The sequence below is a fragment of the Malus domestica genome, chromosome 03 (assembly GCF_042453785.1).
Source record: "Malus domestica chromosome 03, GDT2T_hap1".
Classification (NCBI taxonomy): Eukaryota; Viridiplantae; Streptophyta; class Magnoliopsida; order Rosales; family Rosaceae; genus Malus; species Malus domestica.
The window spans coordinates 20,720,996-20,791,329 of NC_091663.1; the positions used below are offsets into that span (position 1 = coordinate 20,720,996).

Genomic DNA, 70,334 nt, shown 5'->3' on the forward strand with positions numbered 1-70,334 from the left:
GAAGAGACTTAGAGACATCAAGCTTTTGGTGTTTTGGAGAACAAATCCTTATTTCCTCAAATCTTCAAAGGAGCACTAAAGGGAGGAAAACACAAGGAGGATTCAAGGAGCTTGGAGGTGACTTGAAGGCCCTCCACTTGGGTGAATCCCTTGTGTAATCAAGGATGAGCTTCAAGGGTAAAGAATCACTAAATCTTTACTTACCTTTAATGTTGTTAAAGAGTTTATTTTGGTTCACCATATACTAGGCTTTGAAAGTCATGGGTTTTATGAATTGTTTTTGGATGCATGCCTACTTTAAAGTGTTAATAGCTTGCATGTGTATTCAAATGTTCATACTTGTTATTAGCTAGGACAAAAATTTTCCTTCACCATGTTTATAACTCTCTTTAACAATCATGTAATTAAAAACCAAATCCTCATCATTGTGTTGGAATGTACCCTAAGACACAAATAAACATACAAAAACAACTCTTTTTGGGTTTTTCAAAATTTTATGAGATTTTCGGATTTTTATGTCAAAATACACTGAAACACTCCAAAACAGCTTAAAACACTTAAAACAGCAAGGAACAACACTAGAAGTAATGGGTGATAAACTCCTACGAATTTCATGCAAAACAACTTAAAAACACTTAAAACAGCAAGGAACAACATTAGAAGTAATGGGTGATAAACTCCTACGAATTTCATGCAAAACAATGGTTACCCCCCCCCCCCCCCACACTTAAATCAAACATTGTCCTCAATGTTTCAAGCATAAACTCACACAAAAACAAGCAAATAAACAAACAACGAATAAACATGACAAGTATAGCAAATTTAAAAAAAAAGACAGAGTAGAGTTTAAGAACGCAAATCTGGTTTTGAAGATAGATGATCTTGTTGACTTTCCACAGCTTTGATCTCGAATTGGTTTGGAATTCTGAGCGAGGAATATCAGAGTTCCTTAGTTTCAAATCAGACTCCTTCTGCTGGGTTGATTTGATTGTGCAGTCTGCATTCTTCTCTGCTTGTTTCTTCTGCATGGTAGGCAGGCACGAAGTAGAGGTGTTGGTTTGTTTCTTTCTTCAATCTTTCCAAGTGCCCACCTCTTGCTTTCTTTCTCCTTGTCCCTAGCTAAGGATGAATTGGCAAATTGTCTCCACATGCTTCGAGGTATCATTTTCACTTCCCTTATCTGTTCCCTAGGCAGATGTGGTAGACGAAGAGGAAGCATAAAATGATGAAGATGAGTACTCGAGAGCAAGGCTAGGTAAGCAATCAGGAAGGGGTTAACGACAAAGAGAAGGACAGGGAGAAAGCATGATATGAGATACTCTTGCTTTCAACCTTCATGATATGAAATACTTTTTCTTTGGATGAGTTGTTTGCAGAGGTACCCCAAGGAATAAGGAACATTGAGTGACTCGAGAGGGTTTGTTGAAAAGGCATTCTCGAAGAAGAAGAAGGGTTATGTATGTCTGCCTTGCAATGGAAGGTGAGGGGTGACATTTATAGGAATTAATAACCGGTACTATTTTTTCACTCTTGTCAACAACCGTTGGATGATTTAATAGTAAACTTCACGTGCTTTCTACTTCACAAGAGATCTTCGACAAATTGCCTGTAATTTCCGTAAGACTGAGTGTGCATGTGACAGGCGCTGACACGTCTAGAAAAACAAGTGCCTCTTCGATATCTGGAATCGGCACTTCCACAAACTGCCCGTGATTTCTGCAAAGCTGACTCTGCATGTGACAGATGCTGACACGTCTGGAAAAGTGCTTCGACAAACTGCCCGTGATTTTCGCAAAGCTGACTCTGCATGTGACAGATGCTGACACATCTGGAAAAGCAGATGCCTCTCCGATTTCTGAGCTTGCCTCTTCGATCTCTGAAATCCCGTCGAGTGCAGAGGTTGCATTTGACAAGTGCGGACAAATCTGGAAAAGAAGATTGGTAGTGGTTTCTGAGCAAGTCCAGCTTTTGAGAAAGCTAGCGCCTCTTTGATTTTTGAGTTGGCCTCTTCGATTTCTGAGCTCGCCTCTTCAATCTTTGAAATCCCATCGAGTGCTGATTTTTATAGAGGTACGCAGGACGTTCAAAGCACACTTGAATTTCTGCCTGTAAAAACTCCCTTATTGCACTTCTACAATCTTGACTTGTCCGACCTCTTCATTCTTTAACACCTCTGAAAATGTCTGGCCCCTTCGACCGTCGTTTTGACTTGAACCTTGGTGAAGAGGCAGTCCTGCCTTCTCCAGACAACATATGGCGCCCATCTTTCATATCCCCTACTGGTTCTCTTACCGTTGGGAATTCGGTGATGAAGAATGATATGACAGCTGCGGTGGTGGTCAGGAACCTTGTCACTCCTAAAGATAACAGACTACTTGCCAAACGATCTGATGAGTTGGCTGTTAAGGATTCTATGGCTCTAAGTGTGCAATGCGCAGGTTCCGTGTCTAATATGGCCCAACGCCTATTTGCCCGAACCCGTCAAGTTGAATCATTAGCGGCTGAAGTGATGAGTCTCAAGCAGGAGATTAGAAGGCTTAAGCATAAGAATAAACAGTTGCACAGGCTCGCACATAATTATGCTACAAACATGAAGAGGAAGATTGACCAGATGTAGGAATCTGATGGTCAGATTTTACTTGATCATCAGAGGTTTGTGGGTTTGTTCCAACAGCATTTGCCTTCATCTTCTGGGGCTGTACCGCGTAATGAAGCTCCAAATGATAAACCTCCGATGCCTCCTCCTTCTAGGGCTCCGCCGACTGCTGAGGCTCCGCTGACTACTGAGACTTCTCCTAAGCAGCCTTTGTGAAGGCTCCCTCTTGTATTTATTTGCTTAATGTTCCTTTCCTTTTTTATGAATGTAAAAATACCTTGCATAACTGTCAGTGTTTCAAAAATAAACCCACACCAAAAACAATTAAACAAGCAACAGATAAAAATGACAATCATGGCAAAATAAAACTACAGAAAAGGAAAAGTTTTTAGAAACGCAAAACTGATTGTGGAGCAATTCAAAAATCTTCCTTATTTGAATACATGGGTTGCCTCCCAAGAAGCGCTTGCTTTAACGTCTTCCAGCCGGACGATACCTCCATTTAAGCTTGTACAGGGCCCATGGCATGGAGGGGTACATTCTCCACGACATGCTCCTCAAAGTGCTCACACATTGAATCCTTGAACGGAACGGGATAGTAGTCCTTCCTGATTTTGGTGTGTTGCTTCCAACAATCAATGTACCATTCCCTACTACCTTGCATTCGATTAGGTACCTGCACCATAGAAGGTAACAACCTATTAGTTGAAATGGGAATTGAAATTGGGTTAGGTGACGTACCAATGTGCTACAATGAAGTGGCAGCACTATCAACAAATGCACAAGGATTGCTCTCGGTCAGAATTGGAGTTTTGAGAGGTGTGGTCGTGCACTCCTTGTTGTTCACTCCAATTTCCTCCTCGATAATGGTTTGAGGTACTTTCTTTTTTATTAGTGTTGAACGTTTCTGCCCTATATTTTCAATCACATCAATGGCACAACAAAAACGAACATCATTAGTATTCTCAACAGATTCAGGAATATTAAAGCTAATCATATCACCACCAAATGCCATAGTTACTGATCCTTTGGCTACATCAATCTTGGTTTGAGCCGTTTTCATGAATGGTCGTCCAAGGAGGATGGGCAATGTAAGGGAGTGGTCTGACTCGTCCATTTCAAGCATGTAGAAATCCGCCGGAAAGATTAAGTGATTGACCTGCACTAAAACATCTTCCAAAACTTCCTTTGGATAGGCATTAGAACGATCGGCCAATTGTATAATCACACCATCATTTTTCAATTCGCCTAAGTGCATAGATGCATAGATTGAATAAGGCATGATATTTATAGATGCACCTAAGTCTAGCATGGCTGATTCAAAACGAGTATTACCAATTACACAAGGAATGGTAAAACTTCCTGGATCCTTGCATTTAGTGGGCAATTTACGTTGTAAAACAGCTGAGACATTTTCACTTACCTTGACAACCTCCTTGCCCAAAATTCTCTTCCTAGTTGTACAAAGTTCTTTTAAAAACTTGGCATACCTTGGAACTTACTTAATTGCATCCAAAAGTGGTATATTAACTTGAACTTTATGGATACAGCTGGAATTTATGATATTTGTTTTGCCAATGATGAATTTGACATTTTTTATGTTTGGTATCGCCAGTGATTGTGGCTAGAAATTTTGAGGAAGAATCGTGGTAACCGTTGTATATAGCCAATAATGGTAAGTGGTTTTACCAATGATTGTGATTATTATGCTAGCATTTATCTAGCCAATGGTAGATGTAGTTTGATAATCTGGTAGTTATTTAGCCAATGAGGAGTGTAGCTTGATGTTTGATATTTATTTTATCAATGTGTATGGTTAGAATTTCTGATATTTTTTTGCCAATAAATGTGGCTGGGAATTTGAGTATATGGGTGAGAATCATGATACTTGATTCGTTGAATTATTTATTTGGAGCTTGAATAAGATCGTAGACTAAGGTTATGATTTTATTCACTATAAATAGAACGGTGGGATTAGTTCTAAATCCCTTTTCGTTATTCGATGGTTGGAATCTCGAGGAATAGATTTATTTTAATGGGGCTTGAATGTAACACCCTGAATATTTTAGAAATGATGTGGATATTCATTTTATTGTTTATGTGAAGGAAAATAAAAAATAGATTGATTTATGGTTATGAAACTTGAATGGGGAAAATGTGAAATTCCGCTTCCAGATTTTTTTATTATTATTATTTATGTCGTATAATTTTTCGTTAAGTGGGGAATGATGAAAATGCCCCTATGTGGTTAACGTAATTATACGAGGATGTATTTTATCCTCATATATTTTATCGTATTTTTTGATATATTTGAATAGAGGACAACCTTACAAGCGCCTAGGTGCAAACGTCTTAATTTCGAGTTAAAACGAATAAGTTACGAGCATCGAAAGTAATGAGACCCTTTAAACATGTGGACTTACTATTGGTAGTAAGTTTCCAAAACCTAACTGCCTAAATTAGTAGGTTTCCATTTCGGGAAACCTGGTTCAGAGGCCCAAATAACCCAGAAAACCAACCCCATTTGACCCCTGTGACATCCCATTTTCCGAGGTTGATTCCGGCCAACTCCGGTGGAATTTTTCAACGCCACCACCACCATCTTGAAGTTCTCATTCCCCTCTACAAACCCAACCAAGAGCCATCTTGATTAACCACTGTACGTGGTGATGTGAGGCCACAAAAATTGACGAAAATCAACAGTTCTTCAGCTACCCTTTTAATTTTTCCGGTGAATCAGCAAAGTGATGACCGATGCCACCACTTGAGTTTTGTAGCTCATCATCCTAGGAGTAAATCCCGACCATCTTTGACCCCGTTGGACCATTGTAGGCAACGAATTGACGCCAGGAAGCTTTAAGCACCTTTCGGCTTTATCGGAAAAATTGACCTTCTTTCGTCCACTTTTGGACGTCATGGCAAGTATAAAACTTGTTCCTCTTGTAGAGCTCTATCTTCCTATAAAATTTGGTAATTTTTGGAGTTCATTGAAAAACTGGGTTTCCGTTCGCCGAAAACCTCCACTTGCGACAGTGCGTGCGACGGCATGTGGCCAATGGGTTGATGCTACCATTTTATGCAAATTTTGATATTCTCAACACGTAGTTGGTATCCATGTATTTCAATTATTAAAACTAATGTTGGTTATTTCTATTATTTGAATGATTTAGAAAATGGATTAACATTGAATTGTGAATTACGAATGGCTTGATCCCCTTGTAGGGTACATAAGCAGTCTAACAAGATGGTTAGATGCAGCCATAAAATAACCCAAATTTATTATTATACTTGATTTCTTTAAGGAAAGAAATTTATTATGGTTCATAGCATAGAGATGACTTTGTTTTGGCCTATTACCGAATTTAGCTTCCAAATAAGAATTTTGGGTCGTTATAGGTATATTTATAGAAATAAAAGCTAAAAAATTGTTTGTCCGACGATCATTTCGTCGGGCAAGACTGCAAATAATATAACAAAAAAACACATAAAGTACATGCTCGACGAAATTATTCTTTGGGCAAACTGAGCTCTTTTGAACATGATGTATTGTCAGCACCTTTGCCAACTTCTTTGCCTTCACTGGCCAAAACAATACCAGATTTGGCGGTTGACGCCACCTTTTCAGTATGTAACGTGAAGGCAGGAGCTCTATTTTTTTCATTATGGTCACCAACCACCTCTTTCTAACGCTGTCTCCCAAGAGCTCGATTAAAACAAATGACAAATTCAATCAAAGAGTGATTTCTATGCACATACTGCTTCAAAAATGAATGACAATTCTCCGTCCGTTGACTGCTCGACATTCTGCAGAAAAAAGCCTTCTTACAAAATGTCGGAACCTAATTTTCATGCAAGACATAAATGTCATAGATTTATCAACCAATTCAAGTTGTTCCACCAATGCCTTCCACTTTGCCTCAAATTCTTCTTTACGTTCGATATCTCATCTACACTCATGCAAATCATTGAAAATGCCCTCAACCCAACCCTTGTTTTTGAATTTATTTATAATATCCATATGCAGTACCAAAGAGAGATTGTTGGTAGTTTACTGCCAATCATATTTGCCCTGACTCTATCTTGATCCATAATTATGACTTTCGATGAATCAACCGACATAGCTTTAAGGAATTCTTCAAATAACCACTCAAAGCTCTTGGTCTTTTCATTTATTAGGAAAATGCACAACTCAATATCGTGGTGTGGCTGATAGGGATTTTACTACTCATGTGAATACGATAAAAACTCCTATAATACTTGCAAGAATCACAAGGTTCTTGTAGTATAAACGGATCTCGCAAGGTCGTTCTCCACAGGGAATATTAAATAATTCAAAGCAAACCAAATTCCAATTAATTATTGTTTAGTAGAAATTGAGGTGTTTGATTTTATAGCCTACTTAAATTAAAAATGAAATTAATTAATAAAAATAAGACAATCTGCAATATTAAAAACTAGAAGGAAAAGAAAACAGTTTTGGGATAAATCAAATTAAGAAAATATTAGGGTTCCACCATCACCTAGCAATCCTATGAACTTTTACCAATTACTTATGATCTACACATGCCACTTTGAAGGTTAGATTTTCCTAATTCATATTCTACTTGGAACCTCCAACATAGAACGTATATCTAACATGCAACCCGTCCGGACGTTCGGATCAAATCTGAACATGAAAGACTCATTATGCTTTATGAAAACCCTTTGAAAAGCCATGCAACCCTTAAGACGTGGTATTCATCCTAAGTGAAATTACAATTATTAATCACAAGAAGCCAACGTCAATTTCAGGGAACCTTCCGACCAAAATTGCATCAAATTACTTTTCTAAAGATCCTAATGGTGATCAGGCATTAAGACAATTAGATAGTTTTTATCCCGGTGATTAACAATTCAAAGTATGCATGCAATCAATCATAAGCAATTAAATAAAAATCACATACTCATGCTAAGGCTCAAGGCTTCGCCCTAGCAATAGAAATTAGTTACGCATATTCATAATTGAAATCATATAAAATATTATTAAGAAAAGAATTGAAAACACCTTAGAGTAGAAAATCTCCAAACCCTAGCAATTCTCTCTGTCTCCAAAATTGCATAAAAGAAAATGTACTGAAATATGGTAGACGGCCAAGCAATATATCTGCTAAGCCCCCACACAAACCCTAAAAACAGGTCATTTATTCCCCCTAGGAAACTAAAATTAATAATCAAATAAAATAGGAAATATAACCCTAAATTAAATGGTAAAATTCATCTAAAATCTGAACAGACACGTTTTGGACCCATAAGCTGCTCCAAAACTGGCTCAATATAGCTGGATTTAATGTTTGGAATATTCTGAACACTTCTCCAAAAGGCTACGAACCCATCCGATGTCATCTTGGGCTCCAAAAACGCAATTTAAGCCCAAAAACGTCATTTTCCAGCACTGCGCATCGCTTCTTTATTTTAACGCCAGAAAATAACCGCTTGGTGGAAAAATCCCATATTTTGATAGGATCAAGCTAAGTGACTCATGAACGTTTTCCAACTGGAATTACTCCAAAATTCATCCATTTGATCTTGTTTTGCTCCAGAGGAAGTCAAAAGTCCTATATTGAAAATACAATTCAAAGCATCAAAATTCTTCCAAAATATTAACCAAAATGTACTAAGATTAGGGTAAAATATATAATATAAAATCTACTCATCAAAATACCCCCAAACTTAGCTTTTTGCTTGTTCTCAAGCAAAACAAAACTAGAAAACAAAAATAAAAACTAACAAACCAAACAACTAGCTAAAATTAACTAACAAAAATTTTCACCTTCAAAGTTGCAATCCATGGCAAATTTTAAAAACTAGAACATCTTTTTAAAAGATCCAACCAATCCCACCACATAGTCTAAACCATTTAGAATCAATTACAAAAGAATTCACAAACTTCCTTTGGTGTAAAGTGAACCAACATAGTTAAGGAGACTCGACTAAAACTCTTACCTCTCGTCCTTCTTTATTTCACACATGCTAACTTTATATATAACTATTTTTCTTTTTCTTTTTCTCTTTTTTTTTTCCAGTAACAGTAGTGGTCATGCAATGTCGGTTCACTTAAGCTTTCGATCCAACCCATGTAGTGAGCTTTAGGTCAATGACTCCCAAACCACTAGGGTTTTAGGGCACTAGGTGTAGAACACCCCTAAGGACTTATTAACCCGAGCTGAAAAGGCTACGAAACCAACTAACCACCCTGCCCCATGCCAAAACTCTACCATTTGACGCGAGAATCACTGCTAATTAGGCAAGACTAGCCCGGTTACCAGGCAAAACCTCGGGTGAGACAATTATTACTTTATAACACAATAATAACTGACTTTACTTAAAACAAAAATTAAAAATAAACTTAGACTAAAAGTAAGTGTTTCAATCTCACTCCCCACAAACCATGTTGGTGTGATGTGCAAAGTTCAAAGTATAATTCATGAATTAGTGTCTAAGCAACGATAAATAGAAAGGACTCTAATGTGGGATTAATCTTTACCGTGTCCATTTGTTCCAACGTTTAAAATAATTTATGGATATTAAATTAAAAAGAATAAAATTGCTTAACTGACACAAAAATTAAAATCCTAAAAGTTTACTTTCCCACCCCCAAACTTATATCACACTTTGTCCTCAAGGTGTGGAAAATAAATGGAAACTAAAAAAACAAAAAGCAAAACTGGAAAAGATAAAACAAAAGCCTAGACTAAATAAATTAAAAGAAAAAGGAAAACAGAGAAGAAACAAAGAAATTAAAATAAACAAATAATAGAACAAACAGAAAAGAAGGAAAAGAAGCACCTGGATTCGAAATAAATGGAAACTAAAAAAAAAACAAAAGCAAAACTGGAAAAGATAAAACTGTTGGAAGTATGCCCACAAAGCCACTCATTTGATGTAATAGCTTTTTGGAATACTTAATGTATTAAACTTTTATATGTTTAATGAAGGGCAAAGCTTATTGTTAATCACTATTTAATGTATCATGTGTTTAAGCAATAAGGGAATCCTAGGGATGTATTTGATCTAAGAGACAAGTGATCTAAGTGAGTTAGATTATCGAGACCATTCTCTTATGTTCATTCCTAAAACGTTCCTAGCCATAGGATTGCCGATTGAGCATTGACAATCCGCTAAGGCTAGTATGTGTTATGTTGACTCAAGCGTGAGTATGACTAGTCTCAAGTCATTTGGTGTTGGACACTAAGACAAACACATAGGTGCTCGAAAGAGTAATCGAGTACACTGAACAACGATCAAAAGAGAGTTCGAACATACATGTCATGTAAGAACTCGAAAGTTGCAATATGCAAAGTAGTCCTTTGACCTGAGGCATCATGGATGTCTAATGGTTAGGTCCTTGATCTTTGATCATGTCAACGGCATTCCATCGGAGTGTCCACGGCATTGTTGGGGTCAAGCTATCTAGTCGTGTAGGCATATGAATGCATAACAAGGGATCTCTAACCTTCCATGGTGGAAGGAGAATACTCTAAGATATGATTCTAAAGTCTTTGGACAAAGCAAATGAATATGACTTAGGAAGTTTGTTCCAAATCATATTCAAGGGAATCATATAGAGAAGTATCGCATTGGATAGTAGACATGAAACAAACTATCATTCAAACAATGTGATTAAGAGTATTGTATTAGAGAATGACCGTATTGCATTGTAGTTGTAACTGGATAGGTTCTCCAACCAATTCTACTTAGCTTGGGTAACCATGACATACTGCTAGGTGTCACTCATGGTTTGTGGAAGCCCTAATGATTAGGCAACACTAATCATAAAAGGGAGAATTGAAATGTGGTTTCAATTCACAATCGATCGTTAAGAGTAACAATCGCTCACTACCTCGCTAATTGGAACCTAATGGATCGTACACCGAGTAAGGGTGATAGTGAAGAAATTAAATGAAATGGATATGCAATTAAATGGTTTAATTGAAGAATGGTCAAGATTAATTAATTAGTTAATTAATTTTACGAAAGGTTCGTATTAGGCTTATATGTTGGTTTTGGGTTTCGGGGCCCAAAAGCGTTTTGGTCCAAAAGGCCCATTATGTTTAAGTTGTATGACAACTAAAACAAAATGGGCAAACAGCCCAATAACATTAATATGGCCGGCCATTAGGGTGAATGGGCAAGCTTGGATTAATTACAAGTTTGCCACTCACTTGAAATGAAGTATAAAAGGAACTTTATAGCTTTATTTCTCATTAGGGTTTTTCTTGGTGAAATGAGGTGAAACACTTTCTCTCTATTTCTCTAAAGAGGCCGGCCACTTAGGGAGATTAATCTAGCAATCTCTTCTTCCCTAAGTCATCCATTTCATCTTCACACTTAACCCTTGGTGTGGAGACTTAGAGACACCAAACTTTTGGTGTTTTGGAGATCCTTTCCTTACATCCACAAAGTCCAAAGGAGCACAAAAAGGAGAAGGAAATCACAAGCAATATTCAAGGAGCTAGGAGGTGACTTGAAGGCCCTCCACTTGGGTGAATCCCTTGTGTAAACAAGGATGAGCTTCAAGGGTAAAGAAACTCTAAATCTTAACTTCTCTTTAATGTTGTTAAAGAGTTTATTGGTTCACCATATACTAGGCTTTGAAAGTCATGGGTTTTATGAATTGTTTTTTAATGCATGCCTACTTTAAAGTGTTAATAGTTTGCATATGTATTCAATTGTTCTTACTTGTTCTTAACTAAGACAAAATTTTTCCTTCAAAAACAAAAGCCTAGACTAAAAAGGAAAAAACAGAAAAAAAAACAAATAATAGAACAAACAGAAAAAAAAAAGGAAAAAAAGCACCTGGATTCGAACTCAGAACCTGAGGCTGTGTGAAGATGCGCGGACCACCACGGACAATGCAACACTTGTGTCAACTTGCGTAACAGCTGGTATAGAAACAGGTGTAGCAGCTGCATGTGTCATTTAAAAAAAAACCTAGCTATTATTGAACACGCATAGGATTCCCCTTTCACTAGCCTCGATCCCTAAGCCACCCCACGGCTCCCTGTCTCCCATTTTGAAAATGTCCCTATCTTAACAAACATGACAGGCCACATGTCACGCATCCATATGATGCATTCCTTAGGATTCTAAAAGAAAGGCTCAGATGCACCCATTTCTCTCCCTTCTAATTTTTTTTTTTTCGTTTTAAGAAACTCCAGCCCTATCTCACTAAAAACCCAAACGTACATCCATATCAGAAATAAGTCTCCCATTTTCCTCAACCCACTCTCTCTTTTGCTCTCAGACCCCATATCTCTTTAAAATGAAAATTAGCTTTCATTCTTTCTCATTTTTCTCAATCCTTGCAGCCATCTCATCATTTCAAACCTCTCATTGTCTTCTCAGTTTGGCACCCCTCTTCATACAAAAAGCCAAACAATATACATACCCCGTGTCTCTCGACCCCATCCATGGTGGAGCAAAACATACATGTATGATTCCTCTATGAACTAGAAGCTGAACACAGTAAAGGAAAGGAGAAAACAATGAAGATTGTGCAGATCCGGGTATTTCGAAGGTAAAATCTTGTTCGCTGTCAGTGATGAACCCCAATATGTGAAACAGTGGCTGCATTACTGCTGCATGTAATTATAATGGTGTGGTCTTTGTGCAGAAACACTCGGATCCATGACAGATCCGAGAGAAAGAATGCTCAAACTGGAGATCCACTGGACGAAAGGCAGGACACATCACAAAGGCCATGATCTATCGATTTGGAAGGTATAAGCACTCATCCATGTAGAAATCATGATTTTCACAATATCGGGTGTTGTAAGTGATGCACAACGAAGGTAAAACTGAGCTGGGGTTGTATTTGGGTCTTGTTCTGTAAAGATGATGTTTTATGGCTCTGCATGGTCTCATGTTGGTGTGCTTTGTGCAATAAAGGTGGATCACTGATAGATCCGTGGGAAGGAAAGTGGATGGATAAACATCAGCTTCAATGGACAAAAACGGCACAAGCTTCCAAAAGCCCAGATCGGAGCATCTAGGAGGTAAAATTTCATATCCTTGCAATTTCCCACCCCCAAACTTGCATCGCTGAATGAGCTCATATTAATTGCTTTAAATTTTAGCATAGTGTAGATGTGGTTGATGTTAATGCAAACTTGCTGCTGGGTGCATGACTCCAGTATATGATAAGCTGTCTCTATTTTCCCTTGGTTTCCATGCGTGCAACCTGCAATTAACCAATATATGCAAATATTAAAAACGGAGCTAAAATCAACTGTGTAAATAAAGAAAGCAAAATATTTTTGGATTTTTCACGTTTTTATTTTTTTATTTTATAATCTGTATTTTATTTATTTATTTAAACTTAGGTATGTAAATGCATCTAGAAATTTAACTAATAATAAAAAAAATCAAACGAAAAAAAAAATAAGGAAAGAGTTCAGAAAAATTGGGTTGCCTCCCAACAAGCGCTTTATTTTAAGTCTATAGCTAGACATTGTAGAAGTCTGGTGGCTAGATCACTGGTTCCTTCAGAGTCAAAAACTCGCTTGCACCAAATTTCCCTATGCATGGTTTAAGTTGATGTTTGGTAACCTTAAATGGGAAATCTTTACCCTCAACCGTGATGTCCACATTACCATTCTCAAAAAACGTTAGTAACTAGAAAATGACCTTTCCATCGAGACTCTTGTTTCCCTGGAGATGATTTGAAATAGGAACTTAACAACCACACTTTTTTACCAGGCTGTATATTTGCACAACTTGGACTGCTTTGCAATTTTTTATTGCCCTTGACATTCAAATGTTTTTGGTCAATCTAGTGGCAAATCACATTTTGAGTCTTTATGGGCAGCTTGCCAATAGATGATCTGGTCACAAAATTGCCATAAGGTAAACCATTTAATACATCAACGCGCATGCATTCTTGCTTGTCACCTGAATGTATGCTTGCTTCAAACAACTTGAAAACAACCGTTTGATCTTCAACCCGAAATGTTAATGTTCCGGCTTCCACATCAATAAGAGTTCGGGTTGTTGCCAGGAATGGGCGGCCCAAAATGATAGGTGTTGTCAAATCCTCATCCATGTCCAACACCATAAAATCAGCCAGTAAATATAAATTGTCAACCTTCACAATAACATCTTCAATGACTCCTCTAGGATAGGTAATTGAACGGTCAGCCAATTGAATAATGTTGGAGGTCGACTTCGGCTCTCCTTCACCTAAACGATTAAAAACAGAATAAGGCATTAAGTTTACACTAGCACCTAAATCAATTAAAGCACTATTAAAATCACAATTTCCAATGGTGCAAGAGATAGTAAAACTCTCTGGATCTTTTTTCTTTAGAGGCAATTTATGCAATAAGACCGCGCTGCACTGTTCTGTCAGAATCACTTTTTCAAAATCAACGAGCTTCTTTTTCTTTGTGCAAACGTCCTTCAAAAACTTGGCAAACGTCCTTCAAAAACTTGGCATAATATGGAATGTTCTTGATTGCATCAATTAACGATAGATTAATCTGAACTTTAGACAAAGTCTTCATAAAATCTGTTAACTGTTGATCTTTAACTTTAGGCTTCAACATTTCAGGATAAGGCATAGGTGACTCATAAACACGCTCTGCAATTTTTGTGGTAGCTTCTGCAGTATTTTTGGATCTGTCTTGGGGCTGCCCAGAATCTTCATAAATTGCAGAATCTTCAAAAGTATAAGATTTAGTTTGGGGCAGTTCTGCTGCCTATGAATTTCTAGCAGAATTTTCAAGTCTGTTGTCATAATTTTTGCTAGACCGTAAAGTCTGTATAGCATTGCATTCTTCTCGTCCTCTTGGATTAGGTACTGTTTGACTAGGAAATGTACCTGGTGCTCTTTCTGAAACTTGCAACGCAATCTGCTCAATTTGTTTTTCCATATTTTTCATTGATGCATACAGATTTTGGATTTCTTGATTGGTAGTATTAGCTAATTTTTCAATTGCTATCTCCCAATAAGCCTTAGGTGCAGCAGGTTGTTGTACCTGTTGTTGAAATTGAGGCCTATAGTGTTGATCTTTGTCCCACTTTAAATTAGGATGATCTCTCCAACCTGGGTTATAGAAATTTGAATACGGGTCATATCTGGGACGCTGAAAATTGTTAAATGAATTAGCCTGCTCCGCTGTAAACTTCGAATAAGCATCTCTATGTGGACAGCTCAAAAAATCATGATTTGTCATGTTGCAAACGTTGCAGGCAGCTTGTAAAGGCTGCTGTACAGCAACCTGTGAACCTAGAATTCTTTGTAATAACATGTCAAATTTTTCATCAAGCATTTTCTCCATTTTTTCAATTTGTGCTATAATATACGGAGAACCGTTAGACATCTAAAAAACGGATCTAGATTGTGGCTGCTCAACTGCCCATTGTTGTGTATCTGCTGCCATTTTTTCAAATAACAAACAAGCCTCTTGTGCAGTTTTATCTTTGTACGAACCTCCGCATGAAGCATTGACAAGAGTTTTTGTAGTCATATTTAACCCTCTGAAAAATATATGCATTTAATTTGTAGTGTTAATACCCAAATGTGGACATTTTCTAATCAACTCCTTGAACCGCTCTCATGCCTCATGAAACTCTTCATTAGGTTTTTGGGCAAAAGATAAAATCTGAGTTCTCATGTCAAGAGTCTTAGAAGCCGGATAATACTTGTTTAAAAAAATTTCACTGAGTTAGGCCCAAGTACTAATGCTTCCAGATGGGAGTGTGAGGAGTCATCTCCTTGCTTGATCTTTTAGAGTGTAAGGAAACAAACGGAGCTTAATAGATTAGGCTGAAAATCCCCTCACCAAAATATTTTTGCAACCCATTAAAAATTCTGCAATATGCATGTTTGGATCGTCAGTTGATAACCCATGAAATGTAGGTAGAATATTCAACATGTGCTGCTTTATTTCAAATGTAGACCCTTCCTCCACTGCTGGATAAGTAATGCAACTTGGTATATTAGTGGTATGAGCTGTTAAAGAATCACCCCAAGGCTGACCTGCCTCTGGAATAACGAATGCCATTTTTCCTTTACTGTGCAGATTCCCAGAAATTGAAGACTGCAGAAAAGTCCCCTACAGAGAAGGAACCCATTGCAAATTTTTCTCCCTGCGTCTCCTTAAAGTCTGCTCGAGTTCTGGATCAAAAGGAAGCAGTTTCTGTACTATTGAACGGGTGCTGACCATGCACATATTATCTTTGTAATTTGCACTGTATTGTTGTAATCTGTGAAAAATAAAATAAAAACGAAAATTAAATTTTTTTTTCTTTATATATATATAAACAGCAATAACTAATTGAAAATTTGATTAGTAGGAATTATTTTAAATAATCCCCGGCAACGGCATCATTTTCTTGATAGGGATTTTACTACTCATGTGAATACGATAAAACTCCTATAATACTTGCAAGAATCACAAGGTTGTTGTAGTATAAACGGCTCTCGCAAGGTTGCTCTCCACATGGATTATTAAATAATTCAAAGCAAACCAAATTCCAATTAATTATTGTTTAGTAGAAATTGAGGTGATTGATTTTATAGCCTGCTTAAATTAAAAACGAAATTTTGATTTTATAGCCTACTTAAATTAAAAACGAAATTAATTATTAAAAATAAGACAATCTGCAATATTAAAAACTAGAAGGAAAAGAAAACAGTTTTGGGATAAATCAAATTAAGAAAACACTAGGGTTCCACCATCACCTAGCAATCCTATGAACTTTTACCAATTACTTATGATCTACACATGCCACTTTGAAGGTTAGATTTTCCTAATTCATATTCTACTTGGAACCTCCAACATAGAACGTATATCTAACATGCAACCCGTCCGGACGTTCGGATCAAATCTGAACATGAAAAACTCATTATGCTTTATGAAAACCCTTTGAAAAACCATGCAACCCTTAAGATGTGGTATTCATCCTAAGTGAAATTACAATTATTAATCACAAGAAGCCAACGTCAATTTCAGGGAACCTTCCGACCAAAATTGCATCAAATTACTTTTCTAAAGATGCTAATGGTGATCAGGCATTAAGACAATTAGATTTTTATCCCGGTGATTAACAATTCAAAGTATGCATGCAATCAATCATAAGCAATTAAATAAAAATCACATACTCATGCTAAGGCTCAAGGCTTCGCCCTAGCAATAGAAATTAGTTACGCATATTCATAATTAAAATCATATAAAATATTATTAAGAAAAGGATTGAAAACACCTTAGAGTAGAAAATCTCCAAACCCTAACAATTCTCTCTGTCTCCAAAATTGCATAAAAGAAAGCGTAGTGAAATATGGTAGACGGCCAAGCAATATATCTGCTAAGCCCCCACACAAACCCTAAAAACAGGTCCTTTATTCCCCCTAGGAAATTAAAATTAATAATCCAATAAAATAGGAAATATAACCCTAAATTAAATGGTAAAATTCGTCTAAAATCTGAACAACCACGTTTTGGACCCATAAGCTGTTCCAAAACTGGCCCAATATAGCTGGATTTAATGTTTGGAATATTCTGAACACTTCTCCAGAAGGCCACGAACCCATCCGAGGTCATCTTGGGCTCCAAAAACGCAATTTAAACCCAAAAACGTCATTTTCCAGCACTGCGCATCGCTTCTTTATTTTATCGCCAAAAAATAACCGCTTTGTGGAAAAATCTCAGATTTTGCTACGATCAAGCTAAGTGACTTACGAACGTTCTCCAACTAGAATTACTCCAAAATTCGTCCATTTGATCCTGTTTTGCTCCAGAGAAAGTCAAAAGTCCTACATTGAAAATACAATTCAAAGCATCAAAATTCTTCCAAAATATTAACCAAAATGTACTAAGATTAGGATAAAATATATAATATAAATTCTACTCATCAATGACCATGGTTATTAACTTCTAGCAAAGGAGCAAACATCATCTCATACACATTGGTGTTGAACGTGGTGTCAAAAACAATCACATCACCAAAATGGCCATAACCACGTCGTAACTTAGCATCCGCTCAAAAGAAATTGTTAAGTGTTTTGGCTTCGTCAATCTCTATCTTGAAATAGAATGGCTCGTTTTTCTCTTTTTCATCCTCAAAATTTCCGCATCATGCTTGATTAGATGAGCTCACAATTGATGTTCAATATTATACATATTCTTAAGGGTATAATCAATATTTCCAATCCCTTCACTTTTCACCTCCAATAATCCCATTTGTTTAATTTTGAAAATATTCACCATAGCACATTGTTCAATCATCACCTCCTTTGCCTCCGAAACTCAATGATGAGATCTAAATAAGTGTGAGGCACTTTCTATAAGGTGGTTGTGTCCTTTGTTGAAAACTTTTACAACAAACTTATCACGACCAATTCTCTTATACAACCAATTTTTGCCTTGCAGTCACTTCTAGCATCTCCCCCCTCCTACCTCTCCGATTGGGTTTGAGATTGGCATCCACCATCTTTTTGCCTTGTTTGCAACAAACAAATTCTTTCCTTACCAAACAATTACCATCATTGCACTTTTAGCTACTCTGCTACTAAATCCCAAACCCAGATGCAAGTGCATAATTGTTGGAAAAAATATATCATTCATCCAATGAATAAAACTCCACTTTCAATTTGGGTTTCAACTCATCGTCTACATTTCGTATCACAAATACAACCCTTCTTGCACCAAATTGATCTCCTGCATCTACATCCTCTCCTTCCTTGATAATTTCATCTATTTTTAACTCATCCCCCATCAAATTACAATTCAATAACTACCTGCTACAAATCTTTGAATTTATCACAACTTAGCACAAGTTTTAAGCGTATACATCTAAAATCGAATTTCAAGATTTCAACGAAGTCTAGTGGTAACCCCCAAGCATTATGGATTCAAAAATCCAGAATTATAAATATCTTACACATGTACCCAAAGTTGGTTTCCAAAATAAAGAATGAAATGAAAATGTAAGGGAAACGTACATCCCGCAACACTTCAACCAAATGATTAAACCAAATGCCGCCACGACGAACGCAACGGTGACAACGCTCTAACCACATGGTTTCATAACACAACATCTTGTCAACTCCAGTCCAAACTGATCTTTAGTCCACCTAAAATCGAGCACTCACTCACTTCCCCAGCTTCCTCTCTGCCTCGATCCTCACAAATACAATCCTTAGCTATCCCGCACGCAAAGTGAGCACCATAGAAATGCCCAATAAGAGTATTGTTAAAAAAGGAGGCGAAGAGAAAGCATTAATATACTCTTCAATCAATCAAGAATACAGAGATTCGTTGGGACTTTGGGAGAGCGAACAAGCGTGGGAAACCAGAAAAAGCAATCACAATGTTGTCGTCATCACATGCAAGAAAGGACAATTCAGCCTTTCATGGCCCCAATAATCAATGAGACTAATGCCAATGTTAGGGCACAAATAATTCATTAAAAGTCCAACTGCGCGTGGAAGCCCAACCAGCACATATTTGTAGCAAACTGAACTTAGGGTCAATTAAAAGAAATGAAAACTAATAAAAAGAGCTTGAAAACTTTGAGTTTTAATGATAAGGACAAAATAAAGGGTAAAGTGAATAGTACCAAGATTGACTTTTTAGTGTAAAAATATGGTTTTTCGTTAAAGTGAACAGTATCGGGTGCTTTTCGTTAAAGTTCCCTTAAAAGAACTATGCAAATCCACAGTCATGCCACGCTAAAATATATAATAATTCATAACTCAAGCAATCGAAAAAAAAATCATGCTAAATTCGTGCCACGCTCACAAGCTGGTGAAACAAGCTTTTCTTCACCCGACATGTTTAAGTGGATCCAAACCTCATGAGATTAAAGTTGTGGGCTTACTCCCAAGCAGCCCAAAACCTTCACAAGCTTGAATTTCACATAGGCTTGGTGGACTTTTGTAGCCGTCCACACCATGAATTACTCAACCAAGTCATAGTTTTTTATGTTATTCATTTATCTATATTTGGTGCCATTATTTCACTAGAATATCTCTTTAAGGCACTTGTTTTCTTTCGAGGTATTTTAGGACCTGGTGCCAAAAACGTACTAAGGAAAATTAAGGTGTCTCAAACCCCAAAAAGTCTTGCCTAATGATGGTAAAATGATGTCACCTCTATGTATATTGCCAAGTACTATCCATTTGCTTTCCCTCTTTAATTATCTTGAACCTTAAGAAGTGCTTATTTCAACCACAATCTAGTCCGTGACTTGACTTATAAATAAAATCTTTGTACAAAGGTTGGGATGAGGATTTTCTCTGGATTTTCTTTGTGAGGATTATGGATATCACTTCATCGTGTCCATTCATCGTACATTGTGTAGTCATTTTTCATCAGGTGCTATTTGTGTTCAATTTTAAATAAAAAAATTCAAAATGATTTCTGACAGCAGAATGACGAATGAACGGACACGATAAAGTGATTCTAGAATCCTTACAAAGAGCATCCGGATAGAATACTAGGTTGTGGCACTTGATTCACTTTTCTGACTGTTTCGCACAATAATAATAATTATTTAAGACAAGTAAATATTTCTTCAAGAAAAACAAAAGCTACTTCAACCCAAACAAACAAAAAATGAAATAAAACAGACACTCGTAAATATTAGAAAAGACAAATACTTGGATAAGGGAGGGTTGATTAGAAAGAAACAAACTTATGCTCACAATTCTGATTAGAAGACTCCTATTTGACTCCTAATTGACGATAGGAAGAGAAAAGAACCAAGAATTAATATGTTAATTGATAATAATTCTTTTGTTAAGTTTATGCTTAAAAACCACGACAAGTGGCCCAATGGACAAGTGCGAACATCAGCTCCCTAAAGAAAAAACGGGAGGTCCTGAGTTCGATACTTTGTAAGCTATGAATCTACTTGATAGTGGCCACTTAGGGGGGAATTTCCAACAAGCCTTCTCCGAGCCTGGAATAGGTGGATAACCATGGTTCGTCACCAGTTGTCTCCCTTTCAAAACAAGAAAAGAATGTTTGAAGATTAGTTTGGAAGATGGAAATCAATCCTTGTTTATAAATATAACCCAGTCAGTCAGGCTTTCCTTCAATTCGGGAGTGAAAATCTCTACACTCAATTCCAAATTAATCTCTCTCTCTCTCTCTCTCTCTCTCTCTGAAATTGAACGGAAATGGAAATCCCAGATGATTTCTGCTCCTATGTCAGTGCACCTGCTACCCCTGGAAGATATTGCGGCTCTGCCAATAACAACGTCTTCTTCTTTAGTGTCCCAACTAGTCCTAGGAAAAGGACCATATCATCAACTTATGATGACTACCCAACACCACCCATGACACCATATCATGATGCCAATTCCGAACTCGGGGACTTTGAATTCGACACCAGTAACAGTTTCAATCTTGGTTCGGTTGATAATGTGACTAGCCAGCAGGTGAAAGACTTGTTTGATCGCAAGCAGCGCGAAAAAAGGCAGACCATGGCATTTGCTGATGACCTTTTCTGCGAGGGAAAAGTTATGCCGCTTGCACCTCCACTCAAACTTCCACCCCGTCTTGGTCAGAAATATACCAACCAAAGCCCGACCCCATCTACCCCAAGGTCACCTAGTTCTGGGATCAAAATGCGGGTTTTGCATAGGAGGTTGTGGAATGATGATTTTGATCCGTTCATGGTGGCGCTGCAGCATGTCAGGGAGGAGGAAAAGAGAGGGAAAGCTGAGACAGAGGCTCGTGACATATCTGACCTGAATGACCAACAGAATAAAGAAACTGGCCTGCAAACACCAATTCACTCACCTTCTGTGAACTCCCCAAGTCTGCTACAAAGTCCAACCAGGCTGGCTCTGCCCAGAGGACTGGAGTTTGCAAGACAAGTTAGACTCGTCGGAATGGAATTGGATCATTCTGAGAGACGCAGTCGCCCCAAATTGGAGACGGAGACGCCTAAGAATAACATTGCTCAAGAAAGTGGGGGGCCTTGTAAAAAGCAAACCAAGGGGCAGAAAATCAGAAGGCTTTTATTGAGTGCGTTGTTTGGGAAACCAGATGATGAAGACAAAAAGAGGAAAAATCAAACTTCTGAAATATTGAAAAAGCCAACATTTCTAAGGAGACTAAGCCTTAAGTCAGGAAGATCAACCAGCTGCAAAGCTGAGAAGAGGATATCTAACCAACTCACCAAGACAACGCTAGTACAATTCAGGCCAAGGCTTTTGCTCTGTATGGGTTATAGGGCAAGGTATCCACGGTGAACCAGCCAGTGTCGTGGCAAAAAATATTTTCTACTTCAAGCTCCTGCACTCTATGTCTTCAACTCCCAAAAGGAGAAAAAAAGTTGTTATTGTCGTTTATATAGTGAAGTAAACTGTAGAACCATATTAATGAAACTAATTTTTCAACACATTAAACAGAAAAAATAAATAAAAAAAAAAAAAAAACTTACTTGTAAATGAAAAGTCGTTTGGAAGTGCTTTTAAAATGATTGAAAGTGCTTCTAGTGAAAATGTTTTTGAAACCAATCCTTAGTAAAAATCCAAGTGGATCCTGGAAAAGTACTTTTAAGTGCTTCTTGCAAGAAGCATATATCTGGTGCTTCTTCCAAAAAGCACTTAAAGTGCTTGTGGAATTCAAAATCAATTTCACCAAAAACGCTTCCAGTCATTTTAAAAGCACTTCCGAACAAGCTCAATCTATTGACCAATCTTTAGAAGGAACTAAAGAAATTTTTGAGGTGAATTTCAGTTTGGCTTCTTTAATAATTATTTGATGTATCTTCACAGTCAATATTTACATTATTTCTTTTATACATACTTCTAAACTTTGCATCATCAAAGTAACTTCTATATATAGCTGAAGCTCTTTCATTTTTCAGATTCTTAATAACCTTATTCCAGGCCAAACCCTAAGCATTCGCAGTTAGTACCTCTCCCATCCCAAGCTTACCTGAAAAACACTACGGTCCATCCTTCATTACTATCACAAACGATACCAGCAGCACTGATATGACCTTCACCTCTTCTGCAGTCACCGACATTGAGTTTATTGTATGAGTCAGAGTGGGACTCCTGCACAAAGAAAATTTGAAATATTGAAGGCTTAGTAGTAAGAGAAGAATTAGTTATAACACCCATTCGATAGAATAAGCATAAAGCAGGTATAACATAACGAGGATCAGCAGGCATACTGAAATTAGGATAAAACATACCATGCTTTTTCATTTCCAACATTATCCGCATGCAAAACTGAGATAAACTCTTCATTATATAACAGTTCCAGACTTCAGAATAGATGTAATGTGTAACTGCAGCAAGTCCAATGTAACTATCCAAGGACACATCCAAAATTTCCAGCTAAAGTTAACTTCTGGATTCTTTAGCCTTACAATATCCTAGGTCTTTCCAGTGCATCACCAAATACAAGATTCGGGGCATCACATTTCTCCCCTCCTTGTGCAGAGAGGGCAGTGCCCTTTCATTCATTGTCAAGCAATCATCATCATGACCATGGGCAGTGAATCCGTATAGGCAATGGGGTGGGTTGGACTCGGATACCATCAGTAACGGCCCAAAGCCTCATCCAAAAGCATTACCTGAAGTTAACTTTTGGAGTTAAGAGTCCAGAAGTTGACAGTGCATTACTTATCTACCACATATCTTGGCAGCACATTACTGATGTAAAATTCAGAGTATGACAATTGGAGTTGCACAAAAGCAAATCTTCTTGAGCTCATTATATCTAACCAGGTACGATTTTTCTGGAAAACTTTAATACGTACACAATTGAAAAAAAAATTACTCAGGCTGACACTCCTGATCCTTGAAAATATTTCTCATTTCAAAACACTTCTTCCCATATAATTGTGCACATTAAATAAATTTCTTTGTAGAGAAAAGGTATTCAATTCATTACGTTATATGTTATATGGCCAGATTCATTTTATGTGCTCAAGGTAATTTTCCATTTTAGAATTTGGACTTGGGTATTTGAACTCAATCTAAAGAGTCCCAATGATATAATTACTTCGCGTGTTATTCATTCATCTTTCAGTGCAATTACCTCATAGCAGTTACCTTTTGTCCTTCTCTCTTCATGGAAAAACCAGTTTATGCTTCAATTCCCTTTGGTTTGCATTTCCAATGTACCAGCACAGACACTCCTCCAGAAAACCCCTCGGAAAACTGTAGGGAAAGAAACCACACTGTCCATTTTGCCACAACGGTGAGTACTTCTCGATCTTCAGGATCAAATGACCGTCCACCCTCTAAAAAGAAGCCAATGCAAGGCATGAGCCAACTTACTCTGAGTCAATTTGTTGCAGCATCCACAAGAACTCAAGTTAATGCAGATTGGTCACAAACTATTCGCCTTCAAAAGATTGAGAATAGCCTTCTTTGGTTTATGCAGCCATCTTTTTCTCCGGGTAATTTCTGTCGAATTGCAATTTTTCAGAGATGTCACTTTTCAACTTCTTTGTCAGTCAGATAATTTATTTATTATTATTATTTTTTGTAGATGAATTAAAAACCAAACAAATTCAGATTAAGTACCAATTTTGTTTTTGAAGTGAATTAAATACCGACTCTAATATAGGTGTTAAGGGGAAATACCGATTTTAAGGAAAACTATCAAGCCCAACCCATTCTACTTGGATTAATCCACAATTTGCTTAATACTCATTACTCACTAGTTTTAAAATATGATGAATGAAAGTAATACTCATTAGTTTCAAAACAAAAAATAGAATCCAAGAAGTACACCAAACAACCCCTTAAAAACTTGGAAACCAATTAACTTTATGTGTATGTATATTTTTTTAAATTTTTTAGAAAGCAAGATCCATGGGACTATGTTTAATAACGTTCAATGGCTTCGTTCATTTTGCAGCTTCTGAGGTTTCTCAGTATTGTTCTTATGGTCCCTCATCTCATAACCAGCTCAGAGATCCTATCAATCTCAATACAATTGAGTTTAGAGGCAATAAGGAATTTGCTCGTACACCAGTAAGCGTATCTTATCCTGACTCAAACTTCTCCTTCTTCACTTGGAATGAACCTCATCTTTATATGGAAAGATCAAACTTGTCTGAACTACAAAGCTACAAAGGGAGCAATCCTAGTGTAAATCTCCTAGCTGCTCAGCAAGATAAAAAAGTGGGTTCCAATCCAAGCCTAACTGACAGAATAGGGACAAAAAGGAATTTGAACAAGAGCAAATACACTCTCTACATATGTCCTAAATGCCCCTGTGAATTTGTATTTTCTGAAAACCTGGATGCTCATATGTCGGAGCACCAGAGGATAGAAGATCAAACTAATAGGATGAGAAGCTTGGACACTGCATTTAGGTTGATCGGCTCTGAATGCCCCTTGGTTCATTCACAATTCATCTGGAATCTAGAACATTTAGCTGGGCAGAAACCAGAAGCATCTTCTCCAAATTCAGATACAATGGCTTCGAGTGAGGATCGAGAAAAAGAAGATATGGCTCGTGAGCAAGAAATGCCGCTTAGTAGCAGTGCTGAAATAAAGGGCAGCCCTTCAACTAAGTTGGATATTAAGGCGGTGGCTATTTCTTCTATCATCAAAAGCATCAAGTAGGCATTTGACTTGGTAGTTGGTAGTTGCCCCTGCAAGTATCTAGAGAGATACCTGCCATTTTCGATGTGTTATTTTTGGAATTCTTAAACCATGTTTTAATTTTCCGTGAAGTTTGATGAATGGATTGTTTCTTTCTATTATGTTTTGAACTTTTTATTCTCATCCATCCTGAATTCGATTTCAGTACAAGATTTTCTCGGAGACATTTCATCAAACACATGGCGTGCCACACCAAAATCTGATTGGAACAACTACAACAAGAATACTGCTAAATTGTGATTACAAATTCAGAAGCTCATAACCACGAATCAATTAGTAATGATAATAGTATTAGTAGTATACCTCGGTGAAGATTACGTCCTCCATTGTTGCGTAGAAGAAGCTCCACTCCAAACACCTATTGAGAGCAAAAGTAAAGTTAAAAAGATGAGTACTGAAGAGAAAGAGATGACCATTAAAGGAAGCAACATGTATACCTTTTGATTGTCAAATATGAAATCCAAACACCAGATATCATGAGTTGCGCCAAGCAGTTCGATCAATCACCAAAACATTTCCATGCAGTACAAAATTGAAAATTTCATAAAGAGTTGTTAAAATACTGCAAGTGATACTTCTACATGATGGGGCACATTCGTCGTTTCAAGTGTACCGTGCCTTAACTTGCCAATTTCAGACACCGACCGCGAATCTGACATGAATCAACATGGAAATAATGGGTTTCAGGTCAAAGAATAAGTGGTTGGGTTTGCTGTCCGGTCAATGCCTTAAACATTCGTTAAATAACAGATTAATTCAGGATTAGCCGTGGGTAACCCGTTAAACTAAAAGTCACTATTCATTTTAACTCCAAATTCCGTTACTCCTTGCTCTAATGCATTCCTATCGACGAGCATTACAAGAATATGTTAAAAGAATAATTCATATGTGTCACAAGAATGAAAGTAAATGCAAATTCAACATTTACCCTTCTATGAGGATTTTGATCATTTTACATTTATGAGGACACAATTAAAGGGAAAATTGACATGGGGCACATTCCTCGTTTCAAGTGTACTGTGCCTTAACTTGCCAATTTCAGACACGACCGTGAATCTGACACGAATCAACATGGAAATAATGAGTTTCACGTCAAAGAATAAGTGGTTGGGTGTGCTGTCCGATTAATGACTCAGTTAAATAATATTTTTGATAGGTTTTGACTTGGGGATAATGTGTTAAATGAATAATTCACTATATTTTATAAAATTCTTATAGATCCCATGTAATATATAAAATAATAATTTTCTAATTTCTTTACACCTTTGAGATCAAATGCCAATGTTGTATGTATGATGTGTTGTGTTACCATGGCTTTTGATTATTTAAATAGAGTTTTTGCTTGGTTAAATGCTCATAAAATGAAATAATGTATTACGTTGAACAATGTACAATCTATTTCTAGAATAATAGGTAGATTCATGAAGTGTTCTCTTTTTTTCCTACGGTAGATTCATGAAATTTACTTGGTTAAACAAACATATAGGATTATTAGTTTGTAAAACGAGAAACTAAATACAATATACAATATTTAAGAAATAAGGAATACTTTGGTAAATTAATAATTTATTAAATGACTATTAAATTATTACCCTATATTAATAGATTTTCCTTGGCCCCAAGGCTATTAGTTGCTAGAGGTTTGTTTTGAAAGTAACATCTATGCATGTAGATATAAACTTGTAGTGCTTAATGGAGTTATTATAGTCTTATTGTTGAATAAAACTGAACTTACGAATTCAGATGTTAATATTTAGTAATTTCGTATGAAATTTTTTATTTGATAAGAGATTTACTACTTGTTTGGAAGTGTTTTTAAAATGACCTAAATTGCTTTTGGTGAAAGTGAATTTGGATTCCAAAAGCACTTTAAGTGCTCTTTGCATGAAGCATTTTAAGTTCTTTTCCAGAATTCACTTGCATTTTTACTAAGAATTGGTTCCAAAACCACTTTCATAAAAAAACGCTTTCAGATATTTTAAAATCACTTCCAAACGAGCCCTTATTTAGCAAAATAAGAAAAAACAAAACAAACTAGGGAGAAGGTCTAATAAAGCATATATTGTTCTTAATGGGTGTAAATGGGTTGGGTCGAGTCTGGTAACTTGTTAAGATAATTAGGGTGTGACAACAGATCCATTGATGTGAAAATTAACTTGACACACAAATTAAACTCTAGTAAACATGTAATTGTAGTATTAAGCAAGTAGGGATCGTTCTAGACCGGTGATTAACTAGGGTTGCTAATCAACACAAATAAGACTCAAAAACACTAAACTAGACTCTATAGACTCAAAACTGACTCAAAACAACAACAAACAATAAAAAAGAGACTCTATAGACTCAAAACTGACTCAACACTAAATGCTAGATGCAAAATGAGATCCCTTCTATCCTAAGGAGGATGACGATGAGATTTTAGAGCCTAAAATTCCTTATCTAAGTGCGATAGGCGCTTTATTGTACTTAGCTCACTAGACCCGACATCTCCTTCGCTATTAATCTTTTGGCAAGATACAGTAGTGCACCTACACTCAGACACTGGACTGACGTGAAAGACATCTTCTGTTACCTTAACGGGTACTACAAATTTGGGCTTGTTCTATCCCTACGGATCCTCGAGTAATGTCGTACCCCCTGTTTCTCAAATCGATTCTCACCTTGTTGGTTATACCGACGCAGGATACTTGTCTGATCCGCACAAGACGCATTCTCAAACTGGTAATGTCTTTACCGTTGGAGGCACCGCAATCTCTTGGATGTCAACTAAACAGACCTTAGTTGCCACTTCATCTAACCATGCTTAAATTCTCGCCTTACTGGAAGCTAAAGGAAAAATTTTGTCCTAACTAAGAACATGTGAGAACATTTGAACACATAAGCAAACTAATAACACTTTAAAGTAGACATGCATTAAAAAAACAATTTTAAAAACCCATGACTTTCAAAGGCTAATGAATGGTGAACCACAAGACTCCTTAATAACATTAAAGAGAAGAAAGGATTTTGAGATTCATTACCCTTGAAGCTCATCCTTGTTTACACAAGGGATTCACCCAAGTGGAGGGCCTTCAAGTCACCTCCTAGCTCCTTACATCTTCCTTGTGTTTTTCTTCCTTTTGATACTCCTTTGCTCCTTGAGGATGTGAGGAAAGGATCTCCAAGAACACCAAAGATTTAGTGTCTCTAAGTCTCCACACCAAGGATGAGGTGTGAAGATGAAATGGATGACTTAGGGGAAAAAAGATTGCTAGCTATCCTTCCCCTAAGTGGCCGGCCTCTATGGAGAAAATGAGAGAAAAAGTTTCTCTTCTTTGCCTCAAGAAAACCCTAGTGAGTAAAAGCGATAAAGATGACTTTATAGTACCTCGCATGTGAGTGGCAAACTTGCAATTAATCCAATTTTGCATCCACTCACCCTTATGGCCGGCCTTGACTTTGTTATTGGGCTAATTGCCCATTTTGTTTTAATTGTCATACAACTTAAATATAATGGGCCTTGTGGACCAAAACACTTTTAGGCCCCCGAGACCCGAAACTAAATTGAAAGCCTAATACGAACCTTTCATATAAATAATTAACTAATTAATTAATCTTGACCATTCTCAATTAAACCATTTAATTTCTTACCCATCTCATTTATATTTCTTCACTTTCATCCTTACTCGGTGTACGATCCATTAGGTTCCAATTAACGAGGCAATTGGCAATTTTTACTCTTAACAATCGATTGTGAATTGAAACCACATTTCAATTCTCCCTTTGATGAAGATTAGTGTTTGCTAATCTTTAGGGCTTCCACAATCCATGAGTGACACCTAGCAGTATGTCATGGCTACCTAAGCTAAGTAGAAGTGGTTGGAGAACCTATCCAGTTACAATTACAATGCAATACAGTCCTTCTCTAATACAATACTCTTAATCACATTGTTTGAGTGATAGTTTGTTTCATGTCTACTATCCAATGTGATACTTCTCTATACGATTCATTTCAATATGATTTGGAACAAACTTCTTAAGTCATATTCATATGTTTTGGCCAAAGACTCCCGACTCATATCTCAAAGTATTCTCCCTCCACCATGGAAGGTTAGAGATCCCTTGTTGTGCATTCATATGCCTACATGACTATAGCTTGACCCCCAATAATGCCGCAGACACTCTCAATGGACTGCCTTTAAAATGATCAAAGATCAAGGACCCAACCATTAGACATATATGATGTCTCAAGTCAAATGACTACTTTGCATATTGCAACTTACGAGTTCTTACATGACATGTATGTTCGAACTCCTTTTTTATCGTTGTTCAATGTACTCAATTACCTTTTGAGCGCCTATGTGTTTGTCTCAGTGTCCAACACTAAATGACATGAGACTAGTCATACTCATGCTTGAGTTAACATAACACATACTAATCTTAACGGATTGTCAATGCCCAACTGGCAATCCTATGGCTAGGAACATTTTAGGAATGAACATAAGAGAAATGTCTCGTTAATCTTACTTAGATCACTTCTCTCTTAGATTAAATACATTCCTTGGATTCCCTTATTACTTAAACACATAATACAATAAATAGTGATTAACAATAAAATTTGCCCTTCATTAAACATATAATAAACACAATAAGCATTCCAAAAGTTATTACATCAAATGAGTGGCTTTGTGGGCATACTTCGAACATAAGCAACGGGAATGCTTTTGGTTAAAAGAAGATGTGGGCCATATTCGAAGCTCTTGCGATTTTTACCTCGACGTTGATGTCCTGACGACGATCTTTGAAGACAACATAGCATGCATTGAACAACTTAAGAAGGGTTATATCAAAGGAGACAACAACAAGAACATTGCGTCGAAGTTCTTCTTTTCACATCAACAACAAGAGCATTAGAAGATTGAAGTCACGCAAATCCGTTCATAAGACAATATAGCCGACCTCTTCACCAAATCACTGCCGAAGATGATGTTTCAGAAGCTTGTTCATGGAATTGGTATGTGTAAACTTTATGAGTTGTAACATTGCTATTTCTCTTAGGAATTGTGTCAAACTCAGGGGGAGTATCCTGAAGAATACTTGTTTGATCTTAATGTACTTTTTTCCCCTACGATTAGGAGCATTTTTTCCCATTGGGTTTTTGCTACCTAACTAGGTTTTATTGAGGCACCCACCTTAGGCTGGTCATATCCCTGATGATGTCCCGTAGACATATCTTTTGACTTTGCATTTCTCACACATTTTTTCTTAGTCTATGGATTTTGTCCCTACTCAGGTTTTTGCCATAGCCTTAGGGTTTTTTTTAGTGAGACTCACTTATGCAAATTCCTACCTTATTGAGAATAAGCATTGTTCCTTAGAAACAGTGCCGACGAGTTGACTTCCTCAACTTATGCATGATGCTAAATCTACCTTGCGTATTTACACACTCAAGGGGGAGTGTTGTAAACTTTTCTAGTTTAAGTGTGATTGTGCAAATCCTAGATTATATTTAATTCTAGTTATCCTTTCCTATTACAACTTGTATTCCTTGGGGATGAAGGAATTTCTTTTCTCCTTTTACTACTATAAATAAAGGCACTATGTAGGAGGGATAACTCACACATTCCCCTAAAATTCTACAAACACATCTCTCAATCTCTCTACCCTTGCTGCCAGCCCCCTTTAACCTTGTCAGATAAAATAGGCTACAATACAAATAAAATTTTCCTTCTTTTAACCTAAAAATATTTAGATTCCGATAAAAGTTTTTTTTTTTTTTTTTTGGTCAAAAGATGGAATTTATTAAATTCTAATAGATAAATTTACATCTTCAACTAGAATATTAGAAAGGAAATTAGGACCTTTATAGTCCCAACGTTTGGGGACATGTCGTAAAAGTTGAAAATTCACTAAACCGACTTCTGAAGCATGTATTTATTGAGTTTTGAGCGAATTTTGATTTAAATAATTTTTTTAATTGTTTTAACCATTTGATTTAATTTTGTGTTGCTAGATCTATTTTACCGTTAGATTTAATCATATTTGATCTCAATTGTTGAATTTAATGTATTTAAAAATTAAAAATAGACGAATCATAACATATTAGTATAAAACACGCCATCCACAATAATTGAATTTAAGACCATTCACTTATAAGTGATAAAATACAATTAGACCATATTATCAAATCATAAAGTAAAGGGAGCTTGAATGAAAAGGTAGACATATTGAAAAGCAAAATGAGAAATTGCAATTGCATTACCAATTTCTACGACTTCCAATTGAAGATTTATCAACTAAACTTTTACAAATCGTGGGATAAGTTATCTTACATTAATTGCATGAATTCTGCCGTGTACAGAGATCAGAATCCCACAAAAAAAAAAAAAAAAAAAAAAAAAAAAAAAAAAAAAAAAAGTAAATAAAATGTGATGCAAGTGGATTATATAATTGGAATTAAAGGTAAGAAATAGTTATTAGCATTCAAAAAATCTCATTTTACATTTTGCATAATTTCTTTTTAAATAGAAAGTTTGAGGTAGCTAATGCGAATTTTAGAGTGCCAATAACAATCTCTTAACGCTAATGCAAAACCAAATTTGCATATAATAATATTATATTATTCCAAAACTTGCGTAGGCCAAAGAAGCTTCCACATGGAAATTTCTTGTTTGGTTCTGAGCTTCCTGATTCCCCCATAAAACCCATCTGCCTCATTTCCCTCCTCTCGATGATCTCTTCTGCTGATGTTTGTGCATCTCCACCGTGAACCATGTGTGTACTGGTTGAACTCCAGAACCACCGTGTCTGTCCAAAACCATACATCATCAAACAAATATTCACGATTTTCAATGCCCTAATTTAGGATGACAGGAATAGAGATTTAACTTGAATGCAGAGAAACGGGCACGTTACACTGACCAAATCTTTTGGTCATTGTAATTATTCGAATTACACGACTATACGATCATAATCATGATTATTCATTATCATATTTTAAGGTTATAGTCCAATTGTGGTGAGGAGAGGACACAAATCTTTTGCAAGATTGCTTGGCTGGTGGGTCGGTCAGTGTGATGGAGAGAGATTAAATAACAAATTGGAAAGCCAAGGATGACCATAGCATGCAGCCCCCACAAAGCCTTAAGATTCCAACTTTGCAAAATAAAATAAAAACCAAAAAAATGAGACTACTTCAGCGTACTATTTAATGTGGTAAGTGATGAGCAAATGTCGAATTTTCATGAGTTTTTTTCATTGAATCATTAGCTGTATGCAGAATTTACCACATCATATAATACACCAACGAAATACGAATATGCAATCTCCCTAACAGACACTAGTCAAACAACAAAAAGGCAGAGAGTGTAGAGGGAACATTGAGTTCTTTCAATGTGGTTGGCCATAAATATTCTTGCGAGACAAAGCTAGCACAATGTTGGTGGAAATCATGACATCAAATAGTATAAAAGGTGGTCCACCTAGCCCTAGAGCCCTACATTATTCTATTCTATCTATTATATTCTGTGAAAGTGAGGATTGCATTCTTATTATCCACAGATTATTATTAGGAGCAGCATATCAATGACTTGTTACTCAAAAGATTATATATTATCCTAAAATGCTATTTCCAATTAATTGTTAGATTCCTCTAACAACAGCAACAACAACAAAATCTTATCTTACTAAATAATTAGTCGGCCGTATGAATCTTAGAACGTCACTCCCCTAACAGCAACAGAAAAATCAATTTTAGATCACATGCTTGCCAATCCTTTTGAGGGGAGGGGGTGAGATAGAAGAATGAAATCTACTCACCACTATTATGACAAAGGCAGTAATTTTCATTTCCATCACACGATTCCAGGTGACCTACTACACCATACCACCAACCTGCAATACAACCAAATGAATTATAACAATTTAATGATTCATTTAACATACTATCTTCGGGTTGTCCGCTATCCAAAAACCAACATACTTTACACCGCGATGAATGTAAATAAATTACTTAATTGGTTATGACAAAAAAAAATAAAAAATTGGTAAAAACAAAAATTAGAAACAAACCATAAGGAAACTCTTTGTTTCTTCTCCACTGAATCTCTATATGGTCACCGGGCCGCAACTCATTCAAACAGTCGGAGACGTGAAGATCATGAGCCGGAGTGTCAACAGGCGGCGCTCTAAGCCTTTCCCATGGCACAGCGTCCTCAATCGCAACTGCTCTCCTTCCATGCGGCGGATACCTGAAGAAATCAACAACCCTCCTCAATTTATTATCTCAGATCACCCTCATCAACTCACCGCAACCAAAACGCTAACAACAAAACAATACATAAGGAATAAGAAAAGGCAATCAAGGGTGTAAATCGAATTACCTGGCTTGGAAGGTGTCAGTGCGGGGATCATAGCTAAGCTCAGCATCGTAGCATGACAACATAAAACCAACATGCCCATTCTGTAACACAAAACAAACATGAAGCCAAATTAATGAACACAAAATATCCCAGCATGTTTTATTTCTTGTTTCTCTTGTAATCGAAACATATTGGCAAATCGTAGTTGATAGATTACATACCTCGCGGTTATAGACCTGCGCGGGGAACCAGAACCTGCCAGTCTCAAGAGCAAGGTACCAAGACATGATTGAATCAGCTGGCAAACAAGACCTCTGCTTGCTTCCGAGATCATCAACCTTGGATCTGATCCATGAGAAAGGCCAACCAAGAGAGAGAATTCTCATGAGGCCTTTCTGCTTTCCCTGCTTCAAGTCAATCACATCAGTCTTGGAAGCAATATGCCACCGCCACTCCCTGTAAGCAGCAGGGCCAATCACTCTGCCCCATTTCTGCTTCATGTGCTTCTCCCAAAGGTGATCGCTCCTGCATCTCTCCCTCAAAGAAGAACAAACACCCGCCATTCGAAAAAGCGCGTCGGGAGGAAGCTTCTCGAGAATGCATTCCAACACCAATTCCGGCAAGTCCAACACAGACGTCTCCAGTGAGTCGTCAACATTCTCAACTTTGGAAGAAGAAAGGGATAGAGTTTTCCTCACGAGGGACATTCTGGAAGGAATTCGAGGGCGGAAGAGAATCGAAATGCCTTGCTTCGCGAAGTTGGAGAGGGTAAAGAAGGACAAGTCTTTCCAGAAAAAGACAAGGGAGAGGCAAGTTATGAACAAGTAAAGTAGCATCACAAATTTATAAGCGGCCTCAAATTCAAGGTCGGCATAAATGGTGATCTTGAATAGATGGTTTTTAACTGGTTCCCACGAAGCCCACCAAAACCCAACGGTGGGCCTCCGAAAACAACAAACCAACTAACGTATAACTCGCCTTAAGCCAATCCAATCCAAGAAGAGATTTTTCGTGTATGACATGCAACGAATGAATGAAAAAAACGATGGCACTGCAACAAGGAAAAGGAAAGGAAGCCAAATATTGCAAATGGTTTGCTCAGTGGAAAAGAAAGAAAATGGTAAGGACCCCAGCCGTACAGACAGCTAAAACAGATGGCGTTCAAGGATAGGAGGAAGGAGCAAGGAGGAAGGAGGAGAGATAGCTAATGGAGATGGGGTCCTCAGATGGCCTTCAGGGATAAGAAAAGTTAAATGTTAAGATAAGTCTAGATGCAGAGACCCATATCTCCAAAATCCTCAGATTCTCTTTTGGAACAAAGAAAAGAAAATAATGCAACAAACAGATCTGGATTGTTGTTGTTGTGGAGATTGTACCGAAAATTAGGTGAAACCCCACCACCCAAAAGAAATGAAAGATAAGGACGGAAGGAGATGAGGAGGCCCAGGAGGGGGTGGAAGTGAAAGATGGAAGATAATAGGGGGGGTTTCTGATGAAGAACTGAACTTGGTGAGGAGGATCAGTTCAACATATTCTTCATCAGAAACTCTTTAGAATCTTCCCCCACCCTCTCAAGCGCCCTTTCTCTCTCTCTCTCTCTTTCACAAATTAACGAACAGGTAGTTGACAAGAAGAAAAGAGGAAGAAATGCAAAAAAAAGTCTTATATAATTGACTATTGGAGGTTTTCCTTAAATAGCTTTCTGGTGCCTTTTTCATTTGTGTGGATATTGAACAAACTCTCTCTCTCTCTCTCTCTCTCTCTCTCTCTCTCAAGTTGGGAGATGGAGGAAAATTCGTATAACCAGAAAAGGTAGCCGTTAGGGTGACGTTCATTGGTGGTTAACAGATTGAGGGTTCTGTTATCAAAGCAGCCTCCACCACTCAGCAGCCATTTTTCAAACCAATCGCTCACCAACACGTACAAATTCCATGGTCTACTACTTGACTAGTCTAGTATCCATAATTGGAGGTGTGAGGGTTACTCCTTGTGGTAAAACGAGGCTTATCTTTAGCTATGCATCAGAAGACTTGATCTTATTTTATACCTGTAATTTTAAAGTCATCACTTTAATTCTTAAAACTCAAAATTCGTTTTATGGTGTTATGACAAATTGTCTTCTTTAAGCACTCATGCCAGTTCGACTCGACTTGACCGCTTTTCCATACACACCCCCTTGGATGGTAATGATTGTTGACCGTCCATTAATAAATACGCCAAAGTAGTAGTCGTCAAGTATCCTCTTTCTGACAGTCTTTAGTCCAAAGGGTAAAAATATTGGATTCGAAAATCTAATGGCTCACACAGTAGTGAAGAACGGATTTATTCATTACTCCTACTATTTTAGTTTCTGACTCTAGTCTCCAACATGTATGATATGACATATTCTCATACTTCAAATATGAGCATGTCACTTTGTTTGAAACAGACACTAGTACACTATACGAGTCTTAGTCTCATGGCATGCCAACACCTGAACTGCATCTCTAGCATAAATGCCCTCTCGGCACCCACCTGAGACAACTCACATTCGGCTATAATTAGGCTATTTGGAGTCATGGAAACTTAAAACACAAATTACTTCAGATTGACCTTGTCCACCATAAGGTCTCATCTTAGTTATCTCTCTAAGGCGACATATCAGATAATATTTGTGCATTATTTGTTGTACCAAGTAATGCACGTGTTCAGATGCATTCCCTGGGCCAGGACATGTTTGTGCACTCTATGCGTTCATAACATGAATGTCACAACTTGCTTGCCATCTCAAAGTGCCAATGGGAATCGTTCATGTGAGTGAACCAATTCAAAGCCCGATGACATATAATAAAGATTTTCCTGCATCATTTCGATTCATGTATGAAATGAGCCACTAAACGTCAATCATAATGTTAGAAGCAACTCTAATTATAGTTTTAACCATGCTAGTTGCTTAAGACGTGTCTCTAGGCTGCACCTTCTTGTGCAATTCTGATTGGAACAATCATTTACGATTGGAGGAACGACATGTTTAGATCTTCCCATATTAAACTCTCACCTCTCTCTAAAAGCCTTTCCTCATCTCTCTCAAAACAACCTAATTTTTGAAAGCCTTCTGGCCATCGACCCCTTGCTTCAACTTGGGGTTGGCGGCAACCTAGTGTCCCCCCCCCCTCCTCACCCTTTTCCCTCTTCCCCTTTCTTCTTCCCTACCCCCCATATCTCATTGTTTTTTGGTTCTTACCTTCCCCCCCCCCCCCCCCCCCCGTTTTTCCATTCTCCAAATCACCATGGTTGGTGATTTGGTTTTTATTTTAATGCATTTAGATTTCAGTTGTTTTCATTCTAAGCATTTTGTGTCTCAGGTTGCCCTAAGCTTGGTCTCAGTTCCCCCCCCCCCCCCCAGTTTTTCCGTTCTCATGGTGATTTGGTTTTTCTTTTAATGCATTTAGATTTCAGTTGTTTTCGTTCTAAGCATTTTGTGTCTCAGGTTGCCCTAAGCTTGGTCTCAGTTTTCCTTGAGTTTATCTCAAATATTCCTTTCCACACATCGCTTGCTGCTCGTTTCGTCATGTGTCTCCTCCTAGGATCTCCTTTGGAGGCGCACTTTGCTAGTTTGTAGCATTTAAAGTGCATTTTGCACTATTTGGTAGGATTATGGGAGCACTCTCAGCGTGGATAGCTTGCTTGTCCCCATTTTCGATTCATCTTTTTAGTTATTTGGCCATTCTTTCAGGCGGTGGCAATGCATCTGCGATGCTGGTACGGCTGTTTTGGTGGAGGTGGCTGCTTTATATTTTCTTGTCTAGGTTTTTCTATTTGTTAGTTGTTATGGGTTGCTCACTTTGGGCCTATTTCATTGTAATTTTTTGTAATGGAATTGCGCTTTTGCTTGGGCTTTTTAAACTCTCTTTTGGAGGTGCTCTTACCTTGTAATAGCTTTCTCTTTCTATGAAATTTACTTTGATTGACCAGAAAAAAAAGACCTTCTTATATTAGGGACCATCAACATAGACTAGGGGCAATATCATTTCTGCACTGGAGTATAGCTCCTCATTTTTTGGGCTATCTAGTATTTGTAAGATCTTCCGAGCTTCGTCTTTGAATTCAAGCTACACCACCTAGCCTCTAAGTCTATGGCTAGCTTGAATTCTACAGTGAGGTAGGCAATATAGGTTTGTTTCTCTTCTAGGAGCATCACCTTATACTATGGTGTCTTTCTCTCTCTTTCCATTGCTTATCCTTAAGGGATTGTTAATGTAGGGTCCCTTTAGACCCTAAAATAATATATAGTTGTAAGTTAGGCCCTTTATCATGGGCTTAGAAAGGCCTACGAGAGAAGAAGATCAAAGCCTTGGGCCTGTGAACTAGCTGAATGGTACCAGACAACATAGCACCATCGCAAAGATTAGAATAACGAGCACTTGCAAGTCTAGTCTAACTATCGACAAAGAAGATGAGCACCTATCCAAAAAATACTTTCCAACCACTTGAAGCAAGTTGGCAAACTTGAGAACTTTACTACACAGCCCTAGAGACAGGCCTACTGGAACATCAGCTTCAATCCACGCGTTGGCCATCAACAAGAATAGAGGCCTACAAAATGACATAAAGGTTGTCAGATCAAGTGCTCGGGATGATGCTTCCTCAGCCACTCAGGGCGAGCGATGCCTCAGTACATGTTGGCACAGGGAACCTTGCAATCAGTCCTGAACAAATGTCACTTCACTTTCACATGTCGATTGTACGGTGGAGGAATAGGCAATAGGTTAGTTTTGTATGTCCAGTTCATTTAATGCAAAGGCAGTGGAGCACTTGAGGGCCAATTCTTTTGGTCCCACTGACGGCCTATATAAAGAGGGACAAGCACCTCCTATGGGGGGCGGACACAAAGAAAGAGAAACATTTCTCTGTTCTAAAGAATCTTTGTAATCTGTATCCAACATATATACAAATCATTACATTAGATGTAGCCCAATTTTGAAGATGGACCACGTAAACCATGTTGTCAACCATCTAAATCTTTAGCTTGAGCCTATCAATGTTAACCATACTAGTCTTTGTTGACCTCCCGGTTTGGAGTGCTAACAGGGATATCGGTGACTAGTAGAGAAGGGGGGCAATGGTCCAACAGTGATATTAAAGAACTCTCTTCATTTAATCACATGAGTATGTTCAGAAGTTTGCTTAATGAACATAATTAACTCTAAGTTATTTTATGATCGCTCATATTAATATCAAGTGCGTTGTAGAATCTTTTTCAACTCACGTAAGACAAAAATTTATGGTCGCATATCATGATATAGTGCTTCACAAAAGTCTTGTTAATTGTAATGAGACGACAATATAGGAAAATTTCTTGTTTCTCTCATCAAATGCCATAGCATTTCATAGTCTTCACAAAAGTCTTGCCAATTAATGAGACAACAATATAGGAAAATTTATTGTTTCTCTCATTATACTTGAAATGTATATCCTAGTCTGAAGTTATTTCTTTCGCTTCCAAGATGTCCTTGAGTTCAGGAGTGGCCCATATGGTGACATCCAAGGACTTCTATATGCAAGTCCCATTAGGATAAACTAAGAAGTTTCTAAGAACACGATCAAACTCCATAGCATCTCATGTGTAATGTATCAATTGATCGACACCTATAGTCGAACAAAATTTTCACGTCTCTTCAATCTACAAAAGGATGAATGAGAAGTTTTACTCCAATACGTTTTAATCAAACTTGCTATTAGTAGTACACTTTCTTTAGTCGTACTCCCACTAATAAGGACTTAGCACACATGAGATAGCATGGCTAGACAACACAATTCAATATGTGCATTGAAGAATGCGAAGAAAATATTTTTAACCACTTGAGTTACAAACTCATTGCATGCTAATCTTATTAATTTGAAGATTTGCATTTTGAACTTTTTGGGTCACCATATTTTATGTCTTAGTCAAAGGATCAAACCTTCCAAGTAAATTGAAATCAAACTTTCATAAATAGAATATCGTTTCTTGTAACCATCCATTGCCTGTTTCTGTTTAATAGATTTTCTGGTTACCATGTTTTGTGGCCTAACATCTCTCTCTCTCTCTCTCTTCCTGTCTTTCTTACTAGTTTACCTTTACCATATGTTTCTAACTGAAAAAACAAGGATGGTAAATGGTCAGACTAATAACTTGTTTGTCATCATCCAATCATGTGTCGCCAAGTAATTCAAATAATTATCAACTTGTTAAGTTAGAGAGATATATAATGTAAGAAGTTGTGAAAATTTACCAAGCATTTTTTTTAGCAGAAGTCTCTACCTCTCCTTCAAGGATTACATGGGTCACCGGGAGGAGGTAAGCCAACAACTCCAATTGCTGAAATCATCATATTCCTCTTTGTTTAGGGTTCATACATTGTTTTCTTCTTTTCTTTTCCATTTTTCAATATTTACTTTTTATTTTTATTGAAATTTACGAAGAACATTGATCTATTAATTGCAAGTTCTGTACAAATTCCCCATTGAAGTCAAAGCTGTTTTTTTTTTTTTAATGTTCATTTGACCGTTTTTCTAAAGAACAAGAGGATGATAATCTAATGTGTAAACGAGAGGATGATATAAGCTCAATCATCTTTCTTTTACTATAGATGCATATGTCGTTACATGTAAACATGGAGAAACGAAAATGGTGGGTTATGAATCCTGCACTATATGCGGTCTATGAGACGCATAACTTAAAAGAAAAAAAAAGAAATGTATTAGTGCTCCAAAACAATCATTTTGCGACGCTCCCTCTTACTAACTTTTTCGTTCATCGTGCAATATATTCTAATTGATGTCTTTTGATGAATAAATTCAAGCTTGTTACCCTCGAGCAATATTTTGAAGAAAGCTCAATTGTGTTTTTCTTGTGCAGATGGTATTCTTTCAGTTGTAGCCAGTGACATAAGAGAAGTGTGATTTTTATTTTGTTCCCTTGTGCGGGGGGCTTCCATGTCCTTGAGCTTGTATTGGTAAATGGTTAACGTGTGTTTTTACCAAGGGGATGTTAACTATTTACCAATGCAAGGTCAAGGAGCCATCTTACCTATTTATGTAATTTCGCCTGCATTTACTACTCTAGCTACATTATAAGAATTCCATTTGCTAAAAACATGTATGCATTTGCAGAAAAATGGTCGGAAGTCTGTACCTCAATTCGGAGGATGGGATCAGAACAGCCCAGATACAAACTACACCGTTGTGTTCTCTCAGGCTCGTGCTAACCGGAAGCAAAACAAGACCAACTTGACCGAGTTCAAGCGTAACAGCCTTGGGAATGAACAGGAATTCATGGCTGCTCACCCTCATCATCCTCATCATCATCACCAAGATGACTCTGTTACGGTAAGACGCTCGTTTTTCAGTACTTGGCTATTTTTTTGTTTTAACTGAAGTGAGTGTTCTTCACAATTCCATGCTCACCTTGTTTTGATCCATATCCCCTATAAACGCACATGGATCATCACAAGGTAGAGCATTCCATTCTAGTCCATGATTTACATAACACATTATTCAGTTCAGAAGGAAAAGAAAACAAAAGAGGCGACATTCACACATCCTGTTTAACTCTTCACGCATCCTTTCTAATTTTTGGCAATTGAATAAAATAAATCAAACGATATACACAAATAGAAATTAACAGGGGTGTGTGAGAAGCTAAAAATAAAATGATAAAAAAATTATATACCTTTTTTCTTCTAATTGTATTTATATTTATATTTTTATGCAGAGGAAAAAGACGATTCTGACTTACATAAATTGCTGTATTAGGCCTTGATTTCCTAAGAAGGCAAGCAAATCATCAATTCCTGCCTGCCATTTGTAATCATTAATTTATTCACATCATCATGATGTAGTCTTATAGACGATAAGACCCGTTTGTCAAATGAAAACCTAATCAACAGCTTTATTCATCTCCCAGTACAGTGTGATATTAATATTAATAATATTATTATACATTCTATTTACTGTTTACCATGTATTGTTGCATCTTGCTACTAGTTATCCATCGTCTGAACCAAGAAAAATAAATAAAAGGATGTAATAATCTCCCAAACCTAAAGCATCATCTTTTAGTGGAGTCAAATATAGTCTCTAACTTTATAAAATCATCATATTTCAACATTAAAACAAAAATAATAAAAAACAGAAGAAACACAAAAAAACCCAAAGACAACCTAAACCAACGGACACAACATCTCAAGTACAAAGCAAAAGTTGTTCAAATGTTGTGACAACAACTCAAACAAGCATGTAATCTGACTCTACCAACTTGCGAGCATTGCCTCCTTGTTGGGACCTAAGAAATTGGTTAGGTGATGAAGATAGTACATATTTGTCATCTAGCTCAATTAGAGATATGATTGTGAGTCGGCAATGTACCACAACTCTCACAATCGGTCTCATACATAAAATCAATCAAACGGTAAAATACACAAAAATCATAAACATTATCATGGCCTCGTTGCTAAGTTCCTGATCATTATTCTATTTGGGTGTTGCTGTGAACATTTAGGAACCTTCTGGCAGTGCTTGAAACCCTTGAAAACACCTCAAATCCAAAAATGAAATGATCAAATAGCAATGAGCTAAAAGCTCCAACGTTTGATGGGGAAAACCATGATTTTTGAAGGATAAGGATGACCACTATTTTCAACTGCTATGAGCTCTGGGATATGGTCTAGTATGGTTATGAGTTACTGGCAGTAGAAGTTGATGCCATTGAGAAGGGATCTCACAACAACACAGAAGGCTGCATTGCAAGAGGACGAGATGAATGATGCTAGAACTTTGGGAATCATATAAAGGTTGTCTCAGATTTGATGTTTCCCATAATAGCCAATGAAGAAACTGCAAAAGATGTTTGGGATGTCTTCAACATGAATATAAAGGTGATAAGAAACTTAGAAAGGAAAAACTTCAATTTCTTAGATGTGACTTTGAATACATATGCATGAGAGAAAATGAACTGCTGAAGGACTACTTTTGTAGACTGTTTGATGTTGTTAATCAAATGAAAACCCATGGAGAAGATGTTCCTAATGAAGAATTGTCTAGAAACTACTAATTAGTTTGACTAAACCATATGATTCAATAGTGAGTATGATTGAAGAAACCAAAGACACTGATGATCTCAATATATAAGATGTGATGGTATCTTTGAGGGCCTTTGATCAAAGGCTTGAAGGGTATGTTGATGCAACCACTGAAATGACATTTTAATGACTTAATGTAGGATTTAGGAGTCCCTCTAATATGACAAACATAAGCAACAATGGAAGGGCAAGAACAAAAAGTGGGAAGGAAAAAGCAATGTAAATGCAAAGCCCAACAATAGTAGTAGTACCAATGGAAATGCAAAGAAAAAACATGTGTACAAGTTTTGTGACAAACTCCATTTTGGAGAATGTTGGTTCAAAGGTAAGTCTAAGTGTCATCAGTGCAACAAATTTGGTCATGTAATGAAGGATTGCAAGTCAAATAACATTCGACAAGTGAACTGCGCAAATTAAGTAGAGGAAAAGGCAAATGTGTTTTGTGCCAGAGTAGAGAACAATAGCTACCACAATCTACACAAGTATGAAATAGTTTAAGGGCTATCACAATTGGATGAAATCAGTAAAACCTGTGAAGGGTGTGTTTAGGAAGCATCACATAGATCCATTTGAAGCTGGAAAAGCATGGGGAGCAATAAAACCACTGGAATTGATTCATACTGATGTGTGTGGTCCTATGCATACTACTATCAGTGGAAACAATACTTCTTGATTTTCACTGATGATTACTAAAGAATGTGTTGAGTCTTCATGAGATTCAGATCATAAGTGTTCAAAATTTTCAAAAAGCTCAAAGCCATAGTAAAATTGCAAAGTGGACATCAAATCAAGAAGATAATGAGTGATAAGAGAAGTGAATATACCTTGTTGATGCATAAAACCGAAGATCTTGGTACAACGTAAATCCGACCGTGAATCTGCAGAAATGTAAATAACACAAGATGTATCGTGGTTCACCCCAAGGTTTGGGCTACGTCCACACTGATTGTATTGTATTTCTCTGAGAAGTGAGGGAGAGAGAGCTCTAAGAGTGAGAGCTTTGAGAGGGGGTGAGTGGGGTGAGAAGGCTCCAGAAATGGCCTCTTCTAATTGTAAGGGTGAGGAGTTTTTTTATAGAATAAGGGCTTCTCACTTATTACATATTTGCCCCTTCCTTTATCACATGATTACATTTAAGTCCCCTGAGTATTTGTACGAGATCTAAATACGGAGGCCCTAAATATGGTATAAACAGTAGTCCCCCAAGTCTTTAGTTAAGAGAGTCTTTTGGCTAGAGACTTGAAATTCAGTCCATGTGTGGGCCGAAGTAACTAGATGTTGTCTTGAGCTGATGCTCGATATGAGGCGGTGCTCAATCTGAAATGATGCTCAACTAGAAGTAGTACATATTGCGAGGCTGCTCGGCTCGTGGCTTATGTTGCCTTCATTGGCTCGGCTTGTGGCTTTGAAGGTGAGGGAGTCCCTTTTATAGAATAAGGGTTCGCTCTTCACTACATAAGTGATGGGTTATGAATGATGCTGGCGGTGAGGCGGTTGCTCAGCTGGCGGCGATGCTCTTTAATGGAGGTGAGGTAGTCCCTTTTATAGAATAAGGGCTCGCTCCTCAATACTTAAGTGATGGGCTATGAGTGATGCTCGCGGCGAGGTGGTTGCTCAGTTGGCGGCGTTGCTCTCTAATGAAGGTGAGGGAGTCCCCTTTATAAAATAAGGGCTCGCTCCTCAATACATGAATAATGTGTGCTCTCTAATGAAAGTGAGGGAGTCCCTTTTATAAAATAAGGGCTCGTTCCTTAATACATAAATAATAGGCTAAGTCCCCCAAGTGTTTTTCATGAAGCCCAGTTGAGGCCCAATATATGGTACATAATGTAGTCCCCTAAGTCTTTGGTCAATAAAGTCTGTTGGCTGGAGACTTCAAATTGAGTCCATGTATGGGCCGAAGTGGCGGTTGTTCGAAGACGATATTTGTATACCCTGCACTGAAGCTTTGTAGGTGAAGCTTTGCAAGTGAAGCTTTGTAGGTGAAGCTCTGTAAATGAAGCTTTAGAAGCTAGAGTTTTTGTAAATGAAGCTTTTGAAGCTGATTGACATGAGTAATGCTCATGAATGTTTATGTTGATTGACATGAGTGATGCTCATGGATGTTGACATGAGTGATGCTTATGAATGTTAACATGAGTGATGCTCATGAATGTTTATGTATAATTGATATGAGTGATGCTCATGAGTGTTTATGTATGATTGACATGAGTAATGCTCATGTATGATTTGAAGTACTGGGCGTACTTTTGATCACCTGGTTGGTGGCACGAAGGAGAGTACAGGTTGTGCATTTCATCACCTGGTTGGTGGCATGAATGGCTAGTTGCCAAATGATATTAGAGTACGGGTTGTACATTTCATCACCTGGTTGGTGGCATGAATGGCTAGTTGCCAAATGATATTTAGAGTACAGGTTGTACACTTCATCACCTGGTTGGTGGTAATAGCAGCGGGTTGCAAAATAATTTTGGAGTACTGGCGTACTCTTGATCGCCTGGTTGGAGCTATTTTGGGCTTATGGGTCTTCGCTCTCTACACAACATTCCAGCCCATTTATTTTGGGCTTTGCCGTTTTTTTTAATTACCTTCTGATGGGGTTTATACAGATGTCTCCAAAAGATACGAAAAATAAATTACATCATTAAAAAATAAGGAAAGTAAACCACATCATTCTGGTGGGGTGTTTATTCCTTGCTTTTGCTTGTGTTTTTCTGCTGCACTCTCTCTGTCTCTTCACCTGGCAGACAGAAGGCATCATAATAATAAGAATATCTTTTGCTTTTCTTCTTTTCTCTTTTCCTTTTTCTTTTCTTCTTTTGTTTTGTTTCCTACTGCATCTCTGTCTTTCCACCTCCATCCTTTCTGGCAAACTTGCTTTACTTTTTCTTTTCATTTCCGTGGATCAGCTTCCAAGGCGATGTAGAGCGCTTGGCTGATGGCAGGGTATAGGTTCAACAACTTGCTGCTAGTGCCATGAACAATCATTTCCTCCTGCCAACTCCGACCCGTTCAAGCTAGATTTTCCGTAGGATTCTCAATGGGAACTGGCAAGGCAGCTGGACCTACAGTCATTGGACAATTTGGCACCACTGGAAATCCACTGGCGTTACGAGGGTTGGATAGTGGCGGAGGAGGCAATGGATGCGACTAGATGCGTCATCTTAAAGATGTACTTGCTCTTCGCCCATTGAAGATGGAGAGACCGTATTGGTGGTGATGTCAAAGAATAGATTGGATCAATGTACCTGCAATCTATAATTTTAAGTGTGTCGTCTACGGCTATAGCAGAAAAACAATAACCATTTCTTTTATCCAGCTTCTGAATCAAATAAACCCTATCGGCAGCCTCCTGCCACAATCGACCAGCAACGTAGATGGCGGCCATGGTGGAGACCATGGCGAGCAAGAGAGCTGCAATCCGATAGTGAAAAGCCGAGCCGGATAGCCGGTTGTGCGACGGCCGGCTATGCATGTTTTTTTCCGGTGCAGCAGAAAACAAAAGGGCGCAGGGCTCGAGCGAATTTCAGTGAGTGGCGGCGTCGTTTTGGGGATCTTGGAAGCGCTTCTGGAGCCAGTAGTCTTGGAACCCAGGGGAGGACGTCCATGGCCAGTTTGCTTTTTTCTTTCCTTGCTGTCAATCTCGAAACGACTTCGCTGAGAGAGAGAGAGAGAGAGAGAGAGAGAGAGAGAGAGAGAGAGAGAAATTGATACGTTTAAGAAGATGAACCAGCGGATCATTTCTGGTTCTAGGTCTTGTGATTTTGCAGATTCACGGTAGAGGTGAAAAAATAAAAAAGAACCGACATAGTTTTTTGTGTCGATTCCCACAGACGGCGCCAAATGTTGAATGCACAAAACCGAAGGTCTTGGTACAACGTAAATCCGATCGTGAATCTGCAGAAATGTAAATAACACAAGATGTATCATGGTTTACCCCAAGGTTTAGGCTACATCCACACTGATTGTATTGTATTTCTCTGAGAAGTGAGGGAGAGAGAGCTCTAAGAGTGAGAGCTCTGTGAGGGGGTGAGAGAGGTGAGAAGGCTCTAGAAATGGCCTCTTCTAATTGTGAGGGTGATGAGTCCTTTTATAGAATAAGGGCTCCTCACTTATTACATATTTGCCCCTTCCTTTATCACATGATTACATTTAAGTCCCCTAAGTATTTGTACGAGATCTAAATACGGAGGCACTAAATATGGTATAAACATACCTCACTGGAATTCAACTCATTCATTTAGATTTGGGCCTAGAAAAGCAACTCATAATTGCATATTCACCATAGCAAAATGTCTTACAGAAAGGAAGAACATGACTATAGTTGAAATGGCTAAGTATATGCTACATAAGAAGAAATTGTCTTATTTATTTTGGGAGAGGTAGTAAACACTATTCTGTATCTTTTAACTAGGTACCCTACCAAAACTTTGACAAACAAACTCCATTTGGAATGTTTAGTGGAAAAAAAACAACAATCAACCAGCTAATAGTACTTGACTCAATATGCTTTGCTTATGTACTTTCATAGTGAATGCACAAATTAGAAAAGTCCAGCAACAAGAGCATTTTGCTGGATTCGGAACAAGTGAGAAAGGTTAGACTTTTCAATCTGATGACAAAAAAAAAAAAAAAAAAAATCTCTCAAGATATGTGATATTTGATGAAGAAGCACTATGGAATTGGGAAACAAGTATAGAGGAGAAAGAAAATTTCCATTTATAATTTGATCTGAATGGAATGGAATCCAATCAAAATGGATAAATTGAACAAGAAGTCCTGGAATATGTTCATCACCAACGACACCTCAACCAGCAAGTGTAAGTCCACAACAAAGTCAACCGCAGAGTGAGAGCCAAGCTTAACTCCAGTAAGAATGAGAAATTTGGAGGAGATATAATCTATTAGTAACTACTATGTAGTTGAACTCAAGACTTATGAGGAAGTTGAGAAAGATAAATATTGGTAAAAGGTAATGAGAGAGGAACTATCAATGGTAGAAAAGAATGAGACATGGGAATTGGTTAATAGGCCAAGTGACAAGCTAGTGATTGGAGTAAAGTAGGTCTACAAGAACAAGCTAAATTAATGCAAAAGAACAAGGCCAAACTAGTAGTTAAAGGCTGCTCATAAAAGCCTGGTGTGGATTTCAATGAAACCTTTGCTCTGGTAGCAAGGTTGGATACCATAAGGACATTGATTGCCTTGGCAACTCAAAAAGGATAGAAGCTACATCAACTCAATATGAAGTCAGCTTTCTTAGATGGAGTGCTAGAAGAGGTGTTTGTGGAACAATCACAATGTCTCACAATTGAAGAGAATCCTAACAAAGTTTACAAATTGAAGAAGGCTCTCTATGACCTAAAACAAACTCCAAGGGCTTGGTACAGTGAAATTGGTTTCTATTCCATTGAGAAAAGATTCCAAAAGAGTCCAAATGAAGCCACTTTCCACACCAAATCTGGAAGTGACTCAAGAACCCTCATTGTGTCAATCTATGTTGATATGTGGATAACGTAGTCTACATTGAAAATGATGAAACGATGAAGCAATGATTGCAGAATTCAAGGTAAAAATGATGAAGAGGTATGAGATGAGATGAATGACCTAAGCTTCTTGCATCATTTTCTTGGCATTGGGGTAATACAACAGTCAAATGGCATCTTTATTCATTAGAAAAATTATGCCCACATGCTACTTAAAAGTTTGGATTGAAGGAATGTAAACCTATGTCCACTCCTCTATTTGCAAATTAGAAGCTCATGAAGGATGATGGGAGTGAACCTTTTGATTCAAATATATATGGAAGCATTGTTGGCAGTCTTTTGTATTTAACTGCAACAAGACCAAGCTTGATGTTTGCAACTAGCATACTCTCAAGATTTATGCAAAATCCTACCAAAATTCACATGGGAACTGCTAAGAGGGTGCTAAGATATGTTCAAGGATCCAGTGGAATCAAACATGAAATGGGAAAGTCAACGATCCTAATTGGATTTTGTGACAGTAATTGGAAAGGTAGTGAAGATGATTGCAAAAGCATATCTGGGTATGCTTTTACATTTGGCTCAGGTGTATTTTCATGGACCTCAGCTAAGCAACAAAGTTTTTCACTATCTACTATAGAGGCTGAGTATGCGAGTGCCTTAGAAGCAACATCTCAGACCATTTGACGAGATTCATACTCAAGGATTTTGGTGAATTGCATATTGATGCCACACCTCTTCCATGTGATAACACTTCTGCGATTACTATGACAAAAAATCCAATGTTTCATCAAAAGACAAAGCACATCAAGAGAAGATATTATTTCATCAAGGAAACATTACAAGAAAACATCATTGAGCTTCATTACTGCAAGACAGAAGAACATATTCATCAAGCCACTTCCAAAGGACATATTCACTTACCTCAAGCGATTGCTCATGTGACAACCATAACCAATTTAGAGGGGAGTGTTGGAACCTAAATTGCTTCTGGTTCCTCGAATTGAAGGTTCGATGATGAAGGAAGCTTCTAGTTTTTGTTTTAAATGTAACAACTAGTTTTTCAGCTTCTAGTTTTAAGCTTTTAATCAAGTGTAAGTGTACAGTCCAGATTAGATCCCTTAAAACCTTAATATAAGGCTAGGATCAAATATGGAAACTGGTTAGGTGATGAAGATAGTACACGTTCGCCGTCTAGCTCAATTAGAGATAAGATTGTGAGTTGGCAATATAACAAAACCCTAATCAGTCTCATATACAAATGGAATCAAGTTGCTGTATTTTGCACAGCCTTGCAGCCATCACATACTGAAAATTCTTTCATTCCTCATACACAAAATCAATCAAACAGTAAAATACACAAACTGCAAACTGCAGTGAGAATCTTATTGATTGACCTTAAAGCGAATTCATATACATGACATACAATGAAGATACAGAAAACTTTGATCTTATTATTCAAACACGATGCGATATATACAGGAGCATCTTCTCCATTTCTAATCAAGTTTAAGAAAATAATACAAGAAAAGGAAAATAGTCAAAGTACCTGCAATTTTTAAACAGTTGCTCTAGAACGCTTTACAGGGGCTTTCATAGAAGATAGGTACTTAGCATCTGCCTTGTCAATTCCATTAAAAAGATATCCGAAAGGCGGCATTTCTATGTACTTTCCAGAACTAGGAACAACCTTCAATTCATCATTTTCCCAAACAACCCTTCCACCAGAAATGGTCACTTCAACCTTGCCCTGAGAAAGTGGAACATGATCACTTCAAGGATTTGTTCAAGCAAAATTGCCACATCAGCTATCAAAGTACAAATTTGCCTAAAAATTTTGTCTGGCTCTTGCAGATGCTTGAATCGTAAATGCAGGTAGATTATGATATGTAAGTAAATGGAGAGGCTTGAGAGGAAAATACTACATTGAAAAACTGAACCCACACACAAGGAAACAAGGAGTTGGAAGTGTGATGCAGGGAAACATATAACTACGAAAGAAAAATAACAATCCATAACCTTCCTTGGAACCTCTTCGAGTAGGAAGTTGTAATTTCATAAAGAAAAATAACAGAGCTGCTATTTTAACTCCTAAAACGTCATCATGCATTCCTTAAGAATAAAAAAATAAAGTGAAGAGGAGTGCAGTATGACATTTTTGGAGCTCTAATAATAATTTAAAGACTCTTCCTATGACGAAAGAATGCTGCAGTTGAGAAACTAAAGTACTTAACATGCAATATCTTCACAGAAATGGATGCTGTTTGTAGGGATAGAATAAGTAAAAGATAAACAGGAAAGTAGGATGTCAAGGGCGTACAATCACATCTATGCATTAAAAGGCAAATAAAAATACATATACCATAGGTATGCTGCTATGCCTAAGGACTGAGTAAGCAAAGAACACAGAGCAATTGAAAGCTCAAGTAAACCAACTTTCTTGTCCTTATTTTTTTCCATATGAATCTTATTACTTAAGGAAAATTCTCTCTCCGAACCGTGCGGGAAGGTTTACCATCACACGGCTCACCAACTTGATTTTCAGTATAGGTTAAACGTCAAAATTCTTTGTATCACATATTGGTTTTGGCATCAAACAAATTGGTAAAATTGCATTTGACAGTATCCATTACCTGGACACGCAAATAATGTATATGTATATAGTATATCCACACACATATAACATTATGTAAAGTCAGAAACCTCAGAACAATTTTGCTTTTGCTAGTATTAGACACCTGAAATATGTATCCATGCCTGTAGATCATAGAACCAATGTGTCCCATAGAGGGATCACTAGCTTTATAATTCTAAAATAATATTCTAGAAAAAGCATATCCCTCCCTCGTGTGAAGTGAAAATGATTACCTTCCCTTTCCATCCCTCGTAGACATTGGTATCTGTTCTAGAGTGGTGGGACTTTGCATGTATCTCAAAGCTTGAGTTTGGATTTAGTATAATTATATCTGCATCAGAACCTGCGCGAATTGCTCCCTTCCTAGGATATATATTGAAAAGCCTAGCACTGAAATACCATTGACACTGAAATCACTTTGACATACTTTAAACAGCATAATGGAAATCATGTAGTAAAATATACTTTATCTCAAAAGTTCACAACTCGAATAATAAACAAGAAAACCACAGCAAGCATACCATTCAGTACTCGTCAACCGGACGTAGTCAGTAACAGAAATTTGACCAGATTCCTGGGATTTAGAAAAATATATATATATTATCCAAAAGTTTGATTCTAATTTAAGCTGCTTATTAGAAGGAATGAGATTTTGTGGCAGCTTACCACCATTGTATTCCATACAAGATGCATCCTCTCCTCAATACCTAATTTCCAGTAACCATGTTAAGCATTAGAAAGTACAATTATGGTAGAAAACAAGCATATATCTTAGTTAAACAACATCAAAGATCATTTGATGACTACCATTGACACCATTTGGAATTTTCCGGAAATCATCTATTCCAAGAGCTTTCTGTGTTGAATTGAAGGTACAATGATCCGTTCCTACAAGCTGCACATTGCTAAATCTACTTTTAGAAAACATTCATATTTTCATAAAACAAATTTGTACACTATTAAACTTAGGCAACTGAAAATTATATGTACTCTTAGAGTTAGAAATTAGGTCAAAATCTGGTTCTGAGTACAATGTTAAGGGATAACCACAAACTTGTCTTCTTATTTACAGTAATAAATCACTACAGTACCAAGAGGCCCTGTGGATCAAATCAGACAGTTCTCAAATAAGGTTGCAATAAGAAATAAACCTGCAGAACTCCCATTGAAAGAGCAGCTTGAAGGGCTTTGTCATGTCCAGCTACCCTTATAGGGGGACTCATGACATACCTGAAACATCAGAAGACAATTGTTCTTAACGTAGAACCTTTGACTACCTGAACATAACATAAATTAAATAGAGAGAACTCTTACTTAGCAGCAGTGATAAAGTCAGGATCCCAAAGCCAAGAATCATTAAGCACTAACCCAGAAAGTACTGTCTCGCCAATCACCTTCTGCCCTGCCATTTAATAATCATTTGGAGCACGCGTTCAGTACTTAACTCAAAACTAACAGTTTGAGGGTGCATAATGACCTATTCAAAATAACCAATGGAATTTTTTTTTTATTTTTTAGAAAATACAATAATCAATTTTAATGAGCTTCTTCTCTATTTATTAGGCATGTGTTTCCGAATTGTTTCTTAGTTTGTTCACTGTACTCTTTCGATTAAGCCATCTTTTTGGCTTTTTGATCTAGGAAACGATGAAGAAGAAGATATCAAAATTGACGAGTATAATGATGGTCACTTGTTGGAATTTTCCAAAAACCACACCAACTTAGATAAGAAATCTTTTCACTTGCTAAATTGCACTCTGGCTTGATACATAAACTCTGCAACATACTATTTATGGAACCCTTTCAACAACTTGGTCCAAATCACATCATGGAACTTTGGTAAAGGATGATCGAACATGATTTAGACTTGAAACAGTCATGTTAGACGATGAACTTGGTTCAGACAAAATTAAAAGAGAGATGAATTTGGTTGAATACCATGAGCCATTATAGAGTTACATAGGCAACCAATGTAAGAATTTTGAGGAAAATAGGAGAGCGTTTATCTTATTTAATTATATAAACCCAACAATTGGTAGAACTTCTAGTTACCAAGAACAAGATATAGTTGCAAAACAAAAGAAAAACGCTAAAGCTAATGAAAGATAAATTTAACGCAACAAAAAAATTTTAGATACTATGAACCTGATTTGCGAGCTTTAGAAATTTCTTCCATAGCATCAATGCTCATCACATGAACTACATAGAGGGGAGTATTCACAAAACCTGCTAGTCGAATTGCTCGAGCAGTTGCCTCTCCTTCCAGCTACATGGGCAATTATATTGAATCAAACACATACCATGTGCTATTAATTTACTTGGAAATAACTATTAGATAACTAAAAGAACCACATAAATAGGAAGAACAAATTTACCAAATGAATTGCAATTAATATGACATCAGCATAAAAGGATACAATTTCATATTCATTACCTAGAAGAACCAGTATTTAGACAATAACTACTACGCGTGCAGCTGAAAAGGGATTATATAGAAGTACATATCTTGTTATAGTCTTTCAAAGATAGAAAGACCCTCAAACAAAATCCTTTACACAAAAGTTAAACCCGATAGCATGAAAACAGCAGGAATGTATGGCAGGCAGATTGTTGAACTATAAGCTTAATAAAATTGTACGTTTATGTTGCCACAAGGCCATGCAGAAGCGGCACTAACTCTTAAAGCATGACTAATGTTCCATGTGAAAAGAGATGATGCAAAACTAACTAATATTTAAATTTGATAGAGCAAATTTCGTCTTATCCAAATTATGTTTGCATGAATAATTTATTTCTCTAATTACCACTGGGGGCCTTGAAAGAGCATGTCCCTCTGGACCAGTAATCCCAAGTTCTATCATTCTTCTCTGTCCTTCATATACAGCATCTCCATTTTCTGCATGCACCATGGCTAACGCACCAAGAGACTTACATTTTTTGAATCCTTCTAGCAGAAGCTCATCATTGACCATGAAGGACCCCTTGTAGGCCATGAAAAACTTGAAAGAGTTTATACCTGAGTATAGGATACGAATAATTATAGAAATACAGATAGATGTATTACATAAATAGCACAGTCGATAAATAAGCCCACTTAATAAAACCTGGAACTATAAGAACCTAACCTTTCTTCTTGACCATTATTTCCATTTCTTTTGAAGTATGTTCATCCCATTTTGTAATTGCCATATGGAAACCATAATCCATGCAGGACTCCCTAGATTTTTTTTCATAAGCTTCCAACCCTGACAATAAACTTCCATTCACTGGTAAAACAAAGTCGATGTGCATAGTTGTTCCACCTGCTAATGCTGCCGCCTGACCACTGAAGAAATCATCAATAGTTTCTGTACCCATGAATTCCATGCCTAGGTGGGTATGAGGATCAATGCCTCCTGTCAATATTAATCAACAAATAATTATATTTAACATTCATGATTGGAGATGCTTTAATCTTATTACATAGGTGTAGTATGAAAACTGACCTGGCATGACAAACTTTCCAGTGGCATCAAGCACAGTAACATCATCACCAACCTGCCAATGGCATTTGAAAAGCAAAAACAGAGCAAAACAATGGCATCAAATCAAGTACAGCATAAAGAAAAGGAAAGAAAAAAATAATCTGAAGAGTAAACAAAAGGACATAAAACACTCGGAGGCTTGGAGCATATGAAAAGTTATATACATACATAAGTTCTCCACGTGAGTCTGAGTACTATGTAGATCACGTAATTACAGGCTGTTCATTTTAATTTGCAATCAATACGTCATTTTCTAGAATTGTAAGTGGAACAACTATATCTTGGATAATTTATAATAACAACTACTTTCAGGATTTAATCTAAATTCTAGAGTTACTGAGGTCTGAGGTTGTTCTAGGAACAATTTCACAATTTATGATTTTTTTTTCTAGATGTTATCAATTCTTTAGAGTTATGACATTGTATCTGAAAATAAGTTAAAATCAGCATTTATAATGTTCTCTCACACGCTACAGAAGAATGATTTGCATACAGCTCACATTTTTCACAAAAACGTCTATAGTATACATGGGAATGATTTAGTGCTTGCCCCTTATATGCACTCCTACACTAACAGTTCCTCCTATAATCACACTAACTTATCCTACTTTATCGGCACGAAAATAAAACGGGAGCAAAGGATTCTATTGGTTCAGTAGTCCAGAACTAATAAAGGAACTAGCTGGAAACATGTTCAAAGGAATTGGTAAACCAACAGCCCATCCAAATTACAAAGCATCTCCACCAAACCTGAAAAATCCCAATATCCCAACTAAAAACAAAAAGATTTGAAAAAAAAAGAGATATTGGTGAAGATTGTTTTAGATTCAAGTTCAACCCTCAAAAAATGAAGTTCACAAAGTCAACGGGCTGCCAGCATAATTAACAACCAATGAAGTTCTTTCAATTTTGAAAAAAAATAACACTACAAATAAAGAAACAAAAAAAGACTGAAATATTATTATACCTTAATATTAGGCCTAACAGAAACAATGATTCCACCCTCCACATAAACATCAGCAGCCTCCATCTCATGAGCGTTCACCACAATCCCGCCTTTGATCAACAGCTTCGTAGAAGACGATGAAGAAACCCCACAGGTCGACGCACCATGTCCAATTCCAGCATCACAGAACTGAAACACGTTAAAATAACAAAGTAATCAAAACGACTGAGATTTTTCTTTTTAATTTTCTCGGGAACCAAACGGAAAGTGAATACCTGGTGGCTCGATTCGGAAATCGGAGAGAAGGAGAAAAGAAGGAGGATCAAAGACAACAGAGGGAAGATGCGTTGAGGACTGGAGCTGGAAGCCATGGATCGAATACTACTCCTTCCTGGGAGAAGTCTGAAAATGCGGGACTGTGATCTCTTAAGTCTCTTTTTGGCTTTTTAGCGCCGTTTATACTTTTCACAGTGGAAAATGTCAACTAACTGCCCTTTGAATTATTATTACTCACCTTGAATTATTTCTCAACATGAAATTGACCCCTAAATTAATTAATATTTTTGATAAATTTAACCCCAGAAGTATTTGAAATTAGACAATTAACCTCTTATGGTCGACAGAATTTCATCCACTTTTTTTACTTGGGTAATAGTGCAGAGGGTCATTTCAAGTGGGGTAATAGTTCCTTCTCAATTCTTTTATGGTTAGGATCCGAACACATCAATTTTATACACATTTTGACAGCTATTTTTTAGGGTTCATTTTGTAACGTTTTTCAATGGTCTGAACCGTTTATATTTTAGGTATTCCCTCAAAGATCATGTGTACCAAAAATCACATCAATCTGAAACCATATGACCGTTGGATTAAATTATACTCATTTTAGAGTTTCTTTGCAGAACCGTATTTGTGAATTTTCTTCCCTACAAATGAATATCATAATGGTTATGAATTTGTCTAATATTTTCTAAGGATGATCTATGAATTATGTGAATTATAAATGGTTTGGATTGTTGAATAAAGTTACGAAGTAGGCCTTACAAGGTGGGTGTCACAATGTTTATCAAAAAGAGAGTGTTCCCGATCTTTTAACTCTTTATCTTATTAGATGTTGATTGTAAACATTATTTAGCTCATCATATGAGACACAAATATAGTAAAATCATGTGATCTTCCTAACATTACTTTCATATATGGCAAGTTCTATAACAACCCGACCCCACTTATATTTTGAGTAAAAATATCATATATTTCATTGAAAACGTTGATAAATAACTTTAATTAGTACATGTTTACTTATAGGAAAAAGAATTGGAATCGTACTTGAGTTTCATGCATTTATTAAAATATAAATACAAAAATCAATTTACATTCTAGCTGTACATACAGTAAAATGTTAGCTTTCCTTTAAAATTCATAATCTAATACCTAAAAATTAGGAATTAAATTAAACTAAAGGCCAGTCCATTTGATTTTCTTTCCTTATTTTTTTTTTCTTCCTATGTTCCTCATTTCTATTAGGTAAACATATTGTTTTTGACATTTTTCTACACATATGAATGCAAGGTCATATGTTTAAACTAAAAGTCATATGTTCCTCATTTCTATTAGGCAAGATGGTGTCTAAGCTTGAAATGTACGAAGGTGATGCTCGCTAGAGGATGGGTTTTGCAAATCCATGCAAACATAAAGGTCACTATAGTTTTTAGTTTGATTTTAGTGTGGATTTTAGGGTATGTCGTTATGTAGTCGATTTGTTTTGGTGACTCAAGTACATATGCATTTAGATCGGGTGATGGTGTGATTAGTCATTTGATTCATGGAATAGATGTATTTTTTTTAATTAAACACTATAACATAATGCAAGATAACATACCCCAAATTAACAAGAGGTGTGTAAAAAGTAAAAAAGAATACGTAGATAACATAGCCCAATACAAAATCCAAATATGACTATAAAAAACTAAAGTTGCGTCTTTAAAATACACGTTGCCTAAATATTATCTTGAAGCATACCCAAAAAAATAAAAGATACACAAAAAATCAATCCTATCTGCAAATACATCTTCCAATGCCAAAACAAGAAGCTAGGCATTTACCATGAGCAATGTAGGTCTCAGTAAAAAATCTTTCCGAAGAAAACCACTTAAAACAAATCAATCTGATAGGAAAAAAAAAATGAGAGCCGCATTACTATCTACTAAAACTCAGTTCCCGTCCACTGTTCATCATGTGAGAGGGGTTACTTGTCATCAGCAGTGAACTCCTCAAGCTGCCCTCTCATTCCTTCCTTCCTGCTTCTTTTCTCCCTTGCTGCAAGAAAATGACCTTCCTACCCTCGAAGCCAGCGTTTTTTTTTTTCCAGTCGAATTGTCTCCAATCATCGCTTCGACTTCTCCTTTGGGCAGGTGTTTGGCCTTTTTGTTGCTTTTTCATTTTTGTCTCTCCCATTTCTCTTTGTGGTCATTTTCTACTGTTTCTTTCTTTCATAAACTGCCGTTGCTTTCTTTGGTTTGAGACTACGTTTTCTTTCCATTCACGCCCTTTTATCTTCGTGCAGTTGGAGATTAAGAGGTTGTGTGTTGCTAAGAAACCATGGTTCGGTCGTGCTAGATCTTTTTGCTCCTGGGACGCATCGCGTTCGGTTTGGGAGGATCTCTTTTGCTGGGGGGACATATCGTTGCCTGCAAAATTTTGGGTGTTTTTTAACGTAACTCTTTGTATTTTTCTGTTTTCATTTTAGATGCATGTATAGATTTTGTATTTGAATTTTTTTCCACATTTTTAACATTTTTTTAAAGGTTTGTGGGTTTCGATTTTGTTTTTTATTTTGGGGGATTCAAGTTTTAAATTTTTTTTTGTAGCTTTGGAAAACATTTGTGTTTAGCGTTGGAGAGACTATTTGCAGCTCGAGTGTTTCTGCGGTTAAGTGAAGATCATCTGTTGGGTGAGATCTGGATTTGAATTTTTTTAAAAATTTTTTTTTATGCAGAAGTTTATCTGCTCAACCATGGAAACCATTGGCCACAAACTACGTTTTATGTATTTTTTTTCATCGTTTCGTCTATAGTTAAGACTGTTGTTTTATTCATAACTTATTAGTTAAGGTTTGATTAAAGGGAAAGGGTGTGTGTGTTGTCTCCTCTGTTTTCAATCTGCTTATACCGTTCAGATTTATTCTTTGATTTTATTCTTAAAATGGAAGTTCTATTTCGTCTGTGTATGTGTATTTATAGCCAGCTTTTGTTAGTATTGTCTGTCGATCTTTAAATTTTGGTTTTCTTTTTTCATTTTTTGATTCCTTTTTTAGATGGTATGTTACGGTTTTGAAAAGAACATGATAAGTGTTTTTAGTTCATGAAAAAAAGGTGGTATAAATTAGCTGGGTAATTTGTCAATGTTTAAATTTTGGTTTTGTTTTTTTAATCTTTGGTTGTTTTTTTTAGAGATTTTGTTATGTGTTTCAAAAGAAGATGAAGGGTGTCTTTGATTCTTCAGAAAAGGGGTAATGCAGTGAAGTCAGTCAATTATTTGGATAAATAAACTTCATGCATTGCAGTGGGATAATTCAATTTTATGTTTATGTGTCTATGTATTTAAACTCAATGTTTATTACAATTATATTAAAATGGTTCAATGTTCTCAAGTTTTCCTAATATTAAAATTGCTTCCTATTTTTTTGTGGCAAGTTTTTCTAAATGATGAACATGAACATGTTGCCTGTGATAATTTCTGTGGTAAAAAAAAGTATGGTCTTCGTTATATTTTTTATGTTCATTGTTTTGTTCTTTTTAATTGTGAGTGCAATACATTTTCATAATTTAAGACTAAATTAACAAAGTTTATTCGATCAATGTTCATATAGCTTGTGAAGTAATTAAAGGACCTTAGTAGTTTAATTTGCTATCTGAATGTTTTTAATTGCTGAGAAAAAAATATTGCACTACAAATCATGTTATTATGCAATTCATGTGTGAAAATTTGTTCTTTGTTTAACTATTCGTTTTAACATTTTAATAATAATTATTGCTAAATTTGTATTTTATCTCATGAAGTTAAATGGATACCATATTTCTAACTCCCATTCAAGAATTGCAGCCATATAGAAGAGCTGCAAAGATCAAAGTTCGAATTTGTAGAATATGGAAACCAGACATTCCAGGAATGGATGGAAAAAGTATGGGACTTCATTGTATATTAGTTCACAACAGGGTAAGAAATTTTTTTGCAATGGTTTTTATTATAGATGATAAAAGTAATAAGCAATTGAACAAATTATTGTTTTCTTTGGTATGTTTATTTGGATATTTAGTTTTAATTTTTACTGTGTAATGCCGCGCTTAATGTTTGGTATTTACATGCGCAATCATGTGAGCCAAAATGTAATCTGCACTATCATTCGTTTGTTGATCACATTTGTGACCCATCTTTTTCTTTTTCCTTTTTTATATGATGAATTGCAAAGCAAGATGCAATTGAAGTCTGCTCAATAGAAATGGACCATGAAGTCTTAGCGTCAAAAGTCCAAGCTGGGAATTGCTATGAGATTACAAATTTTCGCATCAATAGAAGGAAAGGCGAATACATAGTGGTGCCAAATGATAGCCAAACTGTGTTCACGCACAAAACAGTTTTCAAGAGAATTACAAATGAGTTTCCACGCATTCTTCACCACAGATTTTTCTTACAAGACTACAATATGCTTTATCCTCGGTTGGATCGTGTTGATATACTGACAGGTAATACTATATATTGACATATATATATATATATATATATATATATATAATTGTAAAAACATTAGTGTTTGTGTCATTCAACAGTTTCTAATCATCTTATCACATTTGTTTGTTAAATTACAAGATGTGGTGGGTCATGTGAAAGGAATGCAACACTTAGAACCAAAATAGGTCAATGAAAGAGTTGTGCACAAATGTGACATCATGCTTGAAAATCTGAGGTAATTTTTTTCATTTAGTTTTCATTCTACCCACTTCGTAAAAAATTAAAATATCATCTAATAATTTTATGTCCTTTGATAATTATATAATTGTTTAACTATGACTGCATATTTTGTCAGTCAAATTTTAAAAAAAAATCTTTTAATTGAGTGGTAAAATTCTTTTTCGAATTGGACTTTGATGAAGAAAAGAAGAGGCAAAACTTACACTGTAGGGAGATGTTGCAAAAAAATTTTCTTCTCTGTCACTAGAAGCTTTGTTCCCGCCAGTTATCACTGCTTTTACAAGTTTAAAAGTGCAGTTGTACTAGGGTATTTAATTTAACAAAATAATGATCAATTTTACATCCTTCTCTAATAAATTTATTATACAATTTGTCTTAAATGTTGTCATTTTATTTAATTTGAATATTGCTATTCTTTCATTACATAGATACACATGCATTGTTAATTACAACATTTGCTTATACTTGCATATGTTATCATACGAGTTAATAAATTATCATTCCCTTTTGGTACAACTTTTTGAAAATTTGTAAAAACTAACTCAATTTGTATTACATTGAGGTATTTAAATTATATTGGTAGATTTTTTATTTTTGTTAATTGTTTGTTTTCACTTTGATCGTTGTTTTCTTTGTATGCAGGCAGTGTTATCCTATACAGCACTGGACATTACAGAAATAAACTCATACAAATCAGTGTGAGCATATTTAATGATGTTAAAACATACTGAATATGTGTTAAATATTTTTGGAATGCAAAATTTTTTGTTTCTGCAATATCATCGAGATAAAATTACATATTAAATGTTGCAGGTTTTCGAGTTCAGCATATTCTCTCAGAATATTGCCCTCCTCTTCAAACGAAGTAAATGAAGTTGAAATCTTGCAGGCCGCGAAAAAAATGATAATTGATCAGTTGGGTTTTTTGGATCCAGATTTACACAAGGTATACAAATTGATCACATGTTATTTTCTTTGGCTAAAATTTTGTCATTGGATTCTCACATTTTTAACAAAACATATTTATTATGAACATCACTGATGCAAATGTTGGTTAAAATATTTTCTAGGATGATACATTTTTGTGTGAAGCATCTGTCAAACGCTTTGACACACATCACAACTAGTGGTATAGTGTTTGCCCAACCTGTGTCAAGCAAATGCATAAGGATCCAAGTGGATAGTTAACTTGCCACAAACACCCAAATCAAATTCCAACTCCTTGGTATTTTCTTCTTTGTCTTAAAGTAATGAGTTTGATTATTAATAGTTTCACTAATCCTTCACCTCTAAACTATATGTCCAGCAAATTTAGCACTTCACTTACTATGTAAAAAACATATATTTCCATTTAGCTCTAATTGTAATATCTTTCTAATTAAATAAATCTATTATGAATAACTGTTTTTATGAAAACTCGTCCCAAATTTTACATTTTATTAATTTTAAAAGCGTGATTTTACGAAAATACCCTTAGAGGCGAGGGTATTGGCTTTCGTGGATCAGCATATAGTAAGGTGTATGAATTAATCCTTTAGCATTTTCCTGAAGTACTCGACATTACGGACTCATAGGTACAATCAGAAAAGGGTTTGGGGTTGCGGTTAAAGTTTTACGGAACTGTAAACTCGAGAAGTATTTTTGTTTTAGTCACTATTTATATATTTTCACATATTTTATAATGTTTATAATTATTTTTCATTTTAGTTATTTGAACAGAGGAAGAAGAAAAGAAGGAAGAAGTGGGGGAATGGGGAGAAGAGAAGAAAGAGGGCCACTGCCCAATCAGAAAGAAGAGAGAGAGGGTGGACAAATGGGGAGAGGAGAGAAGAGAAGATGACCAACCAGAGAAGGGGGAAATGAGAGAAAGGAGAGAAGAAGAGGAGGAGAATCGCTGGGTTCACCATGACCCGTGCCCAACACGGCGGAAATGCATGAAATTCAGTGCTTTCTCCGGTCAAATTCCGACGAATTCCAACGACCTACTACTTGGGAACTCCTCATCAATCATTCCTCTTCGATTTCCTATACAAATTGGACAAGATTTGATCTTGATTTCTTGGCAAAAGCATCGGCGGCACCATGGTGTTCTTGGTGGCAATCTGCCATTTCTGCAATGATTTCTCTCAATTGCCACCACAAATATACTTCCCTTCAGCCAAGAAACAATGCCCAATCATTGATTGGAGCAGCGGAGTTGATTTGAGAACGAATCAAAGCACCCCCAAACCTAGGGTTCCGGCGGGTTTTCATGAAATTGAGGCTTTTCCAGGCCAAATTGGCCTTGGTCATAGGTATGAAAGTTACTCTACTCATTGAGACCTTCATTGTTGTAAATTTTGGTAATTTTTGAAAATAGTTGAATTTTTAGCGAGTCGGGGCGGCCAACCGCCACCCGCGGCAGCGCGTGGCCACGGGATCGTCGATGTTATCCTTAGGCTAAATTAGATATCTTGAGTTCAGTTTTGGCAATTTTATATAATAGGTTGATCGTTTCGACCTAAACTTATTTGGGTACGTTACTTCGTAAAGATATGAATCGATGATCCGATCGTTGGATCGTCACCAAACTTTAATATGTTATAGTACATAATATTTGAGGACCATAGAAACTTACGGATAAGAAATCCGACTTACGGACTTTCCCGAATTGGATTTGTAAGTTTATAAATTAAAATGTTGACCGCCATTTGGTTTTGGCAGTTGGCGGAGATCCGACCATTGGATCGTAATGAAACCCTAGGATGTTGTTCTATAAGCATAATGTGGATCTTTGGAAGCAACGGATCAAAAACCCGTGATGCAGATCTTCCAAATTTAATTACGTAGTGATGCGTTTTATGTAAATTATGTATTTTATCGATCAGAACTCTGAGATGTGATTTGATAATTGATCATAGGCGAAGATGGTTCGTTATATCTTGATATGCATGCTAGGGAATCGTAGCGCGGACCTCAGGTGAGTGGGTCTTTTCCTTTCTATCGTGTGTGTCTATATATATATATATATATAATTGACAATTCCATAGACGTTTATAAATTGAAGTGTTGCATAATTATTGTGAACTACAAATGGCTTGATCCTTGTTTAGGGTACGTGTGCAGTCTAACGAGACGTTAGACACAGCCATACAAGAAGTGAGACTAAACAATGAGGCAATAGTCTTGTGTAGGGAATTGAGTAATGTGAGGGACATTGGTAGAAAATGTAAGAGTCAACCTTACGACTTGGTGATTAGTTGTTGGTCATAAACCAATGTGTGAAGAATAAAAAATTTAAAGCAAGGAAACCTAAGTAATGATAGTTATTTAAACTAGTGTCTAGTTGGGCTTATCACTGATAATTATTCCTGAAAATAAATAGTTCGAGAATAGGGAGTTACAACTTATGCATTTTTATGCCATATTATATATATACACATATATATTTATATATATAAGTATATATGTATATAATTGAAGATGCTATGGTTTATCTATATGTATATTACCTGCACATAATTATTGTGAACGCTTGAAGTGCAAAGGTAAACGCAGGACATCTAGGTGAGTTTAGGTAAGTTTATGGTATTAGTTGAAATGATGGAGTTATGGCATGACTACATGCATGTTTTAGGCAACTCCGACACTGTCGTACGGGTTGCCCATGAATCGTACATGTTATGTTGAGATACATTGAGAGCTCATAAATTTGCACCCCAGTGTTAGTGCTCCCGCTCGTGGCCAGGGCACAGTCCTTCATGTGATGTTCACCCCCGCACCTTACGCTCACCTTGGATTTAAGGTAGGTGCACAGTCTTGTCGTATAAACCACTATAAGTGATTTCGACTCGTAGGTGACCCGCGATTATTCGCACAGCCTTCACGTGATCGTATCACTTGAGCGTATTTATTTACACCAGTCTTGTCATACATACCACTTTAGGTGGTTCCGACTCTTGTCCAGACATACTTATTGAGTTATGGATAAGTCGTACAAGTCACTAGAGGTGACTCCGACTTATGAGCTAGCATATGTGATGAGATATGTGATGAGATATGTGATGAGCTAGCTTATGTGATGAGATATGGGATGAGCTAGCATATGTGATGAAATATGTGATGAGCTAGCATATGTGATAAGTTAGCATATGTGATGAGATATGTGATGAGCTAGCATATGTGATGAGATACGTGATAAGATAACATATGTGATGAAATACGTGATGAGCTAGCATATGTGTTGAAATACGTGATGAGCTAACATATGTAATGAAATATGTGATGAGCTAGCATATGTGATGAGATATGGATAAGTCGTATAGGTCACAAAAGGTGACTTTGACATATATGCTAGCGTTGATCTATGAGATATGGGTGCAGTCGTACAGGTCACCATATGTGACTCCGACTTGCGTGCTAGTGTGCGTTATTAATCACATGATTATTGATATTGCTGATGAGATGTTGTGTTGTAACATAATTATGGATTTACAGTTGATACACTCTTGATTTCACATTGATACGTGGTATGATTGTTCTGGAAATTGTACAAGTGTTGTAGCAAGGGGTTATAATGTTTATATGGTTTCTATTAAAATTTTATATCCAAGGCCACTCACTCTTGTTTTGTTTTCACCCTCCAGGTTTTATTAGCTATGCTTTCTTATCGTCGAAGATTCGTGGCGATTCCTAGTTGGAGATTCTTTCGAGGGTATGATTCTTAATCCTCTACTGTACTTACTTATGCTCTAACATCACATGTGAAGTGGGTTCCTTCCTGTTCACCAGTGTACTCTGGTACTTAGGCACTCTTAGGTTTAAATTTATTCACATTTTTCCACATCATCACACTTTATGGCTTCGTCACCTTCTAGGTGTTGGCCAACGTAGATCGATTCGGAGTCCTAGTGGACATTCCAAGTCGAGGTGTGTTAGTTTGGTATTAGAGCATAAGTTGGGTAGTATTGCGCTCATCACACACGTGATGCGAGCATTCTTGGTTCTCGAGTCTAATGTTTGAATCTTGCAACCTCGTCGAATATAAAAAATTTGTTAGTTGTTCCAAAGTTTTGGGCAAAATTGATGATTTATCGATCTTTAGAAGATCATTTTGGCGAGTGTCTCTATATTATAATCAAAGAACGTTTCTGTCAAGGAAAGGTGTGGAATTGAGACTAGTTGATGGCCCTAACATGGGGTTAATGTATCATTATTGGTGTATCGCTAAGAACTTGCGGGTCAATCTCATCATTATTGTTAACCATCATTATTAAACCTTTTGAGAGTAGAAATAAAAAATAGTTTGATTCCTTGGCGATATTCGGGAGGATACCACCATTCCACTTCTTCGTACTACATTAGTTTTCATGCGTCTTTTCGCACAAATCCTATTTCAAATTGGTGGTCTATGTAACAAACTTTTGAAAATTAGAGTTTCTCGTGAAACTTGTTGAATTCATAGTAGTCTTACCAAGGTATATAACCAATTGGAATGAACTATTTTATCCATGATTTAAAGTCGATAATTATCATCTTTGCTCGGAAATCAAATGATTTCTCTGAGGAGAACGTGTCTGAAATCTTTATCAACCTTGGAACTTCGTAAATATACTTATTTTTGGAAAGGACTAAGTTTCTGACAGTGGCAGTAAAAGAATTTAATTAGCAGCTATGAGTGTACTATCATGTATCTTTCCAGTTGTACAAGGACATATTTATTCTTGAATACTTTCAGTTGTCCTATTCTATTTCAGTTGGAAAATATGGGTGTTGATATGGAGTTACCGTTAACCATCAAGAAATAATCTGAATGATTATAATCATATTGTTATATGAATGGAGTTGGGAAATATCATTATACCCTCTCAGTTCGAGGTATTTTGTATGTGTAGAAAATGTGAAAATCAATAATCGTGATGCTGAACCAATGTTACACTCATGTGGTGTTCCAATTGGTGGTAGTTTAACTTAAGTAGAAAGCAGTATTCTTCTAGCCTCAAAACTTAAAGTATTGGCGATGATTTATTTTCTTAAAATGGGTGTTGAAATTTCAACAACAAGACACTTGTGAAGGTAACTACGATAGAAGTGGGATGTTGTTAACGTGTCCGTGCGACGTGATCTAAAGGTCCTCGTTCGTGACATGTTTAAATGTGGGGATAAAACTGAAATTAAAATTGAGATTCCATTTGGTGTGTTGGAAGAGAATTTTCAATCTGGGCGTTTTGCCTTTGGTTAGAGTAGGAAAGATGTTTGAAGAAATAAAATTCATAGTTTCTATACAACCATAGTTTCTTCTCTGTTGCTTTCGGAGGATGATGACATTATGAGAAAACTGCTCCTAGGCTTTTATACGAGTTCTGGCAATCAGAAACCCAATAAGATTATCATCTTGATGTATTTATAATTCACCATGTTACGTGTTTCACTTCCAAGCCTTTGGAAGTCTTTTTAAAGGTTGTAAGTATTAGTTGTTTAGTATCACATTTCCACCCCTAAACTAACGATTAGATTGAAGCGAGTTACTCAGACTTTAGTGGACGTGTTGCATTTTGCTCGCCTCAAGAGTTGTATGGGTGTAAAATACCATTATCTCTATTTTAGTTGCTTGTAACTATGGTTGGCTATGATACCATTAGAGTTGATATACAGAGACTTTATGCACAATACATGATTGTTAGACACTTAGCCTTACTAGAGTTATGTGTAACTGAGGTTACATTCCTGGTTATGGGTATGGCACCATTTGAGATGTGGTAGCAATTGTGAGTTGCATCAGAGAGTTGTGGGTAGGTATTAGAATGATGGAGATTGTGACATGGAAATCTTATGGTATGGACGATGTTATCTGAGAAAGTAGTGCGTGAGCACGTTTGAGACTTATTTAGACGCTGTTTGTGTATTTCCCAATGGGGGGCACGCTTGTTATATTGCACCTCCGGGAATTCGTTACTTATTTAGCGTGACAATAGGGAGTTGTCGATATCACGGATTGCGGACCGTATAATCAAAGACTTATTTGTTGGATTAGTGGAGCAAATAAATATGCAGGTCTTTTTTACGTTAGTACATATATTTTATTCTTCCCTATCTTTGAACCTTGTGTAACTATGATTTTAAAATTTTGGGGATGAAATTTCCTTAAGAGGGGTAGATTGTGATAGCCTATCCCAAATTTTACATTTTTATTAATTTTAAAAACATGATTTTACGAAAATACCCTTAGAGGTGAGGGTATTGACTTTCGTGGATCAACATATAGTGAGGTGTATGAATTAATCCTTTAGCATTTTCCTGAAGTACTCGACATTACGGACTCGTAGGCGTAATCAGAAGAGGATTTAGGGTTGCGGTTAAAGTTTTACGAAACTGTAAACTCGAGAAGTATTTTTGTTTTAGTCACTATTTATATATTTTCATATATTTTATAATGTTGATAATTATTTTTTGTTTTAGTTATTTGAAAAAAGGAAGAAGAATAGAAGGAGGAAGTGGGGGAATGAGGAGAAGAGAAGAAAGAGGGGCACTGCACAATCAGAAAGAAGAGAGAGAGGGTGGACGAATAGGGAAAGGAGAGAGGAGATGATGACCAACCAGAGAAGGGAGAGAGGAGAGAAATGAGAGAAGAAAAGGAGGAGGAGAATCGCCGGGTTCACCATGAACCGTGCCCAACCCGGCGGAAATGCATGAAATCCAATGCTTTCTTTGGTTAAATTCTGGTGAATTGAACCGGCCTACTACTTGGGAACTCCTCATCGATCATTCCTCTTCAATTTCCTGCACAAATTGGACAAGATTTGGTCTTGGTTTTGTGGCAAGAGCACCGGTGGCACCATGGTGTTCTTGGTGGCAATCCGCCATTTCTACAATGATTTCTCTCAATTGCCACCACCAATATATTTCCCTTGAGCCTAAAAACAATGCCCAATCATTGATTGGAGTGACGGAGTTGAGTTGAGGACGAATCAAAGCACCCCAAAACCTAGGGTTCCGGCGTGGTTTCCATGAAATTGAGGCTTTTCCAGGCCAAATTGGCATTGGTCATAGGTATGAAAGTTACTCTACTCATTGAGACCTTCATTGCTGTAGATTTTGGTAATTTTTGGAAATAGTTAGATTTTCCGGCAAGTCGGGGCGGTCGACTGCCACCCACGGCGGCGTGTGGCCAAGGGACCGTCGATGTTATCCTTAGGCTAAATTAGATATCTTGAGTTCAGTTTTGGCAATTGTATATCGTCGGTTGATCATTTGGACCTAAACTCATTAGGGGTACGTTACTTGGTAAAGATATGAATCGATGATTCGATCGTTGGATTGTCACCAAACTTTAATATGTTATAATACATAATATTTGAGGACCATAGAAACTTACGGATTTTCCCGAATTGGATTTGTAAGTTTATAAATTAAAATGTTGACCGTTATTTGGTTTTGGCAATTGGCGGAGATCCGACCGTTGGATTGTAATGAAACCTTAGGATGTTGTTCTATAAGCATAATGTGGATCTTTGGAAGAAACGGATCAAAAATCTGTGATGCAGATCTTCCAAATTTAATTACGTAGGGATGCGTTTTATGTAAATTATGTATTTTATCGATCGAACTTTGAGATGTGATTTGATAATTGGTCATAGGCGACGATGGTTTGTGATATCTTGATATGCATGCTAGGGAATCGTAGCGCAGACCTCAGGTGAGTGGGTCTTTTCCTTTCTATCGTGTGTATATATATAAAATTGACAATTCCATAGACGTTTATAAATTGAATTATTGCATAATTATTGTGAACTACGAATGGCTATATCCATGTTTAGGGTACGTAGGCAGTCTAACGAGACATTAGATGCAGCCATACAAGAAGTGAGACTAAACAATTGAGGCAATAGTCTTGTGTAGGGAATTGAGTAATGTGAGGGACATTGGTAGAAAATGTGAGAGTCAACCTTACGACTTGGTGATTAATTGTTGGTTATAAAACAATGTGTGAAGAATCAAGAATTTGAAGCAAGGAAACGTAAGTAATGATAGTTAATTAAACTAGTGTCTAGTTGGGCTTATCACTGGTAATTATTCCTGAAAATAAATAGTTCAAGAATAGGGAGTTACAACTTATGCATTTTTATGCCATATATATATATATATATATATAAGTATATATATATATAATTGATTATGCTATGTCATGGGTGAGTATTAGATTGCATCATGGTATATCTATATGTATATTACCCGAACATAATTATTGTGAACGTTTGAAATGCAAAGGTGAACGCAGGAAACCCAGGTAAATTCAGGTAAGTTTATGGTATTAGTTGAAATGATGGAGTTATGGCATGACTACATGCATGTATTAAGCAACTCAAACATTGTCGTACGGGTTGCCCATGAATCGTACATGTTATGTTGAGATACATTGAGAGCTCATAAACCTGCACCCCGGTGTTAGTGCTCTTGCCCATGGCCAGGGCACAGTCATTCATGTGATGTTCACCTCCTGCACCTTACGCTCACCTTGGATCCAAGGTAGGTGCACAGTCCTGTCGTACAAACCACTATAGGTGGTTCCGACTCGTAGGTGACCCGCGATTATTCGCACAGCCTTCACATGATCGTAGCACTTGAGCGTATTTATTTACACCCAGTCCTGTCGTACAGACCACTTTAGGTGGTTTCAACTCATGTGCAAGTATACTTATTGAGCTATGGATAAGTCGTACAGGTCATTAGAGGTGACGTCGACTTATGAGCTAGCATATGTGATAAAATATGTGATGAGCTAGCATATGTGATGAGATATGTGATGAGCTAGCAATGTGATGAGATAAATGATGAGCTAGCATATGTAATGAGATATGTGATGAGCTAGCATATGTGATAAGATATATGATGAGCTAGCATATGTTATGAGATACGTGATGAGCTAGCATATGTGATGAAATACTTGATGAGCTAGCATATGTGATGAAATACGTGATGAGCTTGCGTATGTGATTAAATATGGATAAGTCGTATAGGTCACAAGAGGTGACTCCGAGTTATATGCTAGCATTGACTGATGAGATATGGGTGCAGTCGTATAGGTCACCATAGGTGACTCCGACTTGCGTGCTAGTGTGGGTTATTAATCACAT

General features: G+C 36.8%; 6 protein-coding genes, 3 long non-coding RNA genes and 1 other non-coding gene across 18 annotated transcripts in view; 6 read left to right on the forward strand and 4 right to left on the reverse strand.

The window, feature by feature from the left end:
• The first annotated feature begins 11,942 nt into the window (after positions 1–11,942).
• LOC114823955 (uncharacterized) lies at positions 11,943–12,705 on the forward strand. 2 transcript variants are annotated; one of them, XR_011579329.1, is made up of 3 exons: positions 11,943–12,152; positions 12,270–12,355; positions 12,524–12,705. It is a non-coding gene; the product is annotated as an uncharacterized lncRNA (long non-coding RNA). The 2 variants fall into 2 exon arrangements; XR_003772127.2 differs by lacking the exon at positions 11,943–12,152 and having other exon boundaries at positions 12,216–12,355.
• Positions 12,706–13,406: 701 nt separating this feature from the next.
• On the reverse strand, positions 13,407–14,913 carry LOC139194712 (uncharacterized). The gene is made up of 3 exons (XM_070819615.1): positions 14,454–14,913; positions 14,028–14,273; positions 13,407–13,858 (listed from the first exon to the last, which is right to left on the reverse strand). The coding sequence occupies exons 1-3, from the start codon at positions 14,911–14,913 to the stop codon at positions 13,407–13,409; spliced, it is 1,158 nt and encodes a 385-aa protein (XP_070675716.1).
• Positions 14,914–15,147: 234 nt separating this feature from the next.
• Positions 15,148–15,252, forward strand: LOC114824267 (small nucleolar RNA R71). Its single transcript, XR_003772406.2, has one exon. It is a non-coding gene; the product is annotated as a small nucleolar RNA R71 (small nucleolar RNA).
• A 5,507-nt stretch (positions 15,253–20,759) lies between these two features.
• Positions 20,760–21,839, forward strand: LOC139194713 (uncharacterized). The gene has a single exon (XM_070819616.1). The coding sequence runs from the start codon at positions 20,760–20,762 to the stop codon at positions 21,837–21,839; it is 1,080 nt and encodes a 359-aa protein (XP_070675717.1).
• Positions 21,840–22,310: 471 nt separating this feature from the next.
• On the reverse strand, positions 22,311–25,892 carry LOC114823956 (uncharacterized). The gene is made up of 6 exons (XR_011579330.1): positions 25,661–25,892; positions 25,527–25,581; positions 23,886–24,014; positions 23,658–23,785; positions 22,793–23,176; positions 22,311–22,652 (listed from the first exon to the last, which is right to left on the reverse strand). It is a non-coding gene; the product is annotated as an uncharacterized lncRNA (long non-coding RNA).
• Positions 25,893–31,429: 5,537 nt separating this feature from the next.
• LOC114823957 (F-box protein At2g26850-like) lies at positions 31,430–35,364 on the reverse strand. Its single transcript, XM_029099982.2, has 5 exons — positions 33,784–35,364; positions 33,584–33,663; positions 33,273–33,451; positions 33,021–33,095; positions 31,430–32,009 (listed from the first exon to the last, which is right to left on the reverse strand). The coding sequence occupies exons 1-5, from the start codon at positions 34,396–34,398 to the stop codon at positions 31,822–31,824; spliced, it is 1,137 nt and encodes a 378-aa protein (XP_028955815.2). The 5' UTR covers positions 34,399–35,364; the 3' UTR covers positions 31,430–31,821.
• Positions 35,365–39,733: 4,369 nt separating this feature from the next.
• On the forward strand, positions 39,734–41,542 carry LOC114823958 (uncharacterized). 2 transcript variants are annotated; one of them, XM_070819132.1, is made up of 4 exons: positions 39,734–39,881; positions 40,443–40,621; positions 40,697–40,912; positions 41,298–41,542. In XM_070819132.1, exons 2-4 carry the CDS (start codon positions 40,544–40,546, stop codon positions 41,343–41,345), a joined length of 342 nt encoding a protein of 113 aa, XP_070675233.1. In that variant the 5' UTR covers positions 39,734–39,881; positions 40,443–40,543; the 3' UTR covers positions 41,346–41,542. The 2 variants fall into 2 exon arrangements, with proteins under 2 accessions (XP_070675233.1, XP_028955818.1); XM_029099985.2 differs by lacking the exon at positions 40,443–40,621 and having other exon boundaries at positions 39,737–39,881.
• Positions 41,543–49,505: 7,963 nt separating this feature from the next.
• Positions 49,506–55,721, reverse strand: LOC114823959 (dihydropyrimidinase). Its single transcript, XM_029099986.2, has 13 exons — positions 55,530–55,721; positions 55,276–55,443; positions 54,270–54,321; positions 53,910–54,179; positions 53,589–53,800; positions 52,930–53,050; positions 52,099–52,186; positions 51,936–52,014; positions 51,592–51,679; positions 51,451–51,491; positions 51,306–51,358; positions 51,018–51,174; positions 49,506–49,899 (listed from the first exon to the last, which is right to left on the reverse strand). Exons 1-13 carry the CDS (start codon positions 55,623–55,625, stop codon positions 49,708–49,710), a joined length of 1,617 nt encoding a protein of 538 aa, XP_028955819.2. The 5' UTR covers positions 55,626–55,721; the 3' UTR covers positions 49,506–49,707.
• Positions 55,722–57,663: 1,942 nt separating this feature from the next.
• On the forward strand, positions 57,664–62,064 carry LOC114823960 (uncharacterized). 7 transcript variants are annotated; one of them, XR_011579332.1, is made up of 8 exons: positions 57,664–57,967; positions 58,122–58,204; positions 59,356–59,469; positions 59,727–59,996; positions 60,121–60,217; positions 60,869–60,920; positions 61,036–61,168; positions 61,293–61,638. XR_011579332.1 is itself a non-coding variant. In XM_070819137.1 (7 exons), the coding sequence occupies exons 3-6, from the start codon at positions 59,422–59,424 to the stop codon at positions 61,093–61,095; spliced, it is 438 nt and encodes a 145-aa protein (XP_070675238.1). In that variant the 5' UTR covers positions 57,664–57,967; positions 58,122–58,204; positions 59,356–59,421; the 3' UTR covers positions 61,096–61,168; positions 61,293–61,638. The 7 variants fall into 7 exon arrangements, 5 of the variants coding, with proteins under 5 accessions (XP_070675238.1, XP_070675236.1, XP_070675237.1 ...); XM_070819137.1 differs by lacking the exon at positions 60,121–60,217 and having other exon boundaries at positions 59,723–59,996; positions 60,865–60,920; XM_070819135.1 differs by lacking the exon at positions 60,121–60,217 and having other exon boundaries at positions 60,865–60,920.
• A 312-nt stretch (positions 62,065–62,376) lies between these two features.
• Positions 62,377–70,334, forward strand: part of LOC114823961 (uncharacterized) — an 8,942-nt gene continuing 984 nt past the window's right edge. Inside the window, exons 1-3 of the long non-coding RNA XR_003772135.2 lie at positions 62,377–62,516; positions 63,123–63,181; positions 64,848–64,915. This is a non-coding gene — a long non-coding RNA (uncharacterized lncRNA). The remainder of the gene's footprint in view (positions 62,517–63,122; positions 63,182–64,847; positions 64,916–70,334) is intronic.

Coding starts and splice junctions, on each gene's coding strand:
- LOC139194712 (XM_070819615.1), bottom strand. CDS start 14,913: ATGGAGAAAATGCTTGATGAAAAATTTGACATGTTATTACAAAGAATT. Junction 14,274..14,453: donor AGTTTCAGAAAGAGCACCAG/GTACATTTCCTA, acceptor CAATTTATGAAG/ATTCTGGGCAGCCCCAAGAC. Junction 13,859..14,027: donor TTGCCAAGTTTTTGAAGGAC/GTTTGCACAAAG, acceptor TAATTGATTTAG/GTGCTAGTGTAAACTTAATG.
- LOC139194713 (XM_070819616.1), top strand. CDS start 20,760: ATGGAAATCCCAGATGATTTCTGCTCCTATGTCAGTGCACCTGCTACC.
- LOC114823957 (XM_029099982.2), bottom strand. CDS start 34,398: ATGCTACTTTACTTGTTCATAACTTGCCTCTCCCTTGTCTTTTTCTGG. Junction 33,664..33,783: donor CGCAGGTCTATAACCGCGAG/GTATGTAATCTA, acceptor TTTGTGTTACAG/AATGGGCATGTTGGTTTTAT. Junction 32,010..33,020: donor CTGCCTTTGTCATAATAGTG/GTGAGTAGATTT, acceptor GGTTTTGGACAG/ACACGGTGGTTCTGGAGTTC.
- LOC114823958 (XM_070819132.1), top strand. CDS start 40,544: ATGGTTAACGTGTGTTTTTACCAAGGGGATGTTAACTATTTACCAATG. Junction 40,622..40,696: donor GAGCCATCTTACCTATTTAT/GTAATTTCGCCT, acceptor ATGCATTTGCAG/AAAAATGGTCGGAAGTCTGT. Junction 40,913..41,297: donor ACCAAGATGACTCTGTTACG/GTAAGACGCTCG, acceptor ATTTTTATGCAG/AGGAAAAAGACGATTCTGAC.
- LOC114823959 (XM_029099986.2), bottom strand. CDS start 55,625: ATGGCTTCCAGCTCCAGTCCTCAACGCATCTTCCCTCTGTTGTCTTTG. Junction 53,801..53,909: donor AATAATGGTCAAGAAGAAAG/GTTAGGTTCTTA, acceptor TCCTATACTCAG/GTATAAACTCTTTCAAGTTT. Junction 52,015..52,098: donor GACTTTATCACTGCTGCTAA/GTAAGAGTTCTC, acceptor CTGATGTTTCAG/GTATGTCATGAGTCCCCCTA.
- LOC114823960 (XM_070819134.1), top strand. CDS start 59,317: ATGGATACCATATTTCTAACTCCCATTCAAGAATTGCAGCCATATAGA. Junction 59,470..59,722: donor GTATATTAGTTCACAACAGG/GTAAGAAATTTT, acceptor TGAATTGCAAAG/CAAGATGCAATTGAAGTCTG. Junction 60,921..61,035: donor ATAAACTCATACAAATCAGT/GTGAGCATATTT, acceptor TAAATGTTGCAG/GTTTTCGAGTTCAGCATATT.